General features: G+C 39.9%; 6 protein-coding genes, 1 long non-coding RNA gene and 1 other non-coding gene across 9 annotated transcripts in view; 4 read left to right on the plus strand and 4 right to left on the minus strand.

The window, feature by feature from the left end:
* The first annotated feature begins 25,591 nt into the window (after positions 1–25,591).
* LOC149104697 (melatonin receptor type 1B-B-like) lies at positions 25,592–27,848 on the plus strand. The gene has a single exon (XM_089270925.1). The coding sequence runs from the start codon at positions 26,841–26,843 to the stop codon at positions 27,771–27,773; it is 933 nt and encodes a 310-aa protein (XP_089127051.1). The 5' UTR covers positions 25,592–26,840; the 3' UTR covers positions 27,774–27,848.
* A 1,186-nt stretch (positions 27,849–29,034) lies between these two features.
* LOC149104698 (uncharacterized) lies at positions 29,035–30,463 on the minus strand. The gene is made up of 2 exons (XR_016201268.1): positions 30,240–30,463; positions 29,035–29,474 (listed from the first exon to the last, which is right to left on the minus strand). It is a non-coding gene; the product is annotated as an uncharacterized LOC149104698 (long non-coding RNA).
* Positions 30,464–34,659: 4,196 nt separating this feature from the next.
* On the minus strand, positions 34,660–36,387 carry LOC149104699 (uncharacterized). The gene is made up of 2 exons (XM_089270891.1): positions 36,159–36,387; positions 34,660–35,889 (listed from the first exon to the last, which is right to left on the minus strand). Exons 1-2 carry the CDS (start codon positions 36,267–36,269, stop codon positions 34,837–34,839), a joined length of 1,164 nt encoding a protein of 387 aa, XP_089127017.1. The 5' UTR covers positions 36,270–36,387; the 3' UTR covers positions 34,660–34,836.
* A 5,479-nt stretch (positions 36,388–41,866) lies between these two features.
* Trnal-uag (transfer RNA leucine (anticodon UAG)) lies at positions 41,867–41,948 on the plus strand. The gene has a single exon. It is a non-coding gene; the product is annotated as a tRNA-Leu (tRNA).
* A 1,569-nt stretch (positions 41,949–43,517) lies between these two features.
* LOC149104701 (uncharacterized) lies at positions 43,518–44,692 on the plus strand. The gene has a single exon (XM_089270918.1). The coding sequence runs from the start codon at positions 43,609–43,611 to the stop codon at positions 44,569–44,571; it is 963 nt and encodes a 320-aa protein (XP_089127044.1). The 5' UTR covers positions 43,518–43,608; the 3' UTR covers positions 44,572–44,692.
* Positions 44,693–52,349: 7,657 nt separating this feature from the next.
* Positions 52,350–62,500, minus strand: part of LOC149104702 (uncharacterized) — a 158,788-nt gene continuing 148,637 nt past the window's right edge. For both annotated transcript variants that reach the window (XM_089270794.1, XM_089270793.1), the window contains one exon: positions 52,350–52,496. In XM_089270794.1, the coding sequence (XP_089126920.1) occupies positions 52,426–52,496 (71 nt within the window). In that variant the 3' untranslated portion in view covers positions 52,350–52,425. The remainder of the gene's footprint in view (positions 52,497–62,500) is intronic.
* LOC149104703 (uncharacterized) lies at positions 58,546–59,645 on the plus strand. The gene has a single exon (XM_089270836.1). The coding sequence runs from the start codon at positions 58,626–58,628 to the stop codon at positions 59,643–59,645; it is 1,020 nt and encodes a 339-aa protein (XP_089126962.1). The 5' UTR covers positions 58,546–58,625.
* LOC149104704 (uncharacterized) overlaps positions 59,867–62,500 on the minus strand; it is an 8,799-nt gene continuing 6,165 nt past the window's right edge. The window contains exon 3 of the mRNA XM_089271321.1: positions 59,867–62,067. Within this exon, the coding sequence (XP_089127447.1) occupies positions 59,963–62,067 (2,105 nt within the window). The 3' untranslated portion in view covers positions 59,867–59,962. The remainder of the gene's footprint in view (positions 62,068–62,500) is intronic.

The raw sequence follows: 62,500 nt of genomic DNA on the forward strand, positions 1-62,500 counted from the left end.
CGGTGGTGAAGAACGCCTTCTATATTAATTCACACCGGATTAGTTTCTTTTGTTCATTGTTGCCTAACTGGTTACCAATACCACGCTTTAGTTTTAGTCCTTAAATCTTGTCATATTTTGTAACGGTCACTTCTGAAGATGTGTGTTGCAGCGCGCATTTTCAGCTTTTTAACTGGTCTTTACTGCAGTCTCTCTCTATACCATGCGAAACCTGTTTGTTATGTTTCTAGCTACGAATTAGTTGTCTTCAAGCAATCAGCTTTAAGTAAGACATTTCGCAATCGGGGTCCAGCAATATAAGCTTAAGTTGAACTTCCCATGAAAGTGAATAACAACTGAAACATGCTGTAAACGGCCGTTACAAGAAATGCCTTAATATATATGCTATTGCTTGCTGTTGTATTTGGGGGCGGGGCATAAGATATGCGTTGCACTTGCTGGTCTCGTAGTTAAGACCAATAAAAATTGAACTTTGCGGAATTCTACCCCCAATACGTCAAACTTACAACGTATGCGACAATCAATGTGATATTTATATAATGCTAACAATACGAGAGCTATTTTACTTCAGAAACTGCATACATATAAGAGTGACATCATGGAAAGAAAGAAAATAATGAAAAAAGTTCAATTATGTACTGCACGCGATGAAAATATTGCCTAATAAATAGCAAAAGAAGTATGCGCCGGCCTTACTTACATTGGAAGAGACGGGACCGAGATCCCAGAAATAATAAAAATAATAATAATAAAAACTTTCGCAATAGAATGTTATTGTTTAAGCAGAGTTTTCAATCTTAATTTCTCAATTTTAACTTTTTGATATAATAATGACGCATAATATGTGTTAATTTTTTTCTGCTAGAAAGGCTTATATTGCCACTGTCATCTAATATGTCACGTAAATAGCATCGCCATATAACTATGACTCTGATTGACTCTAGATGTCTAGATGTCTCAACAACCTCGTTATCATTGCCCTTGCTTCTCACGAGAAAGCACTGGGTACTAGTTGTGTCCTGCCTAACTGCCAATCATATCTCTGTGAGAGAGTTGCCAGTGAAAAACAGCTCAAAATTTGGTCGCAAATTAATCTCAGAAGACCCCCATGAAGCTGATAACCAGAATTCGGGTGTAAACCAACAATGAAACGGAAACTTTGGCATATTACATAAGTCTGCATAAGGAATTTGTGTGTACATTTTAACGACAATCGGCCGAACACTATTTGGATGGAAATATTCGTTTCTATAATATTTCAGACGTCATTGAACTAGTGTACCTCATATTTAAAGGAAAAAAAAAAAAGAAAGAAAGAAAACAAACAAAAAAAAAAAGAAAACAAAAACAAAAAAAACAAACAAAAACTCCATAGGGAAACACTCTGTTGAGACAAAACCCTTATGCCGCTAGCTAGTGAGAGTGATTTCGAGAACTTTCTAATTTTGCTGAGGTCATGTGAAAACAAACTATATATAGATTGCGATTTAAGAAGTGTGGTTGCATTTATGATTTTATCTTTTTTGGCTCTGAAAAAGTATGATTTAACTTATCAAAAGGAATGCAGAATCCTGTCTGTCTTAACTAAAGATCATTACGAACGTTTAATCATCCACTTATCATTATGATTTGTTGATATCATTATAGACTGTGACGTAACTCCGTTGTGTTTGGCTGATGGCTGGCCAATTTATCGTTATTTTTGATATGAACTGCAAAAGATTTTTATTAATACGCCCGCGTTCTTACGTTTCTCATTCATACCATAAACGAGTAATCGTATGAAAGCTCCAGCATTAAGGATTCACGATATTTGAAAATACCTTCGAATTGCACTCGCCTAAAAAGAGAATTTTCAAATATCTCTCGTAGTGTAAGTCCTTTTAAAATTGCACTCGTATTTAGACGATCAATTATACTTATTACATGTGTTCATATTTTCTTTATTACAGTGATATAATTATTAACCCTCGGACGTGCAAGAGGAGGGGGTTGGGGTGGATGCCGCTCCACCCCATAAGGCTTTTTCAAAATTTTAGGCAATTTACTCTAAGGGGCTGGAACTTTTAGTAGCTGTTCCTTCACTCTCTGCGGAAACTTTAATATGTCTATTGCGTGTCCATCATTTTTGAAGTTGCCATGGCAACCATCAAATTTCATGTAGGTTTGGCCAAAAATCAACCCTTTTTGAGATAATTCTGTAGTTTTTTTTTTTTTCCAGTTCTCTTTATCAAATTGCAGAAAATCGTGAGGTTGTACAATTCATAAGCATTCTGACTTAATTTTGTGTTAATTTCCCTTATTTCTTGACCTTTTAAGAAAATAGTAAAATCTAAGATGGCAGGTCAAATGACGTCATAACCAGCAAAAATGATATTATGTTGTAGAGCAAGCTCGGGGCTATCTAATTAATTTAAATTTATTTCGCTCTACTTTAATAGAAAGAAAACCAAGAGGGGGTCCTTCCAACCCCCCCCCCCCCCTTGACCACGGTGGGGACATGAGTTAGCTTGTACGTCCGAGAGTTAACTCCTTGTTGTTGTTGGTTTTGTTGTTTTTTATCACATACAGTATTGTGCAAAACTAATGCAAACGGTAATCGTCGATTATTTACGCCTTTATTTATGACTTTCTCCCTCCACTATTAAGGAAAAATCCTAACCACAATATGGGCTGCATTACCCAAGCTCGTTTACTGGGGGCTAATAAAAACAGACACCGTGAGATGGAGTAAAATGGCTGAGGGCAAAGGCCCAAAGCCGATTTAATGAAGAAATAATTTCTTTTTATTTATTTATATATTAAAATTATGAATCTAAAAAAAATCATATCAAGCCCAGTAAAGGTGAGGACACAAAACTAACCACAGAAAAAAAACAGTGACTAGAAAAAGGGGAGGAGGAGGGGTGCGAGAAGTCAGCGTGTTACCCACCAGAGAGAGCCTTGTCGCCAGGTCACGTCTTAACGACAACAATACAAGGGGGTACAATATATTGAAATTCCACTACCCTTTATCCAGGCATGCCGCGTGCACAAATTATTACGTAACAATTATTGCTACATAGTTGCCCTCTACACGTGACCACGAAAGGCTGTAATAATAATTACAATTGGCCGGGGGGAAAAACATAAAACTCCTATTTGCGTAGCAAATAATCTCTTTATTTTTCTAGAGGATGTATGTCACAATTACCAAAATCTGACGGGTGCAGACAGAAGATATGACAAAAAAACAGTTGATTACAAATGTGACAACAACCTAATAGGCTGGTATCGTTTCCAAGGAACTGCAGGGACAAAAATGGTGACTACATGTCCAGAGTTTGACACATGTGGTGGAAGCTACCCTGCCTGGTTGATGGAGGATCATCCTACAGTGACTCAAGGTAGCGTCCAAAAGAAAGTTTGCATTCGAAAGTCTGACCAGCCTAAAGATTGTTGCGAAGACTTCACCTTGATTTATGTAAAGAACTGCGGCTCCTACTATATCTACAAGTTATTTCCCCCAGGGCCTTGTAACGCCCGTTACTGTAGCACTGACTAATCCAGTAACAAATGACCTTAGTGTTAAACCTGATATTAATGGCTATACGTTTGCTTTCGTTGATCTTTCTTTTACCATTCGAAAACTGCGACTACTAAAGAGACACCCGAGAAACAAGCACGCGGAGAAGAAAAGAACAAATAATTTACATATTGTATTATTATTTATTTGAAAATTACCGATAACATTAGCTTAGGGAGAACTGCTCCGCTGCTTGACCTTCGCAGGCTCAGTTCGACCGTCGCAAGTGACGTACACGTCGTTTTACAAAGATTCAGTTATTTGTGGTCGGCCATCTTTTTTACAATTACACTCTTTTTTTATGAGAACTCCTCTTATAAGAACGTTGAGGCTGAGAATAACCAAAGTTTTAAGAACGTATTAAGAACATTCCTCAGGCTGAGAGTCGATTAAGAACGTTTTTTATCATTATTGTTTTGCCAATCTGTATCTTAAATGACAAGCATAAAATAAAGGCAGCAAAAAATGTAAATTAACCCAAATACTTAGGGGCATGTTTTGTATTTTAAACATTGACGATGGTTTTCGTATTGTATGACAAACATCTCGGCTTGTAATAATCAGCAGTTCTTATTTATATCAGTTCCAAAATAAATTGACTTCCAAATCATCAAAGTCTTTAAGTGATACATGGATCATGTATCCCATATAAATTTAAGACATCTTAAGAACGTTTTCAGCCTCAGATCGCAAAAATGTAAGAACGTTGAGCCTCAGCTCCAAAATTGGACGTTCTTAAAAAAAAAAAGAGTGTAATCAGAGTGTCGAAGGGGTAAGGTGAAAAGTTTTTTCTTTATTTACAGTCTAGGTTCCTTGGAGAGTTTTTCTTCTCTTTGTCGAAGGGGTAAGATGAAAAGTTTTTCTTTATTTACAGACTAGGTTCCTTGCAAAGTTTTTCAGCCTGTTTGATGTGATATTTTGGTTTTGGTTTTGGTTTTGGTTTTGGGAGGAGGAAGTCCTCTGTAGGATATTTTTTTTTTTCTATCACCAACATGTGCATTCTTGCTTCAGTAAATGACCCCACCGTCACCAAGGTACTGTCGCGTGGTTCAGAAGTATATCATGTATTGTGTCTGCGTGTTGTATCACAACACTTCACTGCATTCTAAATTAAGAGTTTTTTTTTATTAACAGATTAATATTTATACTGTAGGTATGGTATAACATATTATGCCATGAAGATGACCGTGCACAGCTTGTTCACCAATTATTAGGAATTTGTGTGATACCATCTTTTAAACAAGGAGCCTACTCTTTGTGTCGAAGGGGTAAGGTTAAAAGGTTTTTCTTTATTTACAGTCTAGGCTCCTTGCAGAGTTTTTCAGCCTGTTTGATGTGATATTTTGGTTTTGGTTTTGGTTTTGGTTTTGGGAGGGGGAAGTGCTCTGTAGGATATTTTTTTTCTATCACCAACATGTACATTCTTGCTGCAGTAAATGACCCCACCGTCACCAAGGTACTGTCGCGTGGTTCAGAAGTATATCATGTATTGTGTCTGCGCGTTGTATCACAACACTTCACTGCATTCTAAACAGCTGTTCGATGTCAAGGTTGATAACATTCAGTTTGGGTCGATATTTTTAGTCTCAAGTTGTCGACCAACAAGGAGATCCAAAAACAAAATAAGACCAAGAATTGAACCAAGCCAAATTTCTAAGGTCTATTTCGAGGCCCCTTAATTAATCTCTTTCCCCCGCTTTCCTTGCAGTTGTTAAAAAAGAACATTATTTTAAACTACTTTTTGGTTTAAAAACCTAACCAAAAAGGTAAGCGTTCAGCTGTAGATTTTGCCTGGATGATAGTTACTTTTCAGATTTAGTCCGTTTCTTCAAACCAAGGAAACAGGCGAAACATTTAACGTGCAAAGAGAGGTTCCATAAGCATCAGTTTGACTTAAAATGTCGCGATGTAATTTGCGACTGCTCCACATAATGATAACTTGTTGGCATTAGAACGTGAATGACGTTTTCATACACCATACAGGTCTATGAGCTTGTTTGTTTCCTTGTACGTTTTTGTGTCCCCTTCTTTACTTTCATGTTTGATCTAAGTTTTTGCGTCTCTGTTTCGTTTGTTTTGTTTTTTCACTACTTCCTTTGTTTTGTTTTTTTTTTTTACGAATGAAATTGTTTTATTTTTCTTTTGATGTTTTACTGTCTACTTGTTAGTTTGCAGTCCTATACGTTCGTCCTTTCTTTCATTCGTTTCCTCGTTTCCTTTTTTTTTGTTTGGTTTAATTTATGTCGTTTCTATCTCGTGTAACCATGGTTACAAAGAGTTCTCTAAAAGGGGATTTTTGTCCCTCGCTCTCTCATATATAAGGCTGCAATGCATGGTTGTTGTGCTATAGTATTAGAAATTCCAAAAAAAAAAAAAAAATACAAAAGAAATACAAAGCGATTTAGCATAGTTTAAAAGTCGTATAGTATATAAAGTACTGTGTAGGAGTGGGTAGGGGATGAAAGAGTATCGTTCATTTTAGCTTTGGCTAAATTAGTAAAAGAATTGATTTGTTCACTTTAATGAAGTGCATGGTTTCAATGATTATTCAGTTCACCAATAAATGTGAATATACAGTAGTGTTTACTTCGGTGTAGTAGTTTGTGTAAATAGCAAAGCATTTCTTTTCTTTAAGCTGATTTCTTCACAGATAGCTCAAACGAAGTAGGTGAGAGTCATTATCACTTTACGACCCTCACTCTTGTTATTTAAAAGTAAAAATAAAAATAATTAAAAGTGTTATTGTAAAGTGCCATAGACAATTAGTAAAGTAAAGTGCACCAGGAATAAAAGATCTTATGGAAAATACTCCTGGCGCTTCAAAATGTACAACACTGACATTAAAATGCTACCTTAAACTTGGCTATGTTGTTTTTATGTAATATTTCCCAACTAAAGCTGAAATTAAGGGGTTTTTTTTTATTAACAGATTAATATTTATACTGTAGGTATGGTATAACCTATTATGCCATGAAGATGACCGTGCACAACTTGTTCACCAATAATCAGGAATTTGTGTGATACCATCTTTTAAACAGGGAGCCTTCTCTTTGATTTTTTTTAAGGTTTCAAGGGTTGTAAGCTACTTTCTATGACATTTGACTTGCCAAAAAAAAAAAAAAAAAGAGAGAAAAAAAAAATAACCTCAAATTATACCAGGTACCCTTGGTATTCTGCTTTGGAAACTATATAATTATATAAATCCGTGCTACGTGTATCGTGAAGGTTCCCGATAAGGACATTATTTCTACTCCTAATTTTGATCAACAAGACAATGAAAAAACCAATCTCAGTAAGGGACGAAGGAAAGAACGAACAACGGAAACATTGACACGAGTAAGTAGACAATTGCAACCTCGAGTACACTGAGGCGCTGGTCTCTGAGTCCAGTTTCTGCAACACGTCCGAAAGGATCTATCTTGAGGCACTTAAATGGCTCTGCTGCCAATAAATGAGCCGAATTTTACCATAAATTTGAACGTCACCTAACTGCAGATGAGTGAAGCTACAAGTTTGCGTACAAGCAACCAACTGTTCAAGGTAAAATACTTGCTAAAATTTGCAAGCTGCGTTTGCCTTAATTTTGGTAATAATATGTAATATATAATATATAAACACCTGTATTTCTAACACGGCTTTCAGTAGACAGAACATGCAATTGCGGAAGGTTTTGTCCAATCTAATGGCATGCAATGACGTACAAAAAGGTTATGAGAATAAAGACAATTGTTCAATGGGGGATATTCTTTTGATATATCACCAAAAACACAAATCAAACCGGCACATTAAATGGTAGAAATTGCTGAGAAATATGTTAGGGTGCTTAAATGGTGTAAATAAAATAAAACGGATTGTGCTGTAACCATTCAGGTTACAGCAGAATCAGGTTTCAAGCCAAGGAAATAAATATGTCAATCTTATGCTTCACTATATGATTACAATGCACCTCCTCTTTCATGCAGTCTGCCGCCGTGTGCGTCTTGATACCCTGCATATTCTCCCGAATATTTTAAGCTTCCCATCTTTTAATTAACCCTGTCGTCCCCAACCAGTCTGGAACCTGAAAAACGAAACGAACCATAACAAAACCGAGCGCGAGGCTTATAATGAGCCTCCCCGTAAGATGTAGCATGCTCATCAAATCAAAAGCTTTATTATGGTGAAAGCTTCGGTCGGTTTATTCGGAGCCAGTAGACAAGTATGAAACTAGCACAAGAGTGTTATTTAAAAAGGCATCGACGTAAGCCCAACTTTGTAAAGAATGTTGAAGCTAAAATTTCACAACACTCTTTCAAATTCTCCCAACGTGCAAACTTTTTTAACACACTTTTAAGCGGCCTTCACACGGCAAACTTAAGTTGGCAAACTTCAAAAAGTTGGCAAACTCGTACCTTCAATCGTCAAACTCGTGTTTAATCACAACACACGGTAGTTTGCAACATGGCCGACTTAGAGAGGTGGCACTCACGTAGAACATAAAAACAGAGGAAGAGAAGATAAAAAACAGAAAGCGGTGGAGAAATAGAAAGGTTTCGACGAAACCCAGTTTGTCCGCTAGCTCCTCCATTTTCTTTTGTTTGTTTCTAGTATCTTTTTAGACTATAGATGAAACGTCCCGCTCAGCCGGACAATTGTGAACCAATTGTGGTAAATTCAAAAGTGGCCTCGCGTTCATCTTGAATTGCCTCCGCCATTTTGTAAAGCGTCACGCAGATAAACCACGTGAATAGAGCCCGTGTTTTGATTGGTTGAAAGTCAACAAAACATGTTTGCCAATTGTTCACAAGTCACATACGAGTTTACCAATACGAAATAGTTGGTGAAAAAGTTGGCCAGAATAGAGACAAGTTCTATTTGTCGCCAACAGTTTGCCAACGCGTTTACCGACTGTTTTTGTGCCGTTCACACACACACCAACTTGACTTTGCCAACACGAGTTTGCCAACTTTAGTTTGCCGTGTGAAGGTCGCTTTACTCAACCTTGCTATTCTCCTCAGTGGTTTTCATACATTTTCAGATATAGCAGTTGGGAGAAAGTGCTTGCATATCACGTAGATACATGTCACTTTTACCGCAGTCATCCTCTTTAGTTCAACCCTCTTAGCCCTACTTTTTCATATGTCTCACTTAGCGCGCGCGCTCGATGTGTGACGTCGCTTGACGTTGCAACATGAATTAAAAACTGGCCAGTATCAATCGCATTAGTGTGGACAGCGAAAACAGATCCTTTCGAAAATGCTAACGCCATTCACATAACATCGTAAGCGCAGATTATGGTTGTCTGTTTACAATACTCTTCACATATTAACCTCTTGGAGCGTTTTAGCGTGAATTTATGTGGACGAGGAATGTGCTACGAAAATAGTAACTTGGACGTGAAGCTTTTTATACGTTTTCAGTAAAAAGAAACATCATTGAACACGCATCATTTTCGGAAAACGCACTGAAAACAGATTTTGAAGGGGCCTAGATCAACTAATATTTTAATCAACGGTCTTACTCAGTTAAATAGGGAGTTTAAGAAAACCACGACGGCAACGGCACCAGGCACGTAGCTAAACAAAAGGTTTAATGAGCAGAACAATGGCTGTGCACGTGCGTTATAATTCTTTGTACATTTCTTTACCGTCCTCTGAAAAACAACAACGTGAAATGACTAAATTCTGCGTTGTCTGGGGAACGTGTTTAGTTTTATTTTCACGACTCTAAAGGGATATAGAACTTTGTATATACTCGCTATATGAATAAAGTTATTGTAGTGTATTGTTGTAACATGAACCACAGCGGCGACTTTTTTAAATTTTTATTTCAAATTTATAGCTGTGTCCAGGTTCAGTTTCGTGACAGTTTTGGCAGTGATATAAACAAAGTAAATAACTTTAGAGTACCGCGAAATTCGTAGGTAGAATATAAAATCTTTTTTTTTTTTTTTTCTTTTAATCGACTTTGTCCTCGGCGTCGCCGTCGTGGTTTCTTAAGCTGACTCCCTAATAGTTTTTTTTTGTGTGTGTGTGTGTGTGTGTGTGTGTGTGTGTGTGTGTGTGTGTGTGTGTGTGTACGCATGCAGTATCTACATGTAGGAAGTAAAACATTCTTAATAAACTATAGTTACTAGTTTAATTGAGTTTCGATATATACAAATATGAATGATACAGATATCTACATTACAACACTGTTAAGTCCATGCAGATGAATAGCGGGCACATAAGTACACTAGATTCTGACTTACAGAGCGGTCTGACTGACTGGTCGGCTTAGTGGGGAAAAATGGCTGGCGGAAATTGTATTTCGTTTAGTGAGATAAGCTTACTATAGTCAGGTCTGCCCAGCCGGACCGGTCAAATTGTAAGTCGGTATGCATGTCTATACACGCAATTATTAAAATCTCGATCAGTGTTTACTGCAATTCAAGAGTTTTCATAGGGTTATCCATCATAACTGTTCGCGTTGTTAGTTGTGGACCAGGATGTAGATTCCTTGGCGTGCAGCTGATATTTAAGAAGTTTGTCCGTTAGGAGTTGTCAGTCGACGGCGTCTCGGTTTTTGATCACTTCATTCTGGAAATTTTGTTTTTGGTATTCTTTTTTTTTTTTTTTTTTTGGCTTAGTACATCTGTTGTATCGATAAGTATCCTAGGGCCGCCTATGTTTGTAACAATAAACTATGCTAGGGCTGTTAATGTTTGATCAATAAACAAGATGCCCCCTCCTATACGACTGGTGTTTCTTACTTGTACTACGTTAGAAATCATTTTGTTTTCGTTTCACTGCAGAGTGATTAGACAACAAGAGCCATTACACATTGCTCTACAAATATGCCAAGCGCACGCGTAATTGTTTGGGTCGTTTTTATTTTCATTTGTTGTGACTTTAGTTTTCTATATTATTGTGGGGGCTATTTTTTAAGAAAACGATTACTTCAATCGCGCTTGTTGGATATGAGGTGATTATAGCTTCGTTGGCTATCTATTAAGGAGTTTAAAAAGCCACGCGGGCCGCTGCAACGAGAACGTCCTTAAACAAAATATTACTTATTATAGGGAGCTTTAGCAAAGCACGACGGCGACGGCAACGAGGGCGTCACCAAAACAAAAGGTTTAATGATGAAAACAATCATCCTGTGCACGTGCGTTAAGGCTGCCGCACACTAGCCGATTTTTTGTCGTTGTACTGCAGATTTTTTGTCGCGGTCAAATTGGTTTAAAATTTGTCGGACCATCAGCTTGCCGCACACTAGCCGAGGCTTAGGGCCGAGTCATCCAAAATCAAGATGGCGCCTATTACACTGACGTGACTCTCATGACATTTTCTTTTTCGTTAGGCGCGCACAAGCCCCGTCAAATTGCCTTCGTCCACCGCACACTAGCCGGCAAAGCCCGACGAGACGTTTTGAGATCTCGCACTGTCAGATACCGCCTGACAAGCCCCGATCTTGTCGTAGACTTGTCTGAATTCACCGCACACTAGCCGACAAGGCCCGACAAGACGTTTTGAGATCTCGCATTGTCAGATATCGCCTGACAAGCCCTGATCTTGTCGCAGACTTGTCTGAATTCACCGCACACTGGCCGAGAAGTGAAGATATTTTGTCGGCCAACAAAAAATCGGCTAGTAGGCGGCGGCTTTTATAAATCTATGTACATTTCTTTGCCGTTCTCTGCAAAAACAGCGACGTGAAATGCCCAAGTTCGACGTATTTTGGAGAACGCGAACCGCAGTGGCCAATTTTTCGTACCTTCTTTAGGAATTAAAAGCTGTCGGTGCATGTTTGGCCTGAACAAGTTTTTAGACCAGTAGGCGTACTGAACAGATTTACACAGTAGCAACATTCCAAGATAAAATATAAATTCATTTTCTACAAGGAATCGTCCTCGGCGTCGCTGTCGTCATTACTAAAACTCCCTTTTAAATAACTTCACCAACGACGACGACGGCAACGCTGAGGACGATGCCTAGTCAAAACTGAGCCTATTGTTTACCAGCGAAATTCCCAATCGTTTAGATCTGCTCAGGTCGCCAATGGCTCCAAAAACCTGCTCACGCTAAATATGCAATCACAGCTTTCAATTCCAAATGGAAATACAATAAATCAGCCGTTGTCGATTCCGTCCCTCAGGCTACGCAGAGCTTGGTCATTTCAATTTCTCGTTTTGTAGGTGGCGGCAAAGAAATGTACAAAGAACTATAACGCACGTGTATTAATAGCTATTGTTTTGCTCATTTTAAAAACTTTTGTTTAGTAGCGTTTTTGTTCCCTGTTGTTACTTTTGCATACGGTGACTGAGCCCACAGTACGAGCGCCCGTCAAAACTGTCCTACCAAAACGACACGATATCAGATAGTCTTTTTCTTCGCAACTAACAAAAATTAGACAACGCTGAAAGTGATGTGTTCTCTTTGAATACTTAGCTCAAGAATTCAGGGTTGAATTTCACGAGGAACAACTTACACTATTTTCTTCAAAATTACACAACTATTTTTCTACATGAGACACTCGACGAATTACAAGTGAGTTGCCGGACGCGTGACACCCATTTTCCGGCTCAAAATTGAAGGCTTGGAGACACAAAATGGTTCATAAAAATTTTCACTATATTTATTTACAATCTGATAAAGTTTTCGGAATTATAAATCCCTTATCGGAAATATATATTCGATGCCGTCTCCAGTGAGAGAGGTTGTTCGACTGCAATTATTACTTCTGCTTATGGCCCAAGACAGTTCACTGGGCAAAGTTTTAGGGAAACTGTTTTCCGATCTGAAATGCAGTGGACCGTTTTTACAAGTGCATTGTTCCCTCCTCTTTGCACTTCTAAGGTGACGCTTAGATTGATTCATGACGATTTCTTTTCACGGTATAAGAAATTAAAACGACAACACCGTATCAATCGAATGGGCCGTAATCTTTTTTCTCAGGGTTAGCAAATTTAAGATTTGGACAGAAATGTAAGCTTACCTTCACCGCTCGTATTTTGTGTTGTGTGGCAGCCATAGTAAAATTTAAGTACGCGGTCAACTGGTGCGAGGTCTGGAACCAAGAATTTAGGAAAATAAGAGAAATTCTGATATCTCGCCGAGCCACTCCCTGTCAATAACTGATGTAGTTATAATTTGACATTATCAAGACTATACAATGTCATTTTTAACTTCGACTCCATTGCCAAGATTCTCTTCTTGTTGTCTACGCTGACACCGGTTTTTATATTGCGAGAAAGGTTCGCAAGTTTTTTTTTTTTCTTTTGTACGTTTTTGTTTGTTTGTCCTTGGGAGGAGGGGGATAGTTCTTTTCGCCCTTTGAATCGTGTGCTCGTTTTGTAACCAGTGTAATATATCTTTTAAAAATCCATAAATTATCAGACTGAAAACCGTAATAAAACAAATCAAGAACTGCAATGGTGGACAAAAGAGCTTGGGATACTGATGCCATTCAACGTGCTTGTCTGTGTTTATCTTTTATCTTCTTCACTGAAGTTTGAAAAAGCACTGCAATTCTTTTTAACGAGCCGTTGCTATTTCCCCCTCCCTACTAAATACAATGTTAAAACTCAGACGAAATTACACATTGTAGGTGGGTTGGTGGGAGGGACTAAGTAGGTGAAGTTGTTTTTGCTCGCGACTGTTGTCTGGCGTGTGTGCAAAAAAAGCGCCAAGAGCGCAAATTTGTCTCAAGACTTTTGTCCATGATTGCAGGTGAAAACTAAATTAACTGAATACTCTTCGTTCTATGGGGGTGTCTAGTGAAGGGTTTATAGTGGTAGCACGTTTTCAGCGATGTGGTCCATCTTAGTGTCAGGCAACTGGTGAATGGCTGACTGGCTGTACTGGTTCACACATACACTGAACGCCCCAATTCGCACTCTTGACATGGTGACGACCACACTCCGGGCAACGGCATCGACCTGCCGCGTAAACTACATAACTAATAACTGTCCGCGGCATGCCACATGGCATATAGGGCCGCAGCATCTTCCCTCCACCTCAATTTGTCTCTAGCCCTGTCAGTGCTCTGTTTGTCTCACAACCCTTTCGCGAATTCTTCTTCAATAAAAACATGAAATATTTTAAGAATGACGAAGTCAAACTGTGAATATAAACACTGGTCGCATAATGATCACAATTTCTTCTATATTGACAACGTGTACTTTAGGTAAACTACGTCTATTTGACAATCTTTATCTTTCGCTTTCTTCACCTATTGGAGACTTAAAGATATTTTCGGGAACAAGGGGGCAAGGTCATCATGTTACATGGAAAAACGGATAATTTTGGATTATTTTAAGGGAACAAGTGCTGTCTGGGAATTATCAACAGACTCCTGATGTCAAGGAGCAAAATTGCAAAAGTTTTATGACATTATGAAAAAGTGTAAGCTCTGACTAGAAGATCTTGCGTCGTAAACCTTATTGATTTTGAGCGCCTTTTACTCCCAATATTCTACAGCCCCTCCGGGTATTCAACATCGAGAATTTATCATTTAAAATGAAATAAATTCAGGGAAAACACACCGGATGAAAAAGGGAAATCATTAACGATACGAACTTAAAAAGCCATCCAGTTCACAAAAATAACATTCAAACTGTTCTCACTGCATAATTAATTAGCTCATTGCAAAACATGCTGTTATTCCATAGCATTCCCCCGTTTTCGCCCGTGCTGGTGGCGTCAGTAATGCTTTGCGCCATTTGGAGTTTATATTTGGTCTCTCCGCTCACCTCCCCTGGTGGCGGTTGACCAAGCTCCTATCTGCCCATATCCTCGTTGCATGCCTACTGCCTCATCAGTCGCGGACTCTTCCCATAACTTAATCTTATGCGATGAGGTAATGAGTATGCAGTGAGGATATGGTACTGATGAGAGTATAGCAATCAAAAAGCTTGATGCGATGCGAAGAAATAGCGAGAATCTGAAGCTGAGTCATCTTGCGCGTAGTTATTTGTGATAAGTAAAACCGGAATATTTGAAGTTTGTTTTCTTCTGGGATCCAAGGTCTAACTGCAGAAAATCCCTTTTAATATCGCTTGAAGACAGTGAATTAGCTTACCTGTATGTCTTTTATTTCGAATAAAGAAAAAGTTCACATTTACACAAGAATGGCAATCCTTTAGACATATCCAGCCAACCTTGGTAAAGAAATTCGAATTCATTAAATAACCGGATCCTCAAATAAACAAAGAGAACAGAATTAAAGCATATGCGTGATGTGGTCTGCTGAGTCATACGTCACGCGAAAAAGTGACATGATTGGCTTATGTCTGACATCAAAGCGTTGTTTTAACTGTGAGTCATATCATGCCATCTTTCATTAGTCGTTGTTAGCTTTTGTTTAAGCATAATTCGACCAGACATCACTAGTGATTAATGGATACTATATTGACTTGTATCTGAGATTGATTAGATAGAGATATGAGTCGCAGTTTAAGAATAAGTGTTTCTCTGCTTTTCGTTTTCGTGTCATGGAGTCCAGTAATCCTTTGTCCAACTCGGGCGCAGGGTGAGTTTGAAAATGTACTCGTTACCTGCTTTGTAATTCATATAGATAGTATCTTCATTAAGTTTTCTTCACTTTAGCTAAAGATGTCTCTTGACGGATTCTTGATAATTTGGGAAATGAATCAATAGGCAGAAATGATACCTAATTTTTTTTCTAATTCGCATCACACCCTTTCTATTCGGTCTTACGCAAAGTCAGCGCCATATTTCTCCGCGTACTGTATTAATCTTGTCAGGCGCGGACATGTGACGAGAATAAAGAAGTCAAGCGTAGTATAGACTGTTAATGTCACGATATTCTGTTCAATTTTCTAAATTAAATGATATCTTAGCAGGCCATCTGCTTCTCTTCGAGATCAAGGGTTAGTTTTAAGTCTTTCGTTTGAATCGGGAGACAAGACGGTCGCTGATGATCTCCGTTTAGCCGCAGATTTGGACGTGATGTGATAAACTGCTACACGCAATTGTGCTCATAACCAATTCATTCTAAAAAATGATGCACTGTCAGAATCTGAAACGAAGAAATGAAACGAATCTTAAATCAGCAACTTTACCTCTAAAATATGAAACAAAAGTGACAGCAGTAGAAAAAAAAAAGCTGTGTTTTACTTGATAAAAGGTTGATGCTGGGTATTTTCCTCTTCATGTCCAACAGCCTACTTGAGGTGCTTACCGTAAATCCTTGAAAAATTACGCGATCGATCCTTTTAAGTCTTGTAAACAACGTCGACATTGGATTAATTCAATTATTAAATTATCAAATTACTTTAATTTTCTTATGTTGTGATGTGAACATAATTTTACTCTGTATCATATGTATATAATCGATGCTTTGAATTAAAATAGTCGGTTTCTTAGCACGAGAAGCATAATCTTCCCCACCTTTTCTTAGCCTGTAACTGAAATTGCATGTCAGAGGAAGTTAATCTGCTGCCGTTTGTGTAAAACCACCCGCAATGCAGGCCAATTTGCGCCAGCAACAGAAATCTGTTCTATTATTTACTTGTTCGGTTTTTCCGCTCGTACTTGTAGAAGGTTTACTTCCATAATCCGATAGAAACAAATAATTCGAAAAAAAGCTCGTGAAAGTGTCAGAAAAAATTATATAAAAAGAAACTAAATAGGAACATCAAATTTTATTATATATATATATTTTTTTTTGTAATAACGAAAATGGCTGTGATCGTGATGTTTACCTGCCGCTAATTTTGAAATAATCACTCTTTCAGCGAAGGTTGACACAAGAGGTCTTGACGCAAGGGTAAAAATATTATCGAATTAAATGCCAAACCTGCCAAAGATGAAGACCCACTTTCGTTTAAATTTGCCATACATACAACTGTACCTAAAAGAAATACGTTCATGATGCAGATTTAACGTACATGTCGTGTCTCGTATAATTAGCAATTTCCTTGGCAATCTATTTCCGGTCTTGTTGCACGAAACTTCTTCTTATACATAATAAGCCCTATTAGTCGACCAAACAGAAGCCAATAATTCGAGGGAACAGTTCCTTCTTTTTCTATAACCTGGCAAAAACGCGAGCTCCAAACCTATTACTGTTTAAACGAAACTTGAAAAGCTAATAGGCACCTCTTTTCTTATCCGAATATTAATATGCTGTCTGCATAGACAGGTGGCAAGAACAAGGTGGATATTATATCGATGTAACGCCAAATCCTCACAAGGACAATTACTAAGAAATGTATGATGATTACTAATGAGAATTTACGCTTGATCTCGGAGACGGATAGATTAAAAAAAAAACATGTCGCCCCTCTCACTTTCAAAAGTCGATTTTAATTTACGTTCTTCGTTAATTATCATTAAATTACGACTTGGAGGTGCCCAGTGTCCCAACATCAGTGTCCAATGTGTTATAAAGGCGGAATGCACCAGAAGTTCGAGTAACAAATAGAAAAGAAAAAAATGTGCCGAGATTATTTACATGGCATTGCAAACTTCTGTGCGAGTGTTTTAAATAATTATTAGCCCCTAAAGCTGTGATTAAGGGGTTTTTTAGCAGATCACAATTCAAGGCCAGTAAGCTATTTTCTCTGACATTTTCGTTTCAAAAAAAAAAGAGAAAAAAAGAAAAAACGTCAAATGATCTTGAAGTTTTCGTACGCGGTGTTCCTTCAGTACGTCCACCTTGTTTGCCACTGTGATATCATCTCTTCTAAATGAATGAATGCCGAATGAACGAACGAACGAACAAAAATATTGAGACGAGTACGAGCTGAGGACAAGCTCGCGTATATTGCATGAGACGCTTGCATTTCTGAGTAGAGTCCAGCTTTTTCAAAAGGTCCCAATGGTCCATTTATATCAGAGGCAATTGGCTTTGCTGCAAATAAATTAGCTGAATTTTACCATTAATTTGAACGTCTCCTAACGACAGATGAGCTAAGCCACAAGTTTGTCTGCAAGCAACCAAATGTTCATGCATGCTTAAATTACATGGAAAAATTTGCAAGCTGCGGTGCCTTTAAAGTGCCTATGAAGTAAAAAATAATTGCTGCCTACTTGAAAGGCTTTTCAAAGCAAAGAAGAATGGCGTTTTTCTGGCCTTTCCTGTTCAGAAAAAAAAAAAAAAAAAAAAAACATCATATAGAAAAAAAACGTAAACCTCATTAATATTACATAACAAAACGGGGCTCGAGGCCTGTAATGAACATTTCTGCAAGATGTGGCACACTCGTCAAAACAAAAGCTTTATTATCGCTAGACGCTTTTTTTCCTTCCATTCGGCGCAAGAAGAAAAGCATAAAACTAGCACTAGGGTGTTGAAAACCCATCGACGTAAACCCAGCTTTGTGAAGCGTGGTGAAGCTAAGACTTCTCACCATCCCGTTGCTCACAAAAGGGCTGTGGTCAAGTCTTTGACTGATCGTGCAAAAGCTATCCCGTCTTCTGTTGACCAACAATCAAAGGAAATGAAACATGTGATCGCGGCACTCAGGACGAATTTTCCACCCGGCTCAAAGAACATCAAAAAGCGGTTGTAAACAAACACTCGCACAAGTCAGCTTTAGCGGAACATTGTTTACACTCTGGCCACACCATCTCCTGGGAATCTTCAAAGATTTTACGTACAAGCACAAATTGGCGCAACATACGTATTTTAGAAGCATGGGAAATTAACACTTGTAGGAATCCGCTTAACCGTGGTGATGGCATGCATTTGCCGCACGAATTTTTAAATTTAGCCCTAAGGGACAGAACATAATTAGCTCCGATTCTCTCTCTCTCTCTCTCTCTCTCTCTCTCTCTCTCTCTCTCTCTCTCTCTCTCTCTCTCTCTCTCTCTCTCTCTCTCTATATATATATATATATATGGCATCCTCGTCTCGGAGAGGCGATGGTCAGCGCATCAGTGTCGACAGGCTCTTAAGTGACTCAAAAGCCCGATTCTTGAGTGGCAGTCTTTGTTGCAGCTGGTACAGATGTAGTTGGTGGCCTCACGAACTGATACTTGTCGTTCCTTTCTCGCCGCCTGCTTGATTGTCTCCTCGGCCCTGAGTGCTCCCTCCTTCACACCGTGACGCCAGGCGGCGCGGTCTTGCGCGAGGACCTCCCAGGTATTGGGATTGAATTCAGCGAGTCGCAGGTCACGCTTGCAAACATCCTTAAAGCGAAGGAGTGGTCGGCTCACGCGTCGGGCGCCCTCCCACAGTTCCCTGTAGAGGACTTGCCTTGGCAAGCGATCGGGTTCCATACGGTGAACATGACCGAGCTACCGTAGGCGTCTTTGGATGAGTAGTGTAGGGATGCTCGGCATGTCGGCTCGTTGAAGAACATTGTTGTTGGAGACTCTGTCCTGCCATTTGATCTGAAGGAGACGCCGAAGGCAGCGGAGGTGGAACCCGTTGGGCCGCTTCTCTCGTCTGGCGTATGTGGGCCACGACTCGCTTCCGTAAAGGAGAGTGGAAAGGACACAAGATCGGTAGACTTGCAGCTTGGTCCTCTCGCTCAACAGGTCGCTAATCCACACTCTCTTGTTGAGTTTGGCCATAACGCCGGCTGCCTTGGCGATCTTTGAACTGATCTCGACATCTAGCGACGCCTTGCTTGACACTGTTGACCCTAGGTAAGTGAAAGAGTCCACGACCTCCAGTTCAGTGTTGTTGATGGTAATGACGGGAGGTGTCTCTGCATCTTGGGCTAGGATGTTTGTCTTCTTTAGACTGATGGTAAGGCCGAGCTCCTTGCAGGCGTGAGACAGCTTATCAACCAAGCGTTGAAGGCCTGCCTCGTTGTGGGATGCCAGGGCAGTATCATCCACGAACAACAGCTCGCGTATGAGCACTTTAAGAGTCTTGGTTTTGGCGCGGAGTCTGGCAATGTTGAAAAGCTTGCCATCTGACCTCGTCCGAATGTATACACCCTCCGAGCAATCGGCAAAGGCGTAGTGGAGTAACATCGAGAAGAAAATCCCGAACAGGGTTGACGCCAAAACGCAGCCCTGCTTTACTCCACTGCTGACTGGGAAGGTATCCGAGGTGGCTCCATCAAAGCAGACGGTGCTCTGCATGTCCTTGTGGAAGGCGGTGATGAGGGCGAGGAGTTTTGGTGGACAGCCGATCTTCTGAAGGATTTGGAAGAGCCCACTACGACTGACCAGGTCAAAGGCTTTTGTCAGGTCCACAAAAGCGAGGAACAATGGCTGCTGCTGCTCACGACACTTCTCCTGCAGCTGGCGGAGGAAGAAGATCATATCTACTGTGGATCTGCCGGCTCTGAGGCCACACTGGGAATCTGGATAAACTCGCGAAGCAAGACTCTGCAGGCGACCCAGTGCGACACGTGCAAAGACTTTGCCTACAATGCTGAGGAGTGAAATGCCGCGATAGTTATTACAATCGCTTCGGTCACCCTTGTTTTTGTAAAGGGTGACTATACTAGCATCTCTCATGTCTTGTGGGATGTGTCCTTTCTTCCATCAATGGCAGAGGAGCTCGTGAAGCGGTTGGAGGATGGAAGGTTTGCCATGCTTTAGGACTTCTACTGGTATGCTGTCCAACCCTGGTGCCTTGCCACAGGCGAGGTTGTCAATGGCTTTGCTGAGCTCCTCTAGTGTGGGCATCTCGTCTAGCTCCTCCATGGCTGGAAGTCCGGGCAAGGCATCAAGGGCAGCGTCTGTCACAATGTTCTGGGTCGAGTAGAGCTCGAGATAGTGCTCGACCCAACGCTGCAGCTGCTTGCTCTGGTCGGTGATGACTTCGCCAGACTTCGCTTTGAGCGGTGCTGTTTTGACGCTCGTGGGGCCGGTGGCCGTCTTGATCCCCTCGTACATCCCTTTGGCGTGGCCACAGTCGGCGGCTGTCTGGATCTTGGCGTACAGGTTCTGCCAGTCCACGTTAGCACAGCGGCGGGCGGTCTGCTGGGCTTTGCTCTTAGCTACTCTGAGGGCGTCGCGTGTGCTATGGCAAGAGTTCTGCTTGTATGCCAGCAGGGCTATCCTTTTGGCTTCCGTGACTGGCTGCATTTCATCCCAACGCGCCTCGAACCAGTCAGCATTCTTGCGCTCTTTTCTTCCGAAAGCGGACATGGCCGAGTCGTAAATAGCGTCGCGGAGGTGAGACCATCAAAAAACAAGCAGGGATGGTAAAGATTTTAAAAGATTTCGACAGATTACAAAGGACGAAATTTTAAAAAAATTGAAGCCTTGGGAATGTGAATCACGCCTCCGAGAGAACCAGCAAATTGTAGTCTCCAAAACTGAACAGAGTTGCTTACTTAGGTCAGTTGCGCTTTGAGTGCCTTAAAGGTTTACTAGAAGTTATTGTTTGGGTTGCGATAGGGGAGCTTACTTTTTGATGTCATTTTGTTTAGGAGGCGTGGTCGTGGGAAGAGGCGCCATCGGTACGCTGTTATTGACGAGGACGAAGATGACAAGCTTGAGAGTATGGAGATGCTACCAAAAGGAGGTAAGCGACTTGAAGGGTTTGTCCCTTTTGCTGCTGGAATTTCGTTTGCTAACCTCACTCTCAAATATGTTCAAGAGGCAGCCTGTGCAAGTACCGCTAAGAGTATCTCACGGGAATCTCTTAAGATAACCATATAAAATTTTTATTTTTGGGCTTCACATTATGATCACTTATTCAACCTCAAAAATCATTTTTAGTATTGATTGTTTTCCCTCGACCAATCATGCGTGATGTTGCACTTTTCCCGCCCTCTTCATCAACGTTTTCCAGCGCTCACCATCCGTGACGTGTTTTCCGCGCTTAGCACCATTGAGACGTTTTCCCGCTCTTGCTTGCCTCTAGTATCATGTTTTCTCGTGCCTGCCATTGGTTTTCATGCTTGTTTTGAGTTCTGAATTGTCAATCACGTCATTGCCGCCATAATTATCGGCTCAGTAATAACGTTGGTATGAGATCATCCGTCAATTTTAGTTATTTTTCCTCCAGGTAAATACTTGAGTACAAGCTTGATGTTAAGTGATACGGACGAGGACAGCGATGCGGAGTCGACTGTTTTTGAAGTTAAAAAGCGGCACATGAACGGCTCGGTGAATGGCTATATCAGGAAAGATACGTGATATAGAGTATATACGGGCATCCTATATATAACATAGTGGTCAGCGTGAACATCCCAGCACGAGAGCAGCGCGCATGCTGACAGTGGGGCAAGATCTAACGGCAGTGATGGCTTAATCACTAAGTTTACAGACTTGTCTGGCTTGTAGAAAGAAACTTAAAGAGAAATCACCATAAGAACCAAACATTGTTCTGTTTCTCACGTAGAAAATTTTATTAATATGCTACGACCTCGATCAGGAAGGCTGGCAAAAATCACTTGGCCGATAATGGTGAAACATCTTTGGCCCTGTTCACCGCAAACACTCACTGTATGTATTCAAATTTGTAAATCATCGCCCGCGTCTCTTAAATGAGACATTTTTTTTTTTGCACCTAAAAGGTCTTGTATTAGAGGACATCTATGTTCGCAAACAATTTTAACTTTTAGGGGGATTTAACACTGAACAATGAATGATTTTAAAAGTACGGATGAAGAAAAGGAACCACAATGAACAGTTTACTTAAAGCGTTGTTCCATTGCTGAGGGTATACTACTCTCTAATTTGGTAAATTGTTTTAAACTAAAAAAAGTGTCAAATTTCGTATCCCAAGAATGTTGAATTGAATTGTAGATACTAGCGTACACAACATAACGAGAGAAATGTTTATTATAATTATACAAATTTTACCTATGAAATGTCCAGCGAGATATTTCGCTGTATTACAAACAACAGTTTGAAATTATTAATTTATTAGTGTGCAACACGGCAAGGATAATGCTGTTTGTAACATTATAAACTCTCTACCTACGTCTTGTACCTTTGCATAAAATGGTTCTTGTTGTGCGGCAAGAATGATAATAATGAACGTTTATATTCATTTACAAACATTTTTTCCGTGTTTTTAACAGTCAAGGAAATTAATTAAAGGGGCTCAGTCAAGGCATTTTGAGTTATTTGGGCAAGGTACAAAATTACCTTTTAATTGAAGAAAACATGAAAATTGTAGTTAATTAAGATGGAAAAACACCAAAGAGATAATAATAAATCATAAAGGAACAGCGATGGAGAAGGATGGAGAAGATTAGCACGGATTGCAAACGACAGACTTGGAAAATTTAGGCTAAACGTTTCAAGGTGCGCAAGCTGTGACGTAGCTCCTTAACGTAGAGACAGTAATTATTCCACAAGAGTAGTTATTACACAACATGCAACACGAATGGCAATACGCACAACAACGCTTTTCAACTTGCAATGAAGCATTGTTGTGCGACAAGTTGTAGGAAAATGTTGCTCATATCACATGGTTTTTATGTAACATACACTTTCATTTTTCATTTCATAGCCGTGCATTAAAAGTAAAATGACGGAATTGATTTGTTTTCTTTAACTTGTTTGAGGCGTCACGCACTTCTCAGAAGGCTAAACAGGATTGGCTGAGAAAATAGTACAACAAACTAAAGAAACAGTGAAGCTAGCCCTGGAAACAATAGAGATAGGTGAAACAGGGAGCGAATGAAATGTCAGGTACTGGAGAAGTGTGTGGCGTTTGACTAGCTTGATCGCCATTTGATTTCTGTTAGTGAATCAATACGTACGAAACATAAGCGGTAGTGAGTTTTAAGTGAATGATAACCAAGGAGGAGTTGTCACGGTGTTTTATTAAAATTTTACCGCCTAGTCCTCCAGCAAATAAGTTTACTCAGTATATTAAAATAATCACTAGTTCGGCTGTTTATATAAGAGTACGCATTTTCTTACTTTTAAAACTCGTTTTATAGAACAAGGTATATCCGTAAAATAGATAAAACAAGGAGAACTTTAAAGCTTGGTTTTGAGTAGCGACACAAGCGCAAGCACAAGCGTAAACACAAAAGCACAAACGCAAGCAATAGGGATGACCAAGTGAAAACGAAATTCGACGGAAACACAAGTACAAGCAAAATCATCCGAACTTTCCGGCATTTTGGAAAACTGTTTTGGCGCAAGGTAATCTGGAACCAGTGTTTTCAGTGACCAAACACAACCACCTGTGGTTAAATATCCTTGTGCTTGTGTTTTGCCTGAGCGCAAACTTGGGCATAAGCGCAAGTGCAAGAAAAACGAAAAAAGAAAAAAAAAGGTCCTTGTGCTTGCACTTGTGCGTATGCCTGCGTCAAGGCCGTTTTAACGGTGAAGTAAGACCACATATTGTGTTTGCGCTTGAGGTTAGCGTCGCTGGTGAAAACCAGGCTTAAACGTCTCGGATACACGAAGGAAATTTTGTGCATGTCAGGATATAGGCCGGGATATATTTATGTATTGTTTTTGTCTCGGGACAATTTTAAGATAATTTACTATAATAAATTAGCAAAGATGAATGAATAAATAAGTAGGGTTTTGTAATATTAGCATTTTGTCATGTCTTGTTCATTTTCAAAGCTTTGTATGCCATTTTGGGAAGATCTTTGGAAACCACACGATGTGTTTGAAATTCATATAAACAGTATTAACAAGACATGTTTCGGATGACACATCATCCATCGTCTATCTTTTAAAAAATTTAGTTTTAAAGAAACTCTTAAGCAGCAAGGAAAATTAATGTTACTAAAACATCGTTAGGAGATATCAATAACAACATATGTTCATAATTGTAAGACGCCGTAAGTTTCGCTGTTGTCGTCTGCTGTTACTTGTAAAAAAATTCGGACGTAGAATTTTTGGACGTTTTATTTCGGACGTAAAATTTGCGGTACTTTTTATCTAATTTCGGATAAATTTCGGACAACAATTTCGGACATTTTGCCGAAACATAGCTTAAGTAAATTTGCGAAACGAAACACGAATTAGACTGAAACAGCATCTGTGAAAATAATAGTTTTACTGCACCTCGAAGGTTTTGCGACTCAATACAATGAAGAGAAAACAATACAAATGTTATAATGCCGTTACTCCACTAGAGTTTGCGCCCTAAAGCCCAGTATGAAGGAAAGTAAGAGCATTGGGGTTACTTCCAAGATATATACTGCACTAAATATTTCGGACGCTTGAAAATTTTGGACGGTTTTATTTTCGGGCATTTTTGTCCGAAATTAAAATCGTCTTTATTTTCTTTTGCCAATAATGTACCCACCTTTGTGTTGTGACCAATTACCAGGCCTCCTTGGCGGTATAAAAATATCAACGTTCCAAGCGCATGCAGTTTCTGTAATTGGATATAATCAAAGAAGGGGTCTATAGGGACTGGAAAGTTGTTCTTCCAAATGTTTTCCGAAAACCGACATATAAGCCCTCCATCTTCTTTATCGGGCTAACTTGATTTGTTTAAGAACTGCGCCCTCGTCAACCATCACGCGAAAGAAATCTCGAGCACAAAATCTTATTGTTAACTACTACAGCAGAGCCCCATGGCTAAGAAAATTTGGCACTCCATCGAGTCAAAAAGTTGTGATTTTCACTTTGTCCATATACAACCGTACGCGCGCCAGTCTCTTGTGACAACAGACTAAAGATTTGCAGCACAAACCTGCAATTTTGTGTATTTTAAGAGTTTCAAGAGCAGCGCAGTGTAGGTTTTGTGCTGTAATCCGTAAGAGTGCGTACTTAAACTATTATACTACTCGCCTTCGTTTTCTATTAGAAAACTCGGGGTCGTAGCACGATTATTAAATATTATCAAAAAATTGTGAAAAGAGCTGGTAGCGTGGCCGACTGGTCTAAGGCGCTGGTTTTAGGCATCAATCATTTCGATGGCGTGGGTTCGAATCCCACCGCTGCCACAAAATCATATTTTGTCGTTCGGGATCTAAGCTCATCTGCAAAAATCCGATAGGCCTGTAGAAATGTTGTCGTAAGATACACAGCAGCGAAATGCAATGACTTTAGAAACTTAAGTAGTATTTTTTTCGCACTCAGCGTCGTAATTTTGCTGCAATGCATAAATTTTGCACGAAAAGCTACCTATTGAATGAATGAGTGAATTATTTAAGTCTGAATGATATTTAGCTTAAAAAAAAAAAACAAAAAACTAATTGGGACACTATTGAAACACTTCCTTTGGGTATTTTGGGTATTTTGGGGTATTAAAATGGCAAATTTCTGCCAGCAGGTTCTTAAACTTCCAGACGGGCCGGGTTCTTACTACACATGCGGGATTTTACTCTACTACCGTAGTAATAATTCGATCCAGTGTCCCGCGTCAGTGCCACGCCTCCTACGTGCTGTCACGAGCTGCTGCTCTACAAACACGCGTTCCTACGCAACCAATGAAAGGCAAAAACGAGGAAGTTAATTTATCTGCCTCAACTGACAGATACAGCTTCAAAACGGTCAGTAACAATAGCAGTGTTTATCATAATACTAGTATATCTTCTCCTTACCGGTTCACACATGTTTTCTTGAGTAATTTTCTGATAATTTTGTGTTACTTCGGGAACATTGTCTGTAGGTTATGGACAATTTCATTTATTCTCGTCCCCTGTCTTAAAACTGTATTAAAACTGTAAAGAAAAGCTATAGTGTCGGCCCCTAAGGCAGCTGTTTCATCCTAGTAAGGACTCATCGACTTGAATGTTTCCCTAAAGTTAGTTTACGCATCTCTAGTCTCCTTGGCTATTACTGTGCACTTACAATTGCACTCATAGAAGTGATTCGTTTATCTTGAAATAAATGCGCAAAAATATGAATTAAATGATAATGACAGGCCGGAAGTTGAACAGCTAATGTCGTTATTCCTGCTTGTCGCTTATATTTGTTCTTCGTTATGGCAATGTCCTAGTTGCGCCTCGCGTACTTTTCTTAACGGTGTTAAAAGAGCGTCGCAATGGATGACAGATCTTCTTGCTGTTTAAATTTTTATTACTTGCAGTGTTTCATTGATTACGTCTCAAAAAGATCCCGCCAATTCTTATCGTGTTTTGTGGCAGCTTTTCGCTAAATTATACTTAGAGTTTTTAGTTCAACCCCTACGAAACACGATTTAGAATTAATTGCTCTGCTCTCGACCAATCAGTATCGAGTAATTCTGGTGAATTTTTTTAGTGTTTGAGGAAAGAGCAAGGGTAACAAGACAGGTATCAGTAATAATACTCGGTTCAGGAACGTAGTCACCATCGCCTATAAACAGACGGACAGAGCGTTACCACTGTTATTTTAGAAGGCACACCCGCATCTACTACATCTAAAGAATGGTAATGGTTCACACAGTTAGCTAAGAAATAACACAGCCCGAACACTTTCGCAGATAGATTCGAATTGTTTAAGCTTCCTTGAATCACGAGGTCATGAATAGATTACTTTCTGTCGAGCTTGCCACGCGAACTAAGGCTCTAGAACGGACTGAAACAGTTTTGTTTGCTGTTATTAATATTGTCGCCCTCTTCGGCAATGTTCTAACTTGTTACGCCGCGTACAGAAACCAGAGACTTCGTACGCTTCCCAACATGTTTGTGATAGCACTTGCTGTAAGCGATATTCTCATGTCCACCTTCTGTATGCCTTTTACAGTTGTAACCCTGTTTCACGGCCAGTGGATGTTTGGCGAGACTTTTTGTCGACTTCACGGTTTCAGAGTTTTGACATTTGGACTGGTGTCTCTTCAGACTATGGGATTAATTGCAATTAGTCGATACTGCCACGTTGTCAAACCAGAAAAGTACACGATGTTGTTCAAAAAACAAAGAGCTTTGCTGTACATTGCTGTTGTTTGGTGCGTAGCTTTCGTTGGATCTGTTCCTCCATTCTTATTCAAAAACGGCGGATTTGAGTTTCAGCCGGGCAAAGCGATGTGTTCGTACACATTTGAAAGCAATATTGCTTATGCGGTGTTTATTGAGTGCGTTTACATCGCAGCACCCTTAACTATAATCACATTCTGCTACGCCAAAGTCTTTAGTACTGTGTCTAGATCAAATCAACTATTATCGAACGCAAATGATCTCCAGCAACTCAGAGCGAATGTGAAAAAAGGAATAGTGACCAAGACTTTAGCTTCAGTCACGGTCGGCTTCATGTGTTGCTGGCTTCCTATCTCTGTCATAGATAACATTGACGCCGCGCGCGGGGAACGCACTTTGCCGCGACAGGTGTACCTCACTTACGCGTTCTTGGTTTATCTGAGTGGCACCATCAACCCCTTCATATATGCTGCAACAAATATGCAATTCAGACGAGAATATCAGACAATTTTGAATAAGGCGATGCCTTGCTTCTGTTGAACGGTTGGATAGTCCAGGAACTAGAGGACGGACTAGTTTTAAAGAAGAAAAAATCCCAAGTTACGCTTCCAGAAATTGAGATTATGATTGATGATAGTCTAGGATTCACTATTTATGTATATGGATGGCTCCTACCAGAAGACCATGAACTGTACACTACAAACTTGAGATCAATTACTAACATTACTGTGTCTGACCTTGTAAAGAGTATCAGCACACTGTCGGCTATTTGTCCTGGGGTGAAACCATCTGAATTGTCAAGCAGTATCGTGCATCACGTAATTCCAAAGTCTGTTGATCCTTTTTTTGTCAATGATGATGATGATGGCAGTTCATTTCCAGATCAGGAATATTGGAGAACTCGTGGTTGTGCAGTTTTGTTTGGACATGGTGAACAGTGTTGTAGTTGTCATCAGTATTCACAGAAATCTGAACTCAGTCACAAGGCAAAACAAAAGAAACTAGCTGAGCCAGCACATCTATTTTCACCCGTCTCACAGACCGCACCAGAGTGAATTAAGCTCACGCTGCAGATGCAGAGATTCAGATGTGCTGAACTTGAGCAAAAACTTGAGGAAATGAAGCTTGAAATACAGAAATCAAGTGTTGAAATTGATCACCAGTTGAGCCAGGACATTGCCAGTATTCTTGGTATATCAGACAAGAACATAACCCCGTTTATGGATCTATTTTGGCAGCAACAGAAAAAGCTGTTGACCAGAAGCTCAACAGGTGTACGATACCATCCCATGGTCATACGCTACTGTTTATCTCTTGCTACAAAATCACCAGCCTGCTACGAAGAATTGCGCAAGAGTAATATCCTTGTCCCTCCAAGTCAGCGAACTCTCAAGGATTATAGGAACTGTATCCGCCCAAAGGCTGGATTCCAAGAAGAAGTTATCGAAGAGTTGAAAGACTCAACAAATAGCTTCTTTGATGTCCAAAGATACATTGTATTGTTGTTTGATGAGATGAAGGTTATGTCAAGTTTACATAGAGCTGACTTGGAATTCCTAGGAATTCCAACTGAAATATACTCACCATGAAAATTCCTTAAAATTCCCAAAAATTCCCAAAAATTCCTAGGAATTTCTGAGAATAACTTGGAATTTGTAGGATTTTTTGAGAATAGGTTGGAATTTTTTGGAAAATATCTGAGAAAAACTGGGAATTTTGTATCATTTGTAGGCCAGACAAAATTCTGATGATTGATGCCCAGCATTAAAATAACAAATAAAGTCACTGATATCACATCAAACAGGTTTTAAATTAATGGTTTATTACATTGGCTTTCATGAATTTAAACATAAGAGTAATTCTCCTGTTTCTTTTTCTTACATCAAAAATCAAAAGTAAAACTGAAAACAGATATGAGGGTCAAACTTTTACATGTTTGATAAAAAAAGAACTTTTTCAGATAATTTACTTACTTTTTTGGTTTACAAATCCAACAATTTTCCATACACAAGATTTTAGCTTAAATTATTGCTATTCTGTGGAACAAATCTGGATTTTCATGAATGTAAGGAATCAGTGATAAGAACAAAACTGAAACAATCCTTAAAATTAAAAAAGGCTGAGTTTGGGCAAACTTAGCTGCTGTTCAGTTATTTCTGTTGATTCCGTAGCTTCTTTTCTTGCCCTCTAATTAGGCTGTCAACAGCTAGCCTCTTCATCTTCATCTTTGTTGTATGATACCTAAAACAAAATTTAAAATTACATTACATTGCGATATATATGAGGTACTGTAAGACTGAGATCCAAATATTTATGTGCTCACGGTTTAATACATGTAGATAATTAAGACCTGACTGTAAGCTGGTTGAAATGTTAAAAGAGAAGACTTGATAATTGTGAAAGTGCTTGTATACTATTGATAAATATGTTACATAAATCTTGAGCTTACAGTAGATTAAATCAAGGTTTTCCATCTTCTACAAGTGTATCAACAACTCTCGAATTGGGGGATATATATCACGGTTTTTAGCCAAATTTAGACATTAGAAATATTAAAAAAAGACACTTAAAACATTAAAGGAACATTTAAATAATAGAGTAAACACAAAAGAATATACGGATGGACAAAAATTGAAGATCAACACGGATTGCCATACAGTCAGGATGAAACACACAGGAGACATATCAAACTCATGCACACTGTGGCTGCCTGGTTGGAGTTTTTGTCAAGAACTTTGACTGGGATCAGAGAGAACTGCTGTATTTATTTCGTTTGAACAAGTGAGGCGAGAGAAACGACTTGTTATTCGCAAATCAAATTGTTTAGGCACGCACTCTGGGCAACCTAAATTGTTTCAACTTTGCCTTAGCCAGAATTCATTTCATGCCATGACTGAGTGACCCACTCGTGTATGATTCGTGATGATAAAGTTCATTCAAAAGCTTTTGTCTAAATACAAGAATTTACTTTGTATAATATAACGTTACTTGAATTCGATTACTCACCAAATAATTTTGTATACGGCTAATCTGCCCTTTGAATTTTTCCCCGTTGAACCATCCACAGTAAGACTTTCTTTTGGCTCCAAATCTTCGCCAAGAATAACTTGTTTCTCGTTAATGACACTCACGCTGCTTTCTTCTGGTCACAGGACCGCAGCAAAAACCATTTTGATATAACTTTGGAAGTGAAATCTACTAAAATGCACGAGCGATCAATAAAGCGATCTTTGTCATGCTCAATCACGAGGATAGTCACGTGAAAATTCGCGTGCTGTGATTGGTTCAGTTGATCAGTTGAGGAGAGAATGGAAACTGGAGAAGAAGGAGAGAGAGACTGGCAACGAGGTTGCCGGACCAGTCGCTTTCGATGGTAAGTCTGTTTCCCTTTCCATGCTGTTTTGGTGGTTTTTTGAAAGATGGGTCTCGCTTCAAAAGGAAAAAACTACGCAAACTTTTTACGAAGAAATCAAGGAGGAAAATGGAACGTACTTTAACTGGTTGATCTGTTCCCGACGGTTGTCAAGATAACAAAGGATCGTGAGGCACTTAAATCAAGTTCACTGCTACGGTAAGGAATCCAATTTTATAGGGATTTTCTGTTATGATAAGCTATAATTGTAAATAAATCAAACTACATTGTAAGCAATGCATTGTGTGCTCTTTAAAAACCCCAAAAGCCGAAATTCACCTAAAAGGTTTCAGATCGACCTGAGGAAACGAGATAAATTCTGCGAAATAAGCTTAAGCTTGTTGTATTAGTCCACCAAATCTATTTTTAGAGCTCACGTGTTTCAACACCCAGTCAGCACAATGCAGCAAGTATAAATTTGCAATGCTTGTCATTTTTTCCTTTGAATTATTTATAGGGATTAACATGATATGAGATCTATAGTCTTTTCAATACATCAAGATGTAGGTTTCTTTCTATTTGCATTGTCATTTATTTATGTCAGTTATTTATTTGTTTCCCACTGACTCATAATCTTTTTGATTCTTTTGATTTTGTTGTGTCATGAATTAAAGTGACCATGAGGACAAGGAAATACAAGAAACATATTGATGATCCCACTATACCCATACCAAAATCTACAAGATTCAACCACATAAATCACTTAAAGCAGTCTTCACAGGCCAGTTGACGTCATCTCCCTCTCTTGCATCCCTTTTTCCTGGAGATCATTTCCAGCACCATGAACAGAACACCTCAGAGTTTTCGGCTCACCTGAGTGAGATGGCTGTTGACAAAAGTGTTGTGGATGACTTTGATGGATTATGGAGTGAACCTTTATGCAAGAATTGAAGCTTCACAGAAGCATTTGATGAAATTGAGTTGCCTATACCTGAAAAGACTACAGAAATACCAACTGACGTAATACACAACAACTCAGATTTGTCCACAGACAGTGATTCAGATAATGATGTTGAAGTTTCTAGTTCTGACTCCTCTGAAGAAATTGAGAACTCTGACACTGATGACCATTCACTGGACTCCCCTGATGAAAGTGAAACTAATGGTTCCCAAGAAAAAAACATTTTCTGCCAAAGAATATGCCTGTACGGCTATTCTGGCCTTAATTTCAAGACATTGTATGACAATGAGAGGCTGCTAAAGATATCCTTGTTTTAATGAAACTACCGGTAATTTGTCCAGAGAATGTCACAGTACAGTTTTACAAATGTACAGCAAGTGTGTGGAAACTGTGAGCTTTTCGTTTATGACATCTGTGAGAGATGTCTTCCTCTTTTTCCTAATGTCATAAAGGATCAAGTCAAAAATTGTTCAACAGTGGGCTGTGATGGGTATGTGGGTGAATCTACAATTATATTAAATATATACATGTATATATATACTTTTGGTTTTATTGAAATTGTAAATAATATAGATTCATTTATGGTGACAGAATTTTTTGCTTAATCTATTTATCAAATCTAAGAGCATCCATTTTTCTATCAGTTAAACTCTGGGTGTTTGATTTAAGGGTCCATACGGGCACATATACACTAACAAAGTATGTTGGATCTAAAAAGCAATTTTATCAGTGCTATAGTTTTGTTTTGAGTTGTCAGACTTAAACTGCAATTAATGTACATCTGTTTGGAAATAATTACCTTGGAGCTTGACAACAATAAAAAGGTATGGAACTCCAGAGAAATGATCCTGTTGATTTCTACTAATTCACAGAAACTGATTCATGCACTGAGTTCATCTTTAATTTTGACATTTTGGGAAATTTATAGAAATTTCCAACAATATTTCATGTGTTTTAGCTATTCCCAAAAATTCCTAGATATTCCAAACACATTATTTTTTTAAAACAGTCTGGGAAATAATAGGAGTTCCTAGGAATTCCCAATAATTCCCAGTCATACTTTTCACTACTCCCAAATATTCTCAGAAATTCCAAGGTCTTGGATTAAGCATAATTTGCATGGCTTGGAATAACTTGGAATTCCTAGGAATTCCCAATAATTCCCAGTCATACTTCCACTATTCCCAAATATTCCCAGAAATCCCAAGGTCTTGGATAAAGCATAATTTGCACGTCTTGGAATAACTTGGAATTCCTAGTGTGATTGCAATAAACGTTCACAATACTAAACTAATAGATACTGGTTGACAATATTTATATTTGTTCCTTTTTTGTTTAGTAAACTACTGTTAGCATTACCCACTAACACTCAATTTCTATTTCACAGCGTTATTGCAATCACTCTTGCTGGGTTTTTTTTTATTTTTTATTTTTATTATTATTATTAAAGTGGTTCTACTAATCTATTAGTGTGACAGTCAAATACACAAGAGTAAAAATTATTTAAAGAATACTACAAGGTGTATTATACTGTTTTCACCCTAGCACTGAAACATGTTAAACAATTAGCATGTTTATTTGAAACATGTTTCCTCAAAACATGTTTGTTCTCTGCTGTTCCCATTAGTTTTTGTTTCCAAACACATGCCATGCCATAGTTCTATTTATAATTAAAAAAGTGAACCCTGAAATTGCTCTTGTATCCATTCAATGAGTTAATCTCACTTAAGAAGCCCTTCGAGAACTTGCTTTGCCCTCACTCTTGGCCACCAGCAGATGAAATCTATACAACTTTTTAAATACTGAATAACTATCCACTTCGTACAACTGGCCCCAGTATTATATATGAGCACTGTCATACTGTATATTAAAATATGTGAAACAATTTCTGCTTAGGTACATGTGGAATGACGGGCATTATGTGCTGTGGCAACATATAGTTCAGCTGTTTTACCAAGATGTTGAGAATGGTTTGAAGTTGATGCCTAGATTAACTTATGATCACATTAAGCTGAATTCCTATTCAACTATGCGTGTAAGTCTGGCAGCCCAGGTACTGAGTTCTACTGTGGCAGCTGTGTTGAAGTCATTTGGTCCTGCAGATGCAACAGGTACATCAAAGCTGTGTGAAATGGTGGATTCTTATTTTGATTGTCTCAATGTGCGCAGCACAACTGAGCATCAAAGGAAGAGGAAACCATTTCTTGCACCATATAGATCAGTGGATGATCCAAGATTTCTTTGGTTGACAAATGATTTCCTCGGTTATCTGAGGGACTGGAAGGACAGCATCGCCCAACGCCCTGGTAATTTCACTCAGAATGCCACGAGCAGGATGTTCTTATCCTGGCAGACTTATGAAGGCCTGCAGATCTCAGCCTATTCAGTCGTAGAGGCAACAAAGTTTCTTCTGAATGAAGGTGTGGAGTATGTCTTAACTGAGAGGTTCTGCCAAGATCCTTTAGAAGAATACTTTGGAAACCAAAGAAAGCTTGGAAGAAGAAATGATAACCCTGACATGAAGACGTTTAGCTACAACAACAACACCATCAGAGTACAACGTGCTGTCTCCTGTCAGTCTGGGAACATGCGTGGGAGGAAAGACAGACACAGATCATGGGTCAATGTTTCAAATGACTCAGTGCCAAAGAGGAAGAAACAATGATTAACTTATACATAAGTCAAATTTATTTTATTTTACGGACAGTGCGGGGAGGAGGGGGGGGCTTTTAGTCCCCACCCCCACTTTTTCACAAGGATGATGTTTCATTGTTTAATATATAGACATGTATTTTTTCTATGTAAATATTTCAACATGTATTTTTTCTATGTAAATATTTCAACTTGCACATATGAGTGTAAGCAGCTTGGTAGACAGTAGTGTAGCAGCATCCCCCCCCCCCTCCCCGGCCACTTTTTCGCAAGGATGACATTTATTTTGTTTTAGTATGAGGTACCAGACCTCCCTACAAACTCTCACACGCGGCTCTCGTTTTCAAGCCCCCCAGTTTAAAATGGGCTTCGTCCCTAATATTTTAAATATACATTGTGACATGTATGCTGATTGACCAGCTACTGGTATTTTTCTATGCAAATATTTCAACTTGCACATATCAATGTAAATAATTTTTATTTTTAGTCAGTTATTGTTTTGAAGTATAAGCAAACTTGTGTTAACATTATTTAACAACAAATGCAACAGTAACTTATTACAACAAACAAATATGGACATGATTTGGTCAAGGCGTCACAATAAATAAAACTGTTTATTGCATGGTGATTTTCACAATTTAGCTTTGCCTTTGTTGGTCATACTCATGGGAGGCTCTGCTTATGTCCCTACGAAGTGCTTTTGATTTCATTTGTTTCAATCTAATCTTATGTTTCTGGATAATATCTTTTGCAAAAGAAAATGAACGCACTTTGATATACAATTGTATGATGTTGTGCAAAACATCTTTGGCAACACTACTGTTGATTATCAGTTCAGAATTGGATAACATTGAATTGTATGCTGAGACTACTTCAACATCATGAACAGATCTTGATATAATACTAGCATAGGCAATATTTTGCATGTTAGTCTTGGAAGTGGCATCCCTGAAATAATGTTCAGTTCTCTCAAAAATTGATTGAGCATTTTTTGAAATTGCCCACAAACCACCACGATTTAAAGATGAAGTTAACCTCTGGTTTTCAATGTCATTCTGGTCTTCTAATTTGCCAGCCTTAAGGATGGAGATCGCCTGCTCACTTTCTGATGATTTACCAGCATGCTTGGTATGAAGTTTATGAAGCACATAACCTCCAATATACTGTAGTCCAGCTTTTTCTTCATCTGAAAGTTTAGTTAATGGGGCACAAGTATACATGCTTTCAATTTTCTCCTTGCTGTGTGCCAACATACAATCAGCAACCTTGGTAGACAGTAGTGTAGCAGCGTTCCTTGGTAATCCCTCAAAATGCTTAACTGCATTCAGAGCTATGGTCGAGTAGAAGGAAGAATAAAATCTTTCAGCATTTCCAGACGTTATCAAGCGTTTATATAGGTCTTCAATATCACAGAATCCAGCTGTTACGTCTTGCAGACCGTTGTTGTAGGTGTAGGATCTTAGTTCGTCTCTGATTGATTTTGGGTAGATTTTGTTGTCAGCAATTTTGTGTTTAGCTTTTTCAACAATTCTTGAGTAAGCTACAAAAGTTAAATAGCTCTCTTGTCCTCCTTCTTTTTGCTTCTCGACATCTCTCGTATCTTTGTGTTTAACTGTCTTGTGTCGTTTCAGTCCGCTCTTGCTTTTGCATTTCTTGTGGCACAGTTCGCACACAACGTTTTCGAGTTGAACCTGTTGTAAACAAAAGTAACTTTCAGTTGAGAAATCAGTCATAAAACGATACTACAAAGTCTAGTTCTAAGCATAGTTAATGGAAATAAAATAAGAAACCACTTAATAATTACATCGTCAGTACAAGGATTTAGTTATAACACAAGTCGCTACAAAAAAGCAGCACCGATGATACCCGATGATACTCGATCGAGCTGAAAGAAGATGAACGTCAAAGCACAGCGCTTTTCGCTAACTTCTGGGTGGCTAAGAAAGAATATAATACTTACTTCATCTGCAGCTTCTCTAAACTGTTCATCAAGCTCTTCTTCGTCTTCCAAAATACCTAAAATAGCGTCAAAATCGTCTCCAATGATAAACAAATCGTTCGTGTCCGCCATATTGTTTGGGAATGAACGTTTGGCGTGTGCACGGTCAATGTCACGTGATGGTGCAATTCAACCTCAAACGCGAAACAAAAGGCCGACCCTTTGAAGTTTGCCGGGTTTCACAACCAGTCCCCTCCACTAACTATGAGAAAACCTGCAAGATTTCGAAACTATGTCTTACTGGAGTATTTCAGTCACAACTGAATTCTTCAAAAGATCTCGGCAATACTTTCATCCTTTTCCAGGCTTCATTATTGCTAACTTTAGCTTAGTGCTTTATTCAACTCCTACGGACAACGTTTTGGAATTCATTGCTATGATCTCGAAAGGGGACATATACCGATTGCAAACATGGTGACGATAGCACCAAAGCGGAGCTTTTTGGTAGCAACCGTTGCTAAGGGCTGGCCAGTTCTGTTTCCCTAGAAATTTTGCAGCTTTTGCACTTCGCAATCGAATGCAGAAATCGAAAGGAAAGCTGGTTTAAGGAGATATGTCGACGAAATATTCCTAAGTAGATATTTGGGGAGCTGTAAAGATCAGTATTTTTACTAAATCAGCGTTTGCATTTTCATTGTTATGCATTGTTATGCAGATTTGAGCGTTGAAAACGCAACACAATGGCGACGTATTTTATTGAAATGCATCTTTAGCTTCTACCGTACGTTGTCTGTTTTCAACGTGAGCATGGACAGACCTGTGGAAAAGATGCATGTAAACGAATTAACAGTGACGGCACAACTAGACTGTTTAAGATTTCATGTAAGCTTTCGTTGAATAAATTTTGAAACCATTTTAATAAGCCTACGTTTAATAAGCCTACATTTTAATAAGCCGACTATCCCATGCCTGCAAAGAGTTTGGCTTGACTATCAGCATCAAAAAGACCAACATCATGGCCCAGGACACAGACTCCACTTCTGTCATCACCATCGACAGCACAACCCTTGAAGTGGTGGACTCTTTCACCTACCTGGGCTCCACAATGACCGGCTCACTCTCCCTTGATACAGAAATCAGCACCAGGATTGCCAAGGCCGCTGCAGTTATGGCCAAGCTCGGCAAGCGCGTCTGGGAGAACAGTCAGTTGACGGTAAATACCAAGCTCCGTGTCTACCAAGCCTGTGTCCTCAGCACTCTTCTGTACAGCATCGAGTGCTGGACATCCCACGCCGGGCAAGAGAAGAGGCTCGACAGCTTCCATCTCCGCTGTCTCCGACGCCTCCTGCACATCAAGTGGCAGGACAGAGTAACCAATGCTGAGGTTCTTGAGCGAGCTGGCATTCCGAGCGTGTTCATGCTGCTCATGCATAGGCGTCTCCGCTGGCTCGGGCATGTGCGTCGCATGGACGATGGCCGCATCCCAAAAGACATGCTCTGTGGAGAGCTACGCGAGGGATCCCGCCCTGTTGGCCGGCCAAAGCTCCGCTTCAAGGATGTTTGCAAGCGAGACATGAAGAAAGCAGAGATTGATCCAAACACACGGGAAGAAGTAGCTGACATCAGAGTGGCCTGGCGACACGCAGTATCTTCAGGATTCGGGAGGGCTGAGAATACCAGAAATGACCAGCAGGCCTTGAAAAGAACCAGAAGGAAGACCAGGGCTGCCTCAATTGCAGCACCATCCTCCTTCGTCTGCGTTATTTGCAACAGAGACTGCCACTCCAGAGTGGGACTCTATAGCCACTCGAGACGATGCTCCGCATCGACATAGCGCTACACCATCGTCTCCCGAGACGAACGGCTGCCGACGACGACGTTTGTTTCATTATTTCCTTGTATTCGATGTATTGTTGTAAGTTAATATAATATTAGTATTAGAATTTTAGGTTTAGGATCTTAGACATTTTATTGGAATTATTGTACCTGATGATTTTTTTGCGGTGTATCAATAATGACTATTAAAGATCAAAAGAGAAAGAAAGATGACAATTTTAAGATAGGCGTCATCTATTCACTTCCTAGAGCGAAAGAAGTATTTCCAAACACTTCACCCGCAGCGACGACAGGCGTTCAGCGAAATAAAAATGGCGATCAAGAGAAAGCAGCCTCTTCTGTTCAAACTAAAAAGAGTAATTCAGAAATTGTTAGAGAGATAGAAGAAAAACTCCGGTTCTGTCCCCAAGAGATAGATATGGACAAAATTTTGGACGACTTTCCCCTATGCACGTAGAATTCTACTGTGAAGTATGTTAGAAACTCTGTTAAAAACATTCAACATTCCCCTGACTACATGGTGATGAAACCGTTTGACCGTGGTGCGATTTTTTTTTTTATTGAAGGATATATACCTCCACAATGTTTTAGTCGAGCACCACAAGGGAAGCAAGACCTTTTGCTTCAGAGGCCTTTACTATCGAAGTCTGCGGAAAAATGAATCCCCGCGTAAAATTAGGTTAGCAATTTCCACTAAACAACCCTATATGTCCCTGCATCATCTTGCACCAGTGTACCTGGATCTCTAGGGTTTTTATAATCATGCTGTGGGCCTAATGTATCTTGTTTCTCATTACTACATGACAAAAACGAAATCTATTCCTGACTATTAGAATTCTACTAGTATACTAATGCAAATGCTGCAATCTGATTAGTTGAGCTACTCGTATACTATGGCCATTAGAGTGCGGTGGCTGTCGGTCGTCCACGAAATGCCACGTTTTTATCGTTTTTCCGAATTTTTGGCAGAAAGTTTAGATGTAAATGGATCATTAAATTCCTGAGACGACTAAAAGAAGGATAATAAGAGTTTCTTGACCTTAAAATCATGAAATTATTGAGTTAACGGGTGCGCGCGCGTAAACACCTGCAAATTTACCAAGGACATTTCAATACCTGCGATTTTGTTATAGTGTGAAGTTCAATAATGCGTACAAAAATAATTGGAAACCGTTATTTGCGTTAATTTCAGTTAGAATTCTACTAAAACAATTAGATTATTCGCTCTCGATTTCTATGAGGCGATATGTGATGAGGCCGAAGGCCGAATCAACTATCACCTCTCTCGAACTCATAATCTAATTGTTAATTATTTGGTTTGCATCTCCCTTCCCCAGCAGTGGCACAAGCCTAGAGGAAGAAGCATCTCATCAGAACCATTGATGAACATGGTTTTTAAGAAACCCAAATTAGCACTTCAGTACAAACGTCACCTGGCATTTCTTGTTCATTGTATCGTGCAATTAAGACAGTCCCAAAGATTGAAAGTTTCAAAGCCCATTTGCAAAAGTTGAGCAAGAATTGTGGGCGCAGTTCGTACATGAATGCTGAGGGTGAAAAAGTATCCACCAGAGTTAGGCCTGCACCCTTGGGAGGATATTTCAGCTATCAAATGGCACCCACTGAAGGAAACTTCAAAGTTGCATGCAATGTTGACTTTTCCAAGCAACGTAACAGTGACAGTGTTCCCATAACAATTTATCCATCTTTACCAGTATCTTATTTTCCCCCCTGTTTATTGTCACATGGTGCCCTTCACAACATCAGCAATTTTATGCTTCCTTGAAAATAAGTGAACAGGAGGATGCTGTTACACTCGGTATGAAACACAAACACAACGCAACAATAGCCGATGGTGGAGTGAAAGCAGATCCAGATCGACAGCTTCAACATTTGGAGACATTTTAAATCGAAAATCTATCAGTAATTCTTTTCTTAAGGGGCTTGTTAGAGACATGAATACCTCTGGAAACCTAAGAAATTTGCCAGAGCCCTTGTTAAACGGTATTGAACATGAATGTAAAGCCCACCTGATGAGACAAAGGACACCCAATAGGAAATTGCTGAAATTAAATGCCCCTGCAAACACCGAAATGTCACACCCAAGACAGCATGTGCTGGTGATAGTCAATTTAATCTGCAGCTGAATGATGGCTTCCCAGTTTTAAAGACAAACCACAAATTCTATTATCAGGTTTAAGGGCAAATGGGAATAACAGAGGCAAGGTGGTGCGACTTTGTTACCTACACATTTCAAGGGATGGTCATTAAACGTATTTACTATAATGCAGACTTTGTTACCACTATGTTGGTAAAATTAGAACAGTTTTTCTTTAAGCACTTTGCTAAATATTTCAAGGCACTACCAGTGCCAGTTGAAGTGTGTGCTGTCCCAACAACTGGCACAGTCACTGTTATGGCAACATTAACAAGCGGTATCAGTGGATGACAAATTATTTCTACTTACTAAAGTAAAGTTTTAAAAGGACACCTCCCTGATACTTAGTGATACAAACCACCTACTAATTATTACAAACAGTCCACATTTGAGTCAGACTACCAGCTAAAAACAGTGGAATAGCTTGATCAAAAATGTAGAAGTTTTTCACCTTGTTTATGGCACTTTCTACATGAATTCGCTCTGATGCTATTTCTTGAGTGGTAATGACTTTTAAAAGGGTCTGTTGACTTCGCAAACCAAGAAACGGGGGGATGTTTAGGCCGCCAACACCAATAGGTTCAAAGAGGTCTTTACATATTTTATGGCTCTTGTACTGTGCAAAACTAAAGAGGATGGGCTCTAAGACTTGATGTCTGTTCCATCAATAATGACCCTTGTTTTGGGCTATTTGTCCTTGAATGACTGGGGCATTGCCTTGTCTATTTTCTGTCTGTCCGACCAAATGTTGAGGTAGCCCAATTTTAAGTACGAAAAATTGACCCAGGAAATGCAGATCCTGTTTGCTGTGGAAACATGCACTCTGAATCTGTGGGCCAAATCAAGTTCAAATAACGCAAGCCTCATTCTGACAGGGACCATAAAGAAGTCATCCAGGGTACTGAGTTTTCGATGCCCTGGCACCAATCCACATCACTTGATACTGAAAATTCTAAATCTTCTGTAGTGCTGTTAGCATAAACAATGTTCTCACCATTCTCGCCTGGGTTTAAAACAACTTTTAGCAACCAGAAGGGTTTTATAATTTGGAAATCCCGTGTAAAAATTGATGTCCGAATCAGAGTCTTTAAATCTTGTCACTCCAAACAGGCTGTTGAGAAGCTCGTCGACGTTCTTCAAAGGATGCTTAATTTCTAGCGGTAGAGACTTTATTTGTTTTTCTAGCTTTGCAATATATATATTAATGTGCGCGCAAATCGCTGATTTCGTCCGAAGCGGAGGATCGCTGTTTTCGCTCACGCTACGGAAGATTGGCATCTCAACTGCTGAAGAGGGATGTTGCGACCGCTTACGTGACGCCTTCCTTTTAGGAGATGCTGCATCATGTATTAAATATCGGCGACCTGTCAAACTTTTACAAGAAACAGTTGGCTTAAAATGTAACGAACAGATCTTAGTTCGTTCTGGGGAGATACATCCCGCCGAATCTTTATAAGCCAAGCCTAAAACGAAAATAGGATGAATGAACAACGACAGCAAGAAACAAAACAAAACAAAACAAAACAAAACAAAACAAAACAAAACAAAACAAAACAAAACAAAACAAAACAAAACAAAACAAAACAAAACAAAACAAAGCAAAGCAAAACAAAAAAAAGCAAAGCAAAGCAAAGCAAAGCAAAGCAAAACAAAACAAAACAAAAACCAGTTAATTACTAGAAAATGAGGGCGAGTAGTCTTATTATTAAATAATATCAAAACTGTAAGAAGAACTGGTAGCGTGGCCGAGTGGTCTAAGGCGCTGGTTTTAGGCATCAGTCATTTCGATGGCGTGGGTTCGAATCCCACCGCTGCCACACCATTACCGTTTGTGAAAAGTCACTAGCCAAACTTATCTCCAAAAATCTAATAAACCTGTAGAAATATTGTCGTAATATACACAATGATGCCTTTAAAAACTTTAGCACTATAGAAGGAAATTTTTCTCCCTACTCACTGTCTCGTAATTATGCTGCAATACATTTTGCACCGAAATCTACCCATTAAAACACCCCTTTAGACGAACACGTCTAGCAACGCTTTAGTTACAGGAAGCATTACATAAAGTCAAGAGAAAAAGTTCAAAAGTAAAAAAAAAAAGTAAAAATACGAAGTGCAATCAAAGTTCACTCTATGGGTAAACAATTATTACTGCAACGAAAACCTTGGGAAATACTCAAAGAATTTTTCGAAGCCGTTTAAGGCAGCGTCTCGCGCAATTTGTCTTGCGATTGGGGAACAAACTTCCCTAGCGTATAACAAATCTTTATAAGATCTTTGTATTATTTTAATAAGCAAAAACCATCAAATCCTACTTTTTTATACAGGCATACCGTAAACTGCTGCTTATAAAGCCCTCCGGGTACAGGCCCATCTACCAACAAAATGACCAAAAAATACATCCGGTTATAAGCCGCCACCCCCTCCCCCCGGACATAACTCCCCTCTAGCTTTCCTTGTTTTGAATTTCTTTTTATTATGATGTTTTAAAGCTTAATTACCATTAAATGAAAAACATGTTTCCATCAACATGTACAGCTATAGCTCATTTCGAAACCGTTTTTTTTTTTTTTTTAATTCCGGTTGTAGCCCCCTCGGACATAAGCCCCTCCGTTTATCAGCTCATCTAAAAGCCCTTACGAAGTTGTAGAAGCCCTGGGCTTGTAAGCGGCCAGTGGTGGATCCAGATCTTGAGCTAAGTGGGGGTGGAGAGGGGGGTTGCTTGCTCTGCCGGCTTTTCTTCTCTCTGCGATTTTTTCTTTTTATACCTAAAGTAAAGAGGGGGGTGGGGGGAGGCCTCCCCTAGATCAGGTTACGGTACTTAAGGATGCAATAAAATAATAAATAATGCATGATTAAATGTATCAGAAGATAGAGCGAGAGAAAGTGTCTTGAAACTTTGAACGCGATGTTGGCAGTAAGTCTTCATGTGTTTGGTTTCTATCTTTCTCTCCTTTAAAATGGCCATGGCTATAGAAACTACATTTTAAATTGTGGTGTTTGGTTTTACACTGGGTGAACTTGTAATCTCGCTAATTAGGCAACTGAAAAGTGGGCAATTATTTCCGGCTAGATAGTCTCATTATACGGGGATAATCTTGTAAAACAAGCTAACACAGCGTCTAGATTATTCAGGGCACTACTTAGTTTGGAAATATGTTTCAATAATTTCAAACAGTGGCTCTGCTGCTTAACGTACCAATCTTTATTTCATGGCAGGTGTTATTTTTATAGTATTGCTCACTCGTTAAATTGTGCGGTTTAATTTAATTGCACGAAAAGTAAATACAGGAAAAGAAACCTCTTTCTTTGTTTGATTAGTAGTGACGGGAAGAGGATATAAAATGAAAATATGACGGAAATCCAGAACTTTTATAGAACCTTGTGTTTGCTCCGATCCAAAGACGAGCAACGATATTACACCATCGTATTCTTCTGTTTCAGTAACAAAAGATTCTCCTTCATTTTAGCTTTGCAATGGAGAGAGCCTTTGAGAAATCACTGTGTCTTGGAACTGGAATACCTTTTGCGCTGCTGTCAATAGTCATTTCTGTTCCTAATGCAATTGTGTTGACCGCGTTGTACAGAAATCCTCTTCGCTGCTTCAGGAAAACGCTCTCGGTAGTCTTAGTGTTCATGTCAGCGGTTGATCTCTATGTTGGAATCGTGGTTTGCTCCTCAGAAGCAATAACTCGATTTTTGTGCGCTTTTGGTGATAAACAAATCACACAAGAAGGCGACATTGCTAGAATATTGGGTTACATTGGAGTTAACAGTTCTATTCTGTTGGTGACGGCGATGTCAGTGGATCGCTTCGTGGCTGTTGTGTTTCCTCATTTCTATCTTCACAAAGTAAAACCAAGGAAACTTGCTTTATGCAACACAAGCATAATGGTTTTTTCATCGATTTTTGCCTCAATCCAACTGACTGGAATTCCAATTGATGTTTATCTTCTAATAGATATACATTTGCACACGACATTTCCTCTTGTGACGACCATTTTAGCCTACATGGGGATATTCTTCGTTTTAAGAAAACGCTCCCGAGTTGACTTTCAAAGGCAAACATCCATGCCCAGCAACCCAACACTTTTCGATAGGAGACGATTAAAAACTGCCCAAATGGAACGAAAAATTGCTACAACTTCGTTTCTCATTTTACTTTCCCTAATTATCTCAATCATCCCATATTTTGTAGCAATTCTTTTGCAAGCAAACTGTGATGTTTGCCGTGGTGAAAAGTGGTTGTTGGCTCTCAGAGAGTCACTATCAGTATTTCTTTTTCTTAATTCGGTCGTCAATCCTTTCTTAACTGCGTTTCGTATCAATGAATTGATGCATTCCGTAAAGATTGTCCTTGGTCTAAGAAAGCAGCATGGGTTAAGTAGTTCTGGTACTTTTCTGCCGCCAACCTCAGTAGGCAATGTTGTTACTTTGTGAACAATATATTAATCAAGGATTTACCGAAAAATTTCCGTCAGCTGCGTGGCCTTGGGGAAAGACTTCCATGTAAGTGTTCAGTAAGAATAATCATGAATAAAAGTGCCATATTTCGGGTAAAGTTTCCAGACGTTTCGGGTTTGGCCCTCCATCAGTGGAAAACCATGTGCAAAACTTGTATACGCCAGGGATCTGAAATTGAAATTAAAAAAGTACAGTGCGCGCGCGGGGCTTATATAAAGGAAACGGAAGTCGCAATTTAGGCCGCGCGAATGACTGGTGTCGAGTTTGAAAATCAGGTGCATCTCCAGTTGCTTCCCTTGGGAGGTCACGCCGCAGAGTAGCCTGCGTAGCTTGGCGTTTTTAAGCAGTTTGAGCGCGCTAAGAAAGCGGCGAAGCCGCAAGGAGCCTGGTAGATAGACAACTGGGAAACCGCCTGCACGGATGACCGGCATTTTTTGTTAGTCCAGTACGCTGGCGTAGTGGCCATTGCCATTGGATCAGAAGGCTAACCCATCAATTAAAACTTTCTCCCAAGGGACAGCTTCAAGGAACAACACTGATTACAACGCAGATCTTTAACGTGTAAACAGAAAATAATCGAGAGAGCGTTGTCGAAAGCGCCTGAATATTCTTCGCGAAAATCGCGAAATCCGAAACTGTTAACTGCCAAACACAAGCAAGGAACAACCGTAAACAATTTGCCTCATGGGAGAGATGTGATGCCCATTCTTGGCCAAAGCATGATTTTTACCGTGTTTCAGTGTTTGCGCTCACCAGACAGGAATTGTTGTCTACGAGAACCAGTATCGTTGTTATTTCGCTGTTAAAGAGCATCATCGACGACCAATTTCAGAAATATTATCGCTGAACTTCACAGCAATGGAATTGTCGTCTGATGTTTTCAGTCCTTCTGTTGTTTGAGGACTTCGATCGCGGCTTGCTTCACTTTCTGCGGGATCGAGTAGATGAAATTATGAAGTTCAAAAGCGTTTCTTATTTTACGTAGTTAGGCATGGCGCACTCGATCAGATGATTTGTCTGATCATTCTATTTCTAGACTAATTTCAGATTTCCGACGAAGTGCCATTTTGAAATCCTTCACGCTTAGAGACCTTGAAGAGGTTTTGAATGGAAATGTTTAAATTCTCCTAATTTGATCTTGAGCGGACAAAAACAAAGTCTACAATTATCCTCTCGATTCCTCCCTTGACAGGCTTTACCCTTTGCCGCCATCCAGCAAACACCCCATTGCCATAGCATCGGAGAGCATCGGATAGTTTTGTTTTGATAGACTCTGCAGTATCGCAGTGACTTTTCCCTGCTAATTTAGCTGGAAGCTTCTTATTTAATACGGTCTATGCTCTGTTCATCTGTCTTAATACGACTCACAAAACCCGTCATCGGGTTGTCAAATGTAATAGGGGGCGAGAACAAAAAATGCGGGTAATCCAGGCAGGCCGTTCCTCGTGGCTTTGCCGCTCGCTTTCGTGACGTCGCCCCTCGTTTTCGCGGCTTCGCCGCCTTGTACGCTCGCGCTCAAATTGCTTAAAAAAATTGCTTAAACCGCCAAGCTACGCAGGCTAGCCGCAGAGCAAAATTCCACGAACAAGGAAATCGTCGATAGAATGTTCAGCTGGGTTAAAATGCTCAGCGCGGGAAAACCAGGCAGGTTTTTCTCGATGTTCCGAATGTGACAAACGACAACTGTGAACGACAAACGGCCATTAAAAACTCTAACTGCATAAAATACGAAGCTAAGTGGACCACTCTCTACATTTGCGATGCGTAAATAGTTGAGTTTTTTCCTTTTGTACTTTTTGCACAAATGCTACAATGCCTGTTCTAATATTCCCAATAATGAAAGCGGCCGTGGTGCCATGTTTGTTATTTCTTTGAATTTCTGTACTTCATGTTGTAATTATGTTTTGTCCTTCTGTGTAATGTAGCCTAAAAGCTTTAGCGATGTAATGTAATATGCGTTAGTTTTTAGTGCTAGTTGTTTGTGTGCGTTATTTTCAGTATCACGTAACATTAGTGGTGTACTTGCAAATTATGTTTTTGGTTTGTGCTTTAAAAAGGTGACAAAAAACTTTGTAAGCCGTGTATTATTAAGAATTTATTGCATTAGCATTAGTTTTGTAAGCAAGCAGGTTAAATATTGTAAGTAATGATAGAAATCAAATTGTCGTTTAGTTTGTAGTAGTTTGTATTGTAAGTAGTTTCAGCATATAAGTTTTCACGTTGTTACTATAAGATAGGTGTGTGCTGGTATATAGATTCGTGGGTATGCAGGTTACGTAATTATGCTAAGAAGCAAATATTTAAGGAGTTTGTCCGTTAGGAGTTGTCACTCGAAGGCATCTCCCTTTTTGATCACTAGCTTCATTCTAGAAGTTTTGTTTTAGTAATGTTTCTGTGTTTTTTAAGTACATCTGTTGTATTAATCGCCACAATATTGTAGTTTATGATGTTTATGTTTGCTGTAATGAACTATACTAGGGCTAGCTGTTTATGTCTGATCAATAAACGACTTGCCCCCTCCTATACGACTGGTGTTTTCTTACTTGTTCTAAGTTAGAAATTATTTTGTTTTCGTTTCACTGCAGACTGATTAGACAACAAAGTGTTTTGTTGTGTGTTAATAAATAAATTTTAAAAAAAGCTAGGCTAAATGCCATGCAGAAGCTAAATTAAGAAAAAAAAAAAACTTTCTGGGAAAATGCGCGAATATTCTTTGTATTCAGGAAACGATCCCGAATCGATTTACAGAGGCAAACCACCATGCTTAGGAACCAACCAAGCAAATGGAGCGAAAACTTGTAATAAACTCGTTTAAAGATAAGATAATTTACTTTGTGTGTAAACTTGCCACTGATTTGTCCCATTTGGACTGATCTATGCACCCACCTAACTTAACCTTTGATCAGTCTCTCTTGTTTTCGGATCTTTTTTGCGCAATCTTTGTTGCAAGAACCCTGTTGCCAGTGCCTTGTTTGTGAGAGCGCCTTGTTTCAGCCGCGGATTATCTCACGAGAGCGTCCAGGCCGCAGTTTAGAATTCTGAAGGAATTTTCCCTCGCGACTTCGCCACCAAAACAGAGCACCCTCAAGCGAAATCCAGCCAATCGCTTTGGATGTTAGAAATTGTTAAACAGTTATACGGATTTACTATACGCATTGAGAATTTTAACTTTATTGACTACCTTAACGAACGCAAGCAGTGAATTAAATAACAATTGCCTGCCTTTAAAAATGGAAGCCTTTCTTATCAGCGCTGATTTCTTAGGGGTGAGAACTCCGAGATAAAGGCGACCAAGGTGATCATCCTTACAGTTATCTGGGTATCTTTTAGGAAAAACTCGACAGAGAGCATGAAATTCGCAGCTATCGTCTGTAACGCTATCTAAAGTTTAGAACATTCTAGTAAACAGTTAATAACTAGTAAAGAAATAAAATATCAAAGGGTAAACTGACTCTGCACCACGCCCTCAAAAACAAATGCTTTTACTTGGTGTTTATTCCAACAATTAGGATTTGTTGGTCTTTGTTTTTTAGGATTGTCCTTTTCATTTTCACTTCTTTGTGGCTTCTCTCCTTGTAGATTGTTGGAAAGTTAATTAGTACAGTTCAACCCCTATTAAACGGCCAACTTCGGGGAAATGGATTAGTGGCCGCTTAAAGGGGGCTGACCGTTTAATAGAGGTAAAAACAATAGAAAAGCCCTCATCGACACTACGACTATTGGCCGTTTAATAGGTGGCCGCTTAACAGGGGTTCGGCTGTATTCTTATCGCTGATAAATTAAACTACGAATACCATCTGATACCTTAATTAATTAGCTGCAAATACTGTAATAAGGGTACAGCAGCCATTGTGTTTAAGAGAACTCGTGTAAGTCATATTGGACGTCCCGCTCTATAGCAAACTTTAGATGACAAAAGTACACGATGAACATGAACTAAAAGATCATTCCCGAGTTACCTCGTGCCTCTGCTTCAAAACGAGTCTCCGTGCAAAACCTTTCAGATGAAAATGGGTTTGATTTGCATGAAAATGAACCTGTTGGCGGAACACTTTTTTTATATGGTTTCGCACGGAGACTCGTTTTGACACAGAGGCAAAAGACAACTCGGAAATGGACTATTAGATAATTTCCTCTTCTTTCAGTGAAGAATAGGGCCGGAAACAAGGCAAGAACAAATTATTATATCATTGCTTGGGAACACCAACTGACATAGCCACCTAACAAGACATTCCTCGCAGTAATAAACAAAACAAGTAAATCCTGAGTGTTGACGTCACAACCACGAATAGCCGTTTTAATTTTTAGGGGGGTTTGTAAGGGATTTACCTTGTGGCCGAGAATGAGTGGAAATTTACTCTCGAGTTGATGCGTATTTGACTGATTAGTTGAGCTTTAAGACCTGTAAAATTTCTCGATCGAAATAGGTGAAAAAAAGAAAAAAAAAATGGTGAGGTCTGAAAGAAAAGAGCAAAGTTTGTTCTGAAGTGGGGAGGTTTTGTGGTGGCTACACACCCCCAGTCCCATCAAGAGTATCCATCCCCTCCACTTCTAAACTGAACAAAAGCAATGGCCCATTCCCTCATGTGCCTGCGGGGAATCATGATAGCTGTATTCATCAGCTTGGACTGGATATTTGTTTTGATAAATACTGCAACTTCCGCCACTTGGGTCCCGAATGTACTTTGGATTTTGCGAGTGGTTCATTTTCTAGTAAAACACTCGTGTTCATATAATAAATCGTAATTATTACTAAACTGAATAATGAAGACATCTTCTCATTCCGTATATACTACTGTAGTTTCATTTCTTTTCAAAGTTCGTCCTGATAGACTTCCTCAAAGGTAACTGATCCACATTGAATGAGCTATGAGCTAAAATCACCTTGTGCCATTATGTTAGCCTATTATTAGCAGGCGCTCGAGTAATAATAGGAAACGAGTTCAAGTTGACGCGCGTGTAGAAGTCGAACGAATCCGCTGCACGAGAGGTCCACAAAAATTATTGTTAGTTCCGTTATCAGCATGAAAATTTCCCACTGGCTGAGAGCGACCAAAGGAAATAATTCAAGACTTCAATATGTCAGACTAGTCGCGTAGGCCTCATAATTTGTAATGAAAAAACCGTTTTGTTCAAAACTCTTTCATACCCAGTTGCGTGCAATTTCGGTCGATTAAATAGAATTTTAGCACAAGGGTGCTGGGGCGACAAAAATACTTGCCGAAGATTTTACGAAAAAAGAGAATTTAAAAGAGTTATCCTGCTAAGGCAAATGTTGTTGTCGCTGAAACAAAGAAGACAAACATATAAAGTATTCCGAGATGCCCCAACTACGCTGCTCTCAGCACTAAACTTACTTTTCACCGAGACATCTTCAACTGTTATTTGATGACAAAGGAGCTTTGTGGAAAACTGTAAAAATCTTCTTACAGAACTCGACAAAGTGTTATTACAATGTACGACAGTTCGGATTATCAGCAGACATTAAGACAACATGTAATGTAATATTGTAATTTGCGATAGGTACGTTAAAAAAACAAACAAACAAACAAACAAAATACTGCAACTAACAATGTTTGAGAAAACTTTTGGCAGACAATTTTTTTTGGCCCATTACTACTAGGTGAAGGTAATGTCTGCATACTAACCGAGTGGCCCATCAAGCCGGAGCTTATCTATGTTTCTGTATCATGAAACCACTAAAGGGGTATTTCTACTCCCCTCTGGATGAGATGGTAGTCCATCGCAGGGTTGCCCACAGCTTAATTTAGCCGGTGCCCATTACACACCTTGGTTTAGAGAGGCACTACGAGTGTAAAGGATCTTGTCCACGAACACAATACAATGTCCCAGGCCAGGACTCGGACCCAACCGCTCGATACGGAGATGAGCGCACTAACCATGAGGCCATCGCACCTCCCTGGCCCATTATTAGGCAGACGACCAATTAACCTGAGGGTGGCAGAGAGGGGGGGGGGGGAAGCGGTGTCAAGATCACGTCTCACGGAAAAGAAATGGGTCCGTTCACAATTCAAGGTAAGTAAAATCGGCATTTCCCGTTTTACGAACACAAAATGGTATTTTTGCATAACTCCCAAGGACTCAGCCTTGTTATTTAGATTTCTTTATCATCCGCCCATTTCTTGTTCAGCGCGCAGCAAAAAGAAATTCGAGCAAGTACACGAAGGGGGATGATTGTCTTGTCACAACGACGCAGTATTGTTAATTTCGGTCGAAAATAATAGAAGACACAACCAGAATCACAGTTCACGACGAATTTAACACTTCTTTCTCATATTTCATGGAGAATTGTTTTGAAAAATTACGGGTCACTGCTTCTAATGAAATCACGATTCACAAGAAGAAAACATTTCACGGGAAAAAAATTAGGCCATTCGCGAATCACAAAAATACCCTTTATCACCCTCTAACCTGTGGTCTGTTTCCACCATCACCAACAACAAAAAGAAAAATAGCCAAACTGACAGTTTCCTGAATATCTTCTTTAATTAAGTTACTCAATTGATATTTCAATAACGCTATGAATCTTGCAACAAATTCGTCTTTAAATTTTAGCGATGTTACCAAGTTTTATTCTTTAACGTTCTCTACAGTAGTACGCCTAGTCACTCTTTTCATCGGCCACTGTTTAAATCACATGAACCTATTTTAATTTCATGATTGTGGAGCGCGGACTCAATCTGGGCACACCGACTAAAGAAAAGCGGCGGGAACATGCAAATGACCAGTGTAGTATGGTATTGTGTCACAGTAAATTAAAGCAATACTGAATCTCATCTCAAATCTCCTCGATACAGAATTCGGAAGAAGTACTGACTCGTCCCCTGTCGCCTCTTGTGTCATGGAGGGCGCTAGTCGAGAAACACGCAGTCCGAGTGATACTATACTCCGAGGAATCGTTCAATGGAAGCTTCAAGTCAGTAGGTAACACTAGCGTTGCAGCCTGCGACTCTCTTAATCAATTTTCCATGCTGTTCCAGATGTTAAGCTCTACCTATATTTTAACTTGTGAATCATCACTCTGAAGAAAATACGCAAAAATGTATACGAAATATGATGCCCTGTAGACTAACGATTAACTACCTTCTATTTCTTTGCTTTCTTTTCTTTTCTTTTTTTTTTTTTAACTCAAGTAGCTACTTCTGAACCGTGTACTTATTACAAAACTGATTATATGCCATCAGTAAACCTCAAAAAACCATGTCATGGATTAACTATATTCCATATTCGATATTAAGAAAAACTGAAAATTATGATAAAATGTATATTTTTTAGCTGTATAACATCTAATTTTACTAGTATTTACCCTAGTACAGGTATAATCAATGTAGGGTAACGATTGATAAGCAATGTGTACCACGTTAAACTAGATAAAGATAGAGAAACTGTTCCTTTTTTTTCAGTGCAGAGGTGGACAGAATTGAAGTATCGACGTTTCTGAGTCACTTCTAATCGTCTTTCTTTTTTTGGTAAAATTTGAGGTTTACTCACTACGTACATGCAATAACTATATTTTTTGACTTAGTCAGTGCCACAATAGCGGAGACTACAGGACGGTGTACCGTTGAAGTAATAAACATAGAAAGAGCCGCAGTTTCTCACTTCAATGTTGGTGGACCGCCAACAACAGTTTGAAACCCAGTGAAAGCAGACCTGCCTGGTGACTTTGCCATCAGCCACTGTAGGATGACCACCATTTAACCAGCCGGTTGCATAAGTGTTACACCTGTGTGTAGGTGGACATGAAGTAGGCATTCTAGTTCCCGCAGCTCCTTGGAAACGGAACCAGCCACGACCAAGTCCACTGTCTCACAAGGTGTGGATGTTGATGTAGGTCACCTTTCTGTCAGCATTGGTTAAAGATTGGTAGTTTTGACATTCTGAGAAATAAAGATATTTATCTGTTAACGAAGCTAAACTTCAATTTGGCGATTAGTTCACAGTGACGTCAATTTGCAATTAAACCATTACAAAGAAATTTAAGGAGGTCATTTCAGCGAGTAAGTTTGAGAAGACACCGAAAGTACGTTTAACCGTGGATTTCGTGTAAAAAACTATGTGGGTTTGACAACTATATGTAACAAACAAACTGAACAATTCAAACACTGATGCTAAGGGCAAAATGTTGTGTTAAATTGTGCATGCATTCTGTTGTTATTTAGTTTTTGTAATTTCTTAATTTTAATGTGTTGCTTGCTCTGTCAACAAAGGGTGAGATCATACAGCACCTTGCCTTAAGGTCGGCACACATGAGGGGACTAGTCCCTGCAACTAGTCCCCTGAAGAGTTTACACGAAGAGACTGGTCGCAGGGACTTATTTCACGAACAGTTCACACGAAGCGTTTTGAGGAACAAGTCGCAGGGACTTGCCCCAAAAATTCAATCTGGTTTGAATTCGTGGGACTAGTCGCAAGGACCAAACTTTGTCGCTGCGGCTCGATTTTGAAGCAAAAATGGCCAGTTCACACGATGGGACTTGTCCCCGCGACTAGTTGCAGGGACTAGTCGCAGGGACTAGCCCCGTCGTGTGTGCCGCCCTTTAATTCCATGAAATATTAAAGTAATCATGATTAAAATATAAAATAAAATAAAATAAAATGAGCATAACCCTAAAAGTAAGAAGACGAGTGGGTCGCTTGATAGTGCTGTTAAATGACCGAAATACAAACATACACCTTTTCGAGACAGTATGCAACTTTCTTCAACCAACAGCACTTATTGACGTTTAATTCTCTACTGAAATACGTGTCCCTAGACCGTCTTACGAATGCAGAAGGCAAACATAAAATTTATTTCGTTTAATCAAGAATAACTTTTTCTGCGAAAAAGGTCAATGACAATAAAAGGTATATATCTATAAGACATTAAAAATGTTCAAGGGGCTGCACACGCCATAGTTGGTCAGTTCCAGCTCATTTTAGCTCAATAAAGTACACGCATGCGCTACGCGTGTGCTTTAGTTAAGCAATAGACCACTCTTTCTATGGGTTTACTGGCGCAATAAACCACGCGGGATGTTGGGAGAACACTCGAAAAGCTTGTCAAATCACGAGCCGTTTTATGTAATAAGTGTGGAAAGAGTCTGTCAATGAGAGGGAAATTTATTGTACTTTCGTGATCAAGTTTCTAATTCTCGTCAAATTCATGAGATGACGCGACAAAGCAATCACAGAGACTGAAAGAATGAATGCACAGACTCAGCACCGGACAAAAAGTCCGCGGAGCAAAGCGACGAAAACAGTTCACGCTAAGAAAGTTTTGAGAAAGGAAAGTAAAAGGTTATCGGGGAAAGGCAAAAAGTATATTAATTAACTCAAAAGTATTCTGACGGGGAAATGCGGGGATTCGTAGTTGGAATCGGTCATCACGAAAGTAAGACTGTACGAAAAGTTTGCAAGTAGTCCAAACTTCATACGCTTGGCGAAGTGATTCAACGCAGTGTTTAACGATAACTTTCCGAAGTTTTGCGAATGGAACAAAGCTAAGTTACAGAAACGCTGCTTCCGAAATTTATTCAGAATTTATTTATTTATGCTGAAGGCTATGAAGTCCGTGTTTCCCCTAAATGAAAACTATATTGCTTGAGAAACCAACTTCATGTATCGTGTCATGCATGTATGCATTGAGTTTAAACTAAAAATTATGATAGAAAGATATATTTCCCCTGCTTTTTTGACAACCCAAATTGATCATTCTAGCCCCGCTGACTTCGTCCCCCTAAGACCGTGTAAAGCACCAAAAAAAAGGGTTTTAAAACTTCCTTAATTTTAATCTCAAGCGTAACCGGAGTAAGCGTAAAATTGTTCTCGTGGAAAAACGAAAAAGCTTTATACGGCGACCGACTTCGATTCTGGTGTTTTCTTTCCTTGCAAATTGCCATGTATATGTTGAATGATATTTGTGTGATTGATATCTCAGCTAGTGAAAGGCAAAGCTGTTTGTTACATTTGTTAATTGTTATAGAGTTCCGAGTTCTCAAGTTCCCGCGTAGAGCTGCCATAGATCGGGAACCGTGGTTTACCGGTACGATAGAACATAAGTTTAGCAACTCTTTTGACCAATCAGAACGTGCGTACGGTTTCTGAGTTATTTTATTAACAAATACATAGCTTTCTCGAAGTAAAGGTACGGCAGTCTGAAGACAAACCGGACGAAGATATGATATCCGTGATAACGTGATAAGAAGCAAAGTGCTGTACTTCCAAAGAGTTCTACTGAATCAACCGCTCTTATATGTCAGACGCCCCTATATGTCAGACGCCCCTATATGTCAGACGCCCCTATATGTCAGACGACCCTATATTGCAGACGCCCCTATATGTCAGACACTCCTATATGTCAGACGCCCCTATTTGGCAGACGCTCCTATATGTCAGACACCCCTATATGTCAGACGCTCCTATATGTCAGACGCCCCTATATGTCAGATTCCCCTCTATGTGAGACGACCCTATATGTCAGACGCTCCTATATGTCAGACGCCCCTGTTTGTCAGGTAGCGTTATCAGTCCCTTCGGAAAATTCGCAGTGAAGTGAATTTCTATTTGCCAAATTGTGGTAAGCGACTCTTTGTTTTAGAAACTGCCGTCGCGTTTTCTGCTTCGGCGAACTATCTTCAATTGGAGTTGGAAAGTCTTCCTAATGTGAACCCATGCTGTAAGACAGTTCAAGTTCAAATTTTTTTGTTTTAATTTCGCTTATCCCTGTACGAAAACAATTCTGTTGTTTGTGGAAGTTGTTGTATAAACTGTAATTTTAAACAAATAGTTGTGTCGATTGTCGCCGACAACCTTACGTCTTAAAATAGTAAACCGTATCTGTAATTAAGCTCAGTGCCAAGACACGTTTAGAAGTAGTAGGGGTAATAGCTTGGTAGACTGTAAAATGTGTTAAATTATTCTGTTACGGTTGGAAACCAAGAAAGGATTTTGCTTTTTGACTCTAGTAGTTCTATTAAATAAATGTCATTGAATTCTACACGAGTGTATTAAGCTTACATAAAAAAGAAAGACGCAGCAAACAGGGTAATGGAAGTTAACATGTTTAAGGTAAGACGATTTTATTAGCTTCTATTCTTTAAGTTAATATTCTATCAATGCCGAGGGAAAAAATTAAGCCTAAACGAACGAAACAATAGAAGAGAATTACAGCAACAACAAAAAAATAAGTCATGGTTTCAATGTTCAGTTTGCATTTAAGCTCACATATATAGTTTGTAAGATATTGAGTACATACATCAGAAATGCAAAGGAAAATGAGAAAAAATCCTACTAAAGAATGAAAATTAATCTTTTTGTAAGGAAATCGTTTCACCTTCAGATTGAATATAACTTGAACGTTGCTACCACTGCGAAAGCTTTACACATTGATCTGCGGATTTGATCACAAAAAGACTAACAGCAATCGACGACAGGAAGGAAGGAATGAAGGAAGGAAGGAAGGAAGGAAGGAAGGAAGGATGGAGAGATGGAAGGAAGGAAGCAAGGAAGGCAGGCAGGAAGAAAGGAAGGAAGGATGGAAGGATGGAAGGATGGAAGGAAGGAAGGAAGGAAGGAAGGATGGAAGGAAGGAAGGAAGGAAGGATGGATGGAAGGAAGGAAGGAAGGATGAAAGGAAGGAAGGAAGGAAGGATGGAAGGAAGGAAGGAAGGAAGGAAGGAAGGATGGAAGGATGGAAGGATGGAAGGATGAAAGGAAGGATGGAAGGATGGAAAGAAGGAAGGCTGGAAGGAAGGAAGGAAGGAAGGAAGGAAGAAAGAAAAGAAGCAAGGAAGGAAGGAAGGAAGGAATCCTTTACATTTCCCAAAAATTTATCATGGCGTGTTTCGCTGCCTTTGAGCGAAACAAACTTCACCAGTTTTTAAAGATTGTTTCCTTTTCACCTAAGCGCTCGATTTACGCTTTTTTGAGTTTTTCTTTAGTCTTTGCCTCGTTTTTTCGCTGATTTTAAGTTTTGTTGGCTGTTCCTACATTCCAAAAGGAACGTTCCTCAAGTATCGACTGTTCCTCGTTTTTGTGTTCCTATTGACTATAAGAGGACCAGATTTTTTGCATGGTAGGAACAAAACGTTCACTCTAGTGTAAAAGAGGAACATTTCGTTCCGAGTTCCCAACTGTAAATGGAACATATTGTTCTCAAACTGATAAATTAAGACTGTTTTGTTCCGAGGTCCCCTCTGTAAATGGAACACATTATTCCCAAATTAGTCATTTAGGACTGTTTTGTTCCGAGTTGCTATCTGTTGATGGAACACATTGTTCCCAAATTGGTCATTTAGGACTGTTTTGTTCCGAGTTTCTATCTATTGATGGAACACATTGTTCCCAAATTAGTCATTTAGGACTGTTTTGTTCCGAGTTTCTATCTGTTGATGGAACACATTGTTCTCAAGTTGGTCATTTAGGACTGTTTTGTTCCGAGTTCCTATCTGTAAATGGAACACATTGTTGCCAAGTTGGTCATTTAGGACTGTTTTGTTCCGAGTTTCTATCTGTTGATGGAACACATTGTTCCCAAATTGGTAAATTAGGACTGTTTTGTTCCGAATTCTCATCTACCAATGGAACATACCGTTCCCAAATTGATATTTTTGTTCCGAATTTCCATCTGTGAATGGAACAGTTCGTTCCCAAATTGGCCACTTATTACGAAATATAGGACTGTTTTGTTCCGAGTTCCTATCTGTTGATGGAACACATTGTTCTCAAGTTGGTCATTTAGGACTGTTTTGTTCCGAGTTCCTATCTGTAAATGGAACACATTGTTCCCAAGTTGGTCATTTAGGACTGTTTTGTTCCGAGTTCCTATCTGTAAATGGAACACATTGTTCCCAAGTTGGTCATTTAGGACTGTTTTGTTCCGAGTTTCTATCTGTTGATGGAACACATTGTTCTCAAATTGGTAAATTAGGACTGTTTTGTTCCGAATTCTCATCTGCCAATGGAACATATTGTTCCCAAATTGATAATTTAGGACCTTTTCTTCCGAGTTCCTCTCTGTGAATGGAACATATTGTTCCCAAATTGGTCATTTGGGACCAGATTTCGGACCATTTCTCTGCGCATTCCTATTTTGTTCCCAAATGGAGGTGTACTTTGTAAGGCAAACAATAGGGCGCGCTCAGACCTGCTTGGGCAAGTTTGGTTGCATGTCACTGTCATGAATTTTGCACAATAGTAATGAGGACGGGCAAGTAAGGGCATGACTTGGCAAATACAAACATATATGCCGTTCCTTTGCTTGTCATCGGCTCCTTGGTTATGGGTCAGATTTAAAGGAGATCGTGTTGGCCAAATGCTCTTCAAAAGGCAAAATGAGCAAGAAGTGCAAGGTCAATTGGTCGGATATCGATGGAGCATCACCCAAACCAAAACGGCTTCACTTGGAAAAGGATGAGACCGACAGCTTGTATCACTGCCCAATACAAGAGTGTGACCATGGTGGATTTCAAAGTCAAAGAGGGTGCAGAAAACACGTTAATACCAAGCACAGTTGGTTCTTTTATTTCGATGAAAAGCCCAATTCGAAAGAAATCACAGATTCGCTAAAGGTAGCAAGAAATGTTCCAATGGTGAACACAATTCAAGATCAAACAAGTGAGACTACAAAACATGCCGGAAAGTTACTTCCCTCATTTTCATTGTTGTGTGACATTGGCGAAGTATTCACGAGGTGGTTGACTGGAAGTGGTGGCGGTTTCAAGAAAGATCGCGCAGCTCAACAAATAGTGACAAGATGCTTTAAGTTTCTTAGATTTTGTTGTGAAGACGAGGAAGAGTTGACTTTTGACGTGGTGGACTTTAGTTTGTGTTCTCCAAATTTGTTGTTCAAGTTTATCGACTACTTACAAGACGAATGCAAGCTTGGACATGGTGGACGTTTAGGCTACATAGATGCCATTTCTGAAATGATGGACTTCAGAAAGCTTCATGGCGCATAAGAGGCAGTCTTTCGAAAGTTCTCTGCAACAGAGCTGTACCTCAAAAGAGCGCGAAAGACGGTTGCTAAGATGATGAGATTGCAGTGGACACAAGATTTAGACATCGAAACACTAGAAGCGAGAGGCCATTGGGCAACAATGGAGGAGTTGTTGGAGGTGGTGAAATTCCATCTGCCGCGCTACGAGAATACCGTGAAGATTTGCAAATCGAGTCCAACTCAAGTTAACCCTTCAGACTTGACATTTGCCACGAAATTCGTTGCCATGTATCTGTTCATCAAAGTGAAGGGGTCGCGTCCCATGACTTATCAATATTTGACGGTGGACATGATTGCTACAGCTAAGGAAAAGGGTGGATTCATTGATCAGAAAACGTTCAAGACTGCTGGAAAGTATGGATTTGATTCTTTGGTTCTGACCTATGCAAACATGCAAGTTCTCAATGGCTACATCTCGAACGTCAGACCTTTGCTTAAACCCCAGTGCGATTTCGTTCTCGTCAACAGAAATGGGGGCCAACATGGTAAATTGGGGGAGATCATGAGCAAACTGGTGTTTGATGCAATTGGAAAGTACATCCATCCCACGCGTTATCGCCAAATTGTTGAAACGCAGAGCCTCAATGAGCTCACTAGCGAGGAGCAGAGGATTTTGTCGGAGGACCAAAAACACAGCTCTGCTGTTGCCAAAGTTCACTATCAAAAGGAACGATCCCGTGAAGTTGCTTTGAAGGGTCACGAGTGCCTACAAAAACTTCAAGGTGCCAAGGGTTCAGAGGTGGACGACGACGTCCACGCAAGACTCGGAGATTCAACTTCCGACGCCGGGCCTTCAGTTGGAAGAGTGCAAAATATCAACTCCTCCCCCAATAAGGACGCCCTGCCTAAAAGAATCTTGCGCTCTCAGAGGAACATTCGTCGTGTTTTGAAATTCACAAAAGAAGAGGACGATTTTCTAAAGGAAGGGATAACTAAGCACGGGTTTGGACAGTGGACTGCTATTTTGAGAGATGACGATTTCCAATTTCAAGACGGAAGAACAGCGGACTCTCTAAAGAAAAGGGCTGGAATTAAAATGCCACTCGGTTAGCAATCCAACTGGCAAAAAACAACAAATCCACACCAACTAAAATGCAGAGGAAACTGGACCATTTAATTATCGCAATTCGACAAACAGCTAGCCTGTTAACACATCTACGGAACGCGTTTTATAAATGATCAAAGCGTAATAAACTCTAATTTCTTGGACACAAAAGTCTATTCTTGTAACGAGTTATCGTAGGTACATGTAGCGTTCTGAGTGCCTAATTCTATCCTATCTATTATTAAGTCTAATTCTATCCTAATTATCAAACTACTGAAAAAGACCACCCTACGGCCTATCTTACGAGGAAAAAAACACCGCTTTTACTTTTGACTAGTAAAGTATCGAGTTAGAACGTTCTGGGATTTTTTGACTGCTCGTTGACTGCTGGATTGCCTCTTTCGCTTCTTCTTGTTAGAAGTACTAGCTCGAAGTAGTTCAGCAGAGACTGCACAGTCGTCGAAGCTTGAATGAGGCACAGACGCACCACTTGTGCTCGGAAGAGGAGTGATGAAAATACTCTGTACCTCTTCCGTCTCATCCACTCCATTACACTGCTGCGTGATGAAAATACTCTGCTCGTCATCCGTCTCATGTGCATGTTGCTGTACTCCCTCGGTTTCTGAACTGAGGACAGGCAACACAGGCAGCCTTTCAGCAACGCTTGTGACTAGGTGGTGCTGCTCTTTTCTCAGCAGTCCAAGAGCGGTGCACACCTTGATTCGTTCTTGGACAGCCTCGGCAGTGTTGAAAGTGCCCAAGGACTCGTGATGCATTTTTAACTTGTCGCACAGGACCTTCATCCAATCTTTGACGTTCAAGCGAACCGTGGGATCGCTACTGCTTTGATATTCGTCGCAGCAGTTCTTTAGCTCGACCTCAGTGGCTCTTATCCAGGTGCCTTCGAACGCTCGACGGGCTTTCTCGCGTCTTTCTTGCTCTTGGTGCGCTTCTTGTTCGTCGCAGTGCTCCTGCAGTTGTCTTTGAATTTGACTTGGCATCGCTGCGTCGGGGTCTTCTGGCAACAGTTCGGCAATCTCGCTGCTGACACCCCTCTCTCTCAGGAAAGATCTTCTTGCTTCATGTAGTTCATGTTTCCGCCGATTCTCTTCTTCCTTCTCTCTGACGCGCGTGTGCAAGATGCTGGCAATTTGTCTATGTCTTAGGGAGCCTGTGTAAGATAGCCCAAGTGCTGTCCTCAAGTTACGAATGCGCTGGTCGTCATCCGAGTCGACTTTATCGTCACTGGCAGCGTCAGCTGTTGTGGCTGGCTCGCCCGTCTCTTCAAGAGCGTCAGTCCAGACGTCTGCGAGAGGCAACGTTCGTAAAGCGTCCTTCTCCTCGTCTTTAAGAACGCCGTCACCGATTTGCTCTTCTTCCAAGCTGCTGTCGGAGCTTTCTTCTTGGTCTGTCGTCGGACGCGCTTTCGTCGAGGCCCACACAACACAATCTATGGAGTGCTTTCTGAGCCACTCTGCAGCTTTCTTCCTTGGGTTAGGCAGACTCTTGAAGACATAGTTCCTTAGCCTACGGTCCATTGCTGGTTGATCTTCTGGTCCGAATTCAAGTTTCTGTTGTGCTGTTAAAAGCATCGGGCAACGGTTAATGAATGACTTAGCAGTTTGATACTTGATGTCACAGGCCGTGTAACCTCCCTGCGTTAGGATTTTCCAGTCATCTATATCTAGTGTGGAAGGATTCGCTTCGTCCACGAAGATTACTTCTGTGAAGTGATTGATCATGGCCTTATTGAAGACGCGCTGTTTAGTGATAGTTGCTATGTTGCCATGATGTACCAGGCCTAGAATTGGTTGAAATAAACTCGTCTTTCCACTATTAGCAGCGCCAATTAGGCAAGGAACTTTGTCTTTGTGTCTCTTTTGATTGTGATTCAAGAGCCTCAAGAAATCTTCGCAAAATTCTTCAATTTCAGCTTCTGTGAGGCTGTTTTCCAAAATTTCTTTGAAATACTTCGGTTCTGGCTCTCTTGTTGGATCGTACGGGGAAAACGCTCGCGGTGTAACATGAGCAATGTCCTTGCCCGCGATCACATTCTCCAGGAAGCGACGCTCCTTGACTGACCAGCACTTGCCATCGTTAACCTCAATCAAATTATAATCTACGCGAAGTGGTCGAATGACCTCGCAGTGCGGGTTGGCTAGGATATCGATGACTTTCTTCATGTCCTTTAGAAGTCGCGCCTTGAAGGATTCGTTAGCCGCCAAACTATTAACGAACGCCTCCACCTCGCACTTGTAGGAATAGGTGTACTTTGCCTTGTCGCATTTCTTGTACACTTTTCCACCGTACAAAGCGTAGCCCGGCCTCTTCATGGCGATACCGATGTCATTGACAAGCACTGTGAGTTTATCGGACAATCTTGCCTGTTCGTAGACGATCTCAATCTCTCTTGGAACAGCCGAGCCGTCTAATTGGAAGCCGATTAGATATCGCGAAATCCGTCCTTTCCGCCATTAATAGGAAAAACCTTCGGTGGAAACTTCCAGTACTGGGAGGCAGTTAAGTGAAACTTTTTACTAAACACGGCGGAAAAGATGGATTTCACGGATTTTGAAACATTGATACATTTAACTTAGTCATTCCCTTCCATGTCTCAGTCAAGTGTCTTCTTGTGAAAGAACAGCTTGGATCGTTTACCTTTAGTTTTTCGACTTTGTTTCAAAATCCAACAACGTTGCTGTTTTTCAATTTTATATTGACTGGGAAATTGCAGTTCAACTTCTAAATGCTTTTACGCCATGGAGCGACAATGAAATGATATAATATCTCAGACTTAACACATTTAACGAAAAGTAGCAAAAGGAACGAGGACATTTGGGAAACGATCACTCCTTCCTTCC

This window comes from Orbicella faveolata, unplaced genomic scaffold (genome assembly GCF_042242905.1).
Source record: "Orbicella faveolata isolate gen_17 unplaced genomic scaffold, um_ofav_v1 contig_34, whole genome shotgun sequence".
Classification (NCBI taxonomy): domain Eukaryota; kingdom Metazoa; phylum Cnidaria; class Anthozoa; order Scleractinia; family Merulinidae; genus Orbicella; species Orbicella faveolata.

Bases quoted from the DNA above. Each gene is read 5' to 3' on its own strand.
- LOC149104701 (XM_089270918.1), top strand. From the start codon at position 43,609: ATGGAGAGAGCCTTTGAGAAATCACTGTGTCTTGGAACTGGAATACCT.
- LOC149104697 (XM_089270925.1), top strand. From the start codon at position 26,841: ATGAATAGATTACTTTCTGTCGAGCTTGCCACGCGAACTAAGGCTCTA.
- LOC149104699 (XM_089270891.1), bottom strand. From the start codon at position 36,269: ATGGCGGACACGAACGATTTGTTTATCATTGGAGACGATTTTGACGCT. The intron at 35,890-36,158 runs GTAAGTATTATA...TGTTTACAACAG, and splicing joins TTAGAGAAGCTGCAGATGAA to GTTCAACTCGAAAACGTTGT.
- LOC149104703 (XM_089270836.1), top strand. From the start codon at position 58,626: ATGATGAGATTGCAGTGGACACAAGATTTAGACATCGAAACACTAGAA.